Source organism: Salvelinus namaycush, chromosome 14 (assembly GCF_016432855.1).
Source record: "Salvelinus namaycush isolate Seneca chromosome 14, SaNama_1.0, whole genome shotgun sequence".
Taxonomy (NCBI): domain Eukaryota; kingdom Metazoa; phylum Chordata; class Actinopteri; order Salmoniformes; family Salmonidae; genus Salvelinus; species Salvelinus namaycush.
Window position 1 is genome coordinate 10,252,067 of NC_052320.1, and position 65,627 is coordinate 10,317,693.

Sequence of the window (65,627 nt, forward strand, 5' to 3'; positions counted from 1 at the left end):
GCTCGGTGTCGCATGAGCGCCCCAGGAAGCCTGTTTGAGCAGCAACTTTAAGAAGCGGGAGTATAAATGACGTAGGATACCCCTCATTAAATCCTCTCGACAAAAGAACCCTTCCTTCTGCTATCACGTCCTTAAACCATGAGGGGGGGGAGAGAGGTTAGGCACGTTTGGTTCTTTGGGAGTTGTGGGAACGTGTGTTTTTGGTTTCACATTGGTTGTGGGAACAAAGTCATATGTTTCCTTTAACAGAACGTTAAAGTAATGAATTAAGAACAAAATAATGTTTGTTTTTTGTCAAGTACAATGCCTTGTGCTGAGAATGTTCCAAAGACAAGCAACTATCTTGTACCATTCCCGAGAAAGTTGTGGGCAGGTTTTATGCAAAATAACCATAGGACAACCATGCTCTCACCAAGCTCTCTAAGAAACATATGGTTCTCAGAATGTTATGTGCTAGCTGGGAGAGAATTATCAAATGCCATAATTCCTTGTGGCTGATCCTAGATACCTAAACAAGAAACTTAACTCCAACCACATACAGAAACAGATAGGACAGAATAAGGACACTATGTAGCCTGATTTCAATTAACTGTCTGTCTATGGGCCTATGGGGCATATTTGCTCATATTCCACCCAGTCTGTAGTAGATGAGGAGACGCCGCAATGTGGCTGATGATTACAAGCCACATGCGTCGAGGGCGGTCTGCAAGCCAGATGTTTTGGGAATTAGCTTTTCTTCTTGGGTGACATTTATGAAACCTTCTAAATCATTCAAAAATATGATTCATTTCAAATGTGAATAATTAAGAAAAATCAACTTTGGTCTTATTCATTTATAATGAATGGCACACATACACAATCCACGTCTTTATTGTCTCAAGGTTTAAAAAGCATTCTTTAACCTGTCTCCTCCCCTTCATCTACACTGATTCAAGTGGATTTAACAAGTGCCATCATTAAGGGATCATAGATTGACCAGGTGAATCCAGGTGAAAGCTATGTCATGGAAAGAGCAGGTTTACTTCATGTTTTGTACACTCGGTGTATGATATCGGCTGATGGAAGAAGAAGGCAGAGAAATGTGGCAAGCCACTGAAAACATCTTGAGAATGTAGGCTATACGAGAGTTTGATAAAGAAGGAGGAGACGCGGTTAAGGGAGTAATCCAACCAGCGGGTAAAAAGTGCTGTTTAGATGGCTCATATTCCGCTGTAACTGTACTGTACAGTAACACCGACCAACCTCGCGCATGCATCATAAATGGGAGGAGAAAACCAGGCTGTGCGCACTCACAGCCACAGCACATCTCCACACACAGACACATACATCTCAGTGTTTTGACTTAATTCAGGAAGACTGGATGTGGAAGACAGAGCATGAGCCTGTGGGAAAATACTACAAGCATTAATAGCCATCATTTCTTAAGAATCGGTGGATTATTTGATTACCGTGAGATTCCGTTAGTAATATGTGCAATTTACACTGGTGGATTGCCTTGGCTATTTTTTATTTTCCTTTCTCCTCCTTTCTGTCCGTTTTTGTTTTCTTTATTCATTGTGCCCTATGAAGGCAATTAACTATCCCTCCTTACAATCCTATTGAAAAGAGGGCAGAAAAAAGGGGACATGAGAGCAGCAAATCCCTTTTGATTCCTCTTGTAGCGCTCAATAAGAAAAGAATGTGTTGCCTATCACTCATGGAGGGGATCAAGTCTTCCGGACTGTCCCACGCGCTCAATGCGCTGCTGTTGTCCAGAGCATCCCTACATAGATAGACGTAGAGCGCGTAAAGAGAACAGCCGCAGCATCCTGCAGCCGAGCCTGGAAAGACACTTCAGCTGCACTAGACAAGGACCCATTTAGCAACCTGTCTCCTCTGTCTGACTGTCTCCTCACCAGATTCATTATTATAGGAAAGGCTCCTCGTTGCTTTTTCCCCTCTAAAGTCCCGTTCTTTGGAATGTGGTGTGGTGAGTACACGTTGATACATTACCTGCTCGTTGATAACCTGCATGGGAGAATGACAGGGTATCAGAGAGATGAATAAACCTGTTGCCTATAGATCACTTTTATAATAGAGGGACTTCTGTAATACGAGATCTCATTATTCATTCTAAAAATAATTGGTTTATTTCCATTATCAATTCTTATGATGAGTTTTATTTATGGGTCATGGTTGGGGAGCAGGAGGCAAACAGATGTATATCTAGTAGGCCTAGATTTATTTGTGCTTCAAAATAGAATTGTTATCATAATTAGAACCAGATATACAAAGTGCTTGGAATTCAGATGCGGAATTTTGACATTTGCCTGCTCTGTTTTCATATTCTAATTGAAGACATAATGAGGATCCTCGCACTGCTTCTGGGGATGAAAGCCGCGTGCATCCTGCTGGTCTCCTCGCGCTCAGGCACGGGGGCAGTCAACAACAGCGGCCGGTGGTGGTAAGTAGTTCAGTTAATGTGTGAGGTATTCATTCAATTAAATGCGCCTCCTAATGAACAATGCTCATTTCAACGAAGCCTGCAGCAAAGGAGTCAATGCGTGGTATGATGGTGTATTGCCTGGAATATGCAGTGCTCTGCTTCCAAATCAACTGAATCGACACTAAACCGTTAGGCCTGTTCCATGCTCGGAATAATCATGTGTTATTGTTGGCTCCAGCTTCATCATTTCTGTTCATTTCTGCTAGAAAACCAAGCACTAACCACAAGCCATTAAGATTTGAGGGTTTTAGGATGACACCTTCCAATTTAGAGCGAGTAGGTTAACTAACTCGATTTAGCCAGTTTTCAATCGAAAGGAATTACTTTCTCCATTAAATCTTTTGATATAAAGGAAGTATTATTTTTCAATATGATAACGATTTCGTTTTTTTGGGAACGGTTGCAGCCCATGTTTATTCAATTTACCCCCCCCCCCTCTCCCTCTCTCTGTCGCTTGTAATTTTGATAGTGTGGCTTGAACGGGAGACAAAAAAATTCTGTCCCAATGTGGGATAAATTAAATATGGATTTATTTCATGGCAGAGAGCAGTTCCATTCCAGGTCGTATTCAGGGTCCTATATATTGTCATGGTCGTATTTTCCAAGTATGCTCAACATTCCACTCTATATAGGATCAACTATAGGATAAATATACATTCCCTCGCCAATGTCTGCATACATTTGTTATAAACTAGAAAGCCAGCATGCGAAATAGTGTGCCTTACACTAGCTTAAGTGGACAAATATAAATCACATTTTAAGTAGGCTTATAGACCATGGCATACTACGCATTCTGTCACTGCAAAGACATTAAGAGAGAACAGCTGCATGAATAATATTTAACTGAATAATCAAAATGATAACGCAGACCGCAATATAATTCGTTATGGAATATGGCAGCCTTGCAATGTCACTGGGGTAAACTATACTTTTTATTTATTTTTGACATGGGTCTGACTTCTAAACCAATCCTTATCACTACAATAAGACAAGAACATAAAGAAAGAAGATACTCAGCGAGAGAGAAGAAAACTGGATTGAAATATTTATCTGAAGATGGGATAATAACGTTCCAAATCCTGGACCGAGCGCGTTATACTGTCTGGCCCGTGCACTCTTAGAACACAATATTCTGGATAGAACCAAAAAGGGTTCTATGCTTGCTTCATATATGGCACCCCTTAAGGTTCTATATAGAACCTAAATTGGTTCCAAACAGAACCCTATATGGAACCCAAGGTTTCTATATGGAACCAATTTTGGTTCAGTAAAGAAGAACCCCTGGGGTTCTGATCAAATAACCCTACAAAAAGTTCTGTATAGAACCTTTAGGGGTGCCATATGTAAGGCATGCAATATAACCCTTTTTGGTTCTATCCAGAACTTTTTTTCTAAGAGTGTGGTCAGTCAGTTAAATAATGATGTGTCTTTCTGATTGCCAAGGGGTTGCAGGAGACACAACAATTAGGCTAAGTAACTGAAACCATAAATATAGTAGGCTGGCAATGCAATATGGCAGTCATACTGCAGCCAATAATGGCAGCCATAATCACATCAGATAAAATAGACTGTATTGAAGTTGTTTGTTATTACTTATGTGGCTGATACTCAAATTCCAATGAAATGTTTCCATCACCCATTATGATCAGAATCCTATATTAATAAATATATTTGAACCAAATAGTTTTTGTTAAAGGTCAATACAATTTTTAAAGGTCAATGAAAGAAGAAAATGCATGAGCTTGTCTCTCTCTGACTAACTGATTCCACCCTCTCTTCTCTCTCTCTGACTAACTGATTCCACCCTCTCTTCTCTCTCTCTGATTAACTGATTCCACCCTCTCTTCTCTCTCTCTGACTAACTGATCCCACCCTCTCTTCTCTCTCTGACTAACTGATTCCACCCTCTCTTCTCTCTCTCCGACTAACTGATTCCACCCTCTCTTCTCTCTCTCCGACTAACTGATTCCACCCTCTCTTCTCTCTCTCTGACTAACTGATTCCACCCTCTCTTCTCTCTCTCTGATTAACTGATTCCACCCTCTCTTCTCTCTCTCTGACTAACTGATCCCACCCTCTCTTCTCTCTCTGACTAACTGATTCCACCCTCTCTTCTCTCTCTCCGACTAACTGATTCCACCCTCTCTTCTCTCTCTCCGACTAACTGATTCCACCCTCTCTTCTCTCTCTCTGATTAACTGATTCCACCCTCTCTTCTCTCTCTCTGACTAACTGATTCCACCCTCTCTTCTCTCTCTCTGACTAACTGATTCCACCCTCTCTTCTCTCTCTCTCTGATTAACTGATTCCACCCTCTCTTCTCTCTCTCCGACTAACTGATTCCACCCTCTCTTCTCTCTCTCCGATTAACTGATTCCACCCTCTCTTCTCTCTCTCTGACTAACTGATTCCACCCTCTCTTCTCTCTCTCCGACTAACTGATTCCACCCTCTCTTCTCTCTCTCCGACTAACTGATTCCACCCTCTCTTCTCTCTCTCCGACTAACTGATTCCACCCTCTCTTCTCTCTCTCTGACTAACTGATTCCACCCTCTCTTCTCTCTCTCTGACTAACTGATTCCACCCTCTCTTCTCTCTCTCCGACTAACTGATTCCACCCTCTCTTCTCTCTCTCCGACTAACTGATTCCACCCTCTCTTCTCTCTCTCTGACTAACTGATTCCACCCTCTCTTCTCTCTCTCCGACTAACTGATTCCACCCTCTCTTCTCTCTCTCTGACTAACTGATTCCACCCTCTCTTCTCTCTCTCCGACTAACTGATTCCACCCTCTCTTCTCTCTCTCCGACTAACTGATTCCACCCTCTCTTCTCTCTCTCCGACTAACTGATTCCACCCTCTCTTCTCTCTCTCCGACTAACTGATTCCACCCTCTCTTCTCTCTCTCCGACTAACTGATTCCACCCTCTCTTCTCTCTCTCCGACTAACTGATTCCACCCTCTCTTCTCTCTCTCTGACTAACTGATTCCACCCTCTCTTCTCTCTCTCTGACTAACTGATTCCACCCTCTCTTCTCTCTCTCCGACTAACTGATTCCACCCTCTCTTCTCTCTCTCCGACTAACTGATTCCACCCTCTCTTCTCTCTCTCTGACTAACTGATTCCACCCTCTCTTCTCTCTCTCTGACTAACTGATTCCACCCTCTCTTCTCTCTCTCCGACTAACTGATTCCACCCTCTCTTCTCTCTCTCCGACTAACTGATTCCACCCTCTCTTCTCTCTCTCTGACTAACTGATTCCACCCTCTCTTCTCTCTCTCCGACTAACTGATTCCACCCTCTCTTCTCTCTCTCTGACTAACTGATTCCACCCTCTCTTCTCTCTCTCCGACTAACTGATTCCACCCTCTCTTCTCTCTCTCCGACTAACTGATTCCACCCTCTCTTCTCTCTCTCCGACTAACTGATTCCACCCTCTCTTCTCTCTCTCCGACTAACTGATTCCACCCTCTCTTCTCTCTCTCCGACTAACTGATTCCACCCTCTCTTCTCTCTCTCCGACTAACTGATTCCACCCTCTCTTCTCTCTCTCCGACTAACTGATTCCACCCTCTCTTCTCTCTCTCCGACTAACTGATTCCACCCTCTCTTCTCTCTCTCTGACTAACTGATTCCACCCTCTCTTCTCTCTCTCTGACTAACTGATTCCACCCTCTCTTCTCTCTCTCCGACTAACTGATTCCACCCTCTCTTCTCTCTCTCTGACTAACTGATTCCACCCTCTCTTCTCTCTCTCCGACTAACTGATTCCACCCTCTCTTCTCTCTCTCCGACTAACTGATTCCACCCTCTCTTCTCTCTCTGACTAACTGATTCCACCCTCTCTTCTCTCTCTCTGACTAACTGATTCCACCCTCTCTTCTCTCTCTCTCTGATTAACTGATTCCACCCTCTCTTCTCTCTCTCTGACTAACTGATTCCACCCTCTCTTCTCTCTCTCCGACTAACTGATTCCACCCTCTCTTCTCTCTCTCCGACTAACTGATTCCACCCTCTCTTCTCTCTCTCCGACTAACTGATTCCACCCTCTCTTCTCTCTCTCCGACTAACTGATTCCACCCTCTCTTCTCTCTCTTTGACTAACTGATTCCACCCTCTCTTCTCTCTCTTTGACTAACTGATTCCACCCTCTCTTCTCTCTCTTTGACTAACTGATTCCACCCTCTCTTCTCTCTCTCTGACTAACTGATTCCACCCTCTCTTCTCTCTCTCCGACTAACTGATTCCACCCTCTCTTCTCTCTCTGACTAACTGATTCCACCCTCTCTTCTCTCTCTCCGATTAACTGATTCCACCCTCTCTTCTCTCTCTCCGATTAACTGATTCCACCCTCTCTTCTCTCTCTCTGACTAACTGATTCCACCCTCTCTTCTCTCTCTCCGACTAACTGATTCCACCCTCTCTTCTCTCTCTCCGACTAACTGATTCCACCCTCTCTTCTCTCTCTCTGACTAACTGATTCCACCCTCTCTTCTCTCTCTCCGACTAACTGATTCCACCCTCTCTTCTCTCTCTCTGACTAACTGATTCCACCCTCTCTTCTCTCTCTCCGACTAACTGATTCCACCCTCTCTTCTCTCTCTCCGACTAACTGATTCCACCCTCTCTTCTCTCTCTTTGACTAACTGATTCCACCCTCTCTTCTCTCTCTTTGACTAACTGATTCCACCCTCTCTTCTCTCTCTCTGACTAACTGATTCCACCCTCTCTTCTCTCTCTCCGACTAACTGATTCCACCCTCTCTTCTCTCTCTGACTAACTGATTCCACCCTCTCTTCTCTCTCTCTGATTAACTGATTCCACCCTCTCTTCTCTCTCTCTGATTAACTGATTCCACCCTCTCTTCTCTCTCTCTGACTAACTGATTCCACCCTCTCTTCTCTCTCTCCGACTAACTGATTCCACCCTCTCTTCTCTCTCTCTGACTAACTGATTCCACCCTCTCTTCTCTCTCTCTGACTAACTGATTCCACCCTCTCTTCTCTCTCTCCGACTAACTGATTCCACCCTCTCTTCTCTCTCTGACTAACTGATTCCACCCTCTCTTCTCTCTCTCTGATTAACTGATTCCACCCTCTCTTCTCTCTCTCTGACTAACTGATTCCACCCTCTCTTCTCTCTCTCCGACTAACTGATTCCACCCTCTCTTCTCTCTCTCCGACTAACTGATTCCACCCTCTCTTCTCTCTCTCCGACTAACTGATTCCACCCTCTCTTCTCTCTCTCCGACTAACTGATTCCACCCTCTCTTCTCTCTCTTTGACTAACTGATTCCACCCTCTCTTCTCTCTCTTTGACTAACTGATTCCACCCTCTCTTCTCTCTCTTTGACTAACTGATTCCACCCTCTCTTCTCTCTCTCTGACTAACTGATTCCACCCTCTCTTCTCTCTCTCCGACTAACTGATTCCACCCTCTCTTCTCTCTCTGACTAACTGATTCCACCCTCTCTTCTCTCTCTCCGATTAACTGATTCCACCCTCTCTTCTCTCTCTCCGATTAACTGATTCCACCCTCTCTTCTCTCTCTCTGACTAACTGATTCCACCCTCTCTTCTCTCTCTCCGACTAACTGATTCCACCCTCTCTTCTCTCTCTCCGACTAACTGATTCCACCCTCTCTTCTCTCTCTCTGACTAACTGATTCCACCCTCTCTTCTCTCTCTCCGACTAACTGATTCCACCCTCTCTTCTCTCTCTCTGACTAACTGATTCCACCCTCTCTTCTCTCTCTCCGACTAACTGATTCCACCCTCTCTTCTCTCTCTCCGACTAACTGATTCCACCCTCTCTTCTCTCTCTTTGACTAACTGATTCCACCCTCTCTTCTCTCTCTTTGACTAACTGATTCCACCCTCTCTTCTCTCTCTCTGACTAACTGATTCCACCCTCTCTTCTCTCTCTCCGACTAACTGATTCCACCCTCTCTTCTCTCTCTGACTAACTGATTCCACCCTCTCTTCTCTCTCTCTGATTAACTGATTCCACCCTCTCTTCTCTCTCTCTGATTAACTGATTCCACCCTCTCTTCTCTCTCTCTGACTAACTGATTCCACCCTCTCTTCTCTCTCTCCGACTAACTGATTCCACCCTCTCTTCTCTCTCTCTGACTAACTGATTCCACCCTCTCTTCTCTCTCTCTGACTAACTGATTCCACCCTCTCTTCTCTCTCTCCGACTAACTGATTCCACCCTCTCTTCTCTCTCTGACTAACTGATTCCACCCTCTCTTCTCTCTCTCTGATTAACTGATTCCACCCTCTCTTCTCTCTCTCTGACTAACTGATTCCACCCTCTCTTCTCTCTCTCCGACTAACTGATTCCACCCTCTCTTCTCTCTCTGACTAACTGATTCCACCCTCTCTTCTCTCTCTCTGACTAACTGATTCCACCCTCTCTTCTCTTTCTCTGACTAACTGATTCCACCCTCTCTTCTCTTTCTCTGACTAACTGATCCCACCCTCTCTTCTCTTTCTCTGACTAACTGATTCCACCCTCCCTTCTCTTCATCTCTGCCAGGGGCATTGTGAACGTTGCCTCCTCTGCAAACCTCCTCACCAACTCTAAGAACGTCCAGTTGGTACTGGATCCCAGCTTGGGCCAGCTGAACCGTCGCCAGCGTCGCCTCATCCGCCAGAACCCTGGGATCCTCCACGCCATCACAGCCGGCCTGCACACCGCCATCAAGGAGTGCAAGTGGCAGTTCAGAAACCGCCGCTGGAACTGCCCGACCACCCACAGCCTGGCAATATTTGGCAAAATCGTCAACCGTGGTGAGTTGTCTGTTGTCCTTCTGGGCCTCCTCACTAAGGCAACAGGTGGACTGTTTTGGTACAGAATGTCATGGAATCTTGGATTCTCTAGTAGGCCATTTGGGAAGGGAAAAGTCTATCTTAACATATCTTGAGATTTTGACATTTAAAATCGTAATTCAAAAATGCTCTGTATTCTATAGCGCTGAAGAGAATTTCTACTGTTGTTGTGTCAGGTTGCCGAGAGACAGCGTTTGTGTTTGCGATCACGAGTGCAGGGGTGACCCATGCGGTGGCCCGCTCCTGCTCCGAGGGGGCCATAGAGTCATGCACCTGTGACTACCGTCGTCGGGGGCCCGGGGGCCCTGACTGGCACTGGGGTGGCTGCAGCGACAACGTGGACTTTGGCCGGATGTTCAGTCGGGAGTTTGTGGACTCCAGTGAGAGAGGAAGGGATCTCCGATACCTCATTAACCTACACAACAACGAGGCAGGGAGAATGGTGAAGGAGACATTGTTGATTCACAAATAGCACGTCATGCTGTATGTTCACTCTCTCACTCTTTAGTGATTATCCGTTATCAACCTATTTTTCTGAATTTCATCCATTTTCTTTCATGTTTATTCTCTTCATGTTCTTCCAAGATTTCTTTCCTCTTCCCTTTCCTCCATGTTTTATTTGCTCTTGATGTTCTTCCACCTTCTCTTTGCTCACCATCTTCCACATTTTCATTTCTTCATCTGTAATCCTTTCTGCCTTCTCTCTCCAGACAGTGTCATCAGAGATGCGTCAGGAGTGTAAGTGCCATGGCATGTCAGGGTCATGCACTATGCGTACCTGCTGGATGCGTCTACCCAGCTTCCGCGCTGTGGGGGACTTCCTGAAGGACCGCTTCGACGGAGCATCCCGGGTCGTCTATGCCAACAAGGGTTCCAACCGCGCCTCTCACCGTACCGATCCAAGCCATCTCGAACCCGAGAACCCCTCCCACAAACCCCCATCATCCAGAGACCTGGTATACTTTGAGAAGTCACCCAACTTCTGCACCTACCACGGCAAGACGGGTACCCACGGAACTTCAGGGAGGACCTGTAACAGCTCGTCTCCGGCGCTGGATGGGTGTGAGCTGCTGTGTTGTGGTAGAGGGTTCCAAACTCAGACTGAGAAGGTCACTGAGAGGTGTCACTGTACGTTCCACTGGTGCTGCCATGTTAGCTGCCTCAACTGCACCAGCACACAGACATTACACCAGTGCCTCTGATCACAGGAGAACCAGGACAGGGGCTCAGAGATGGAAACGGACAGGCTCTTTGGGCAGGTGGTGTGTAGATAGAGGAATGGTGTGGTAGAGAAGGGAAGGACTAACTCCTTAAAGGGGTAATTGGGGGGTTGAAAAGTGAATACAGGGAGTACTAGAGCTTAATCAATGTTTTTTTGTGAGGAAAGAAAAGAGAAAAGCACAACATTGATTACAGGGTGTAGAAGGAGGGTTTGTGTGTTTTGTGTGTGTGTGCTTACTCCTGACGCCCTGCTGTAACAGAGTATGTTAGTGTGCTTACTGGGTATTTCAATGCTGTAGCTATCCAACCGTGTAGAATGGAATGGAAACCAATCCTCACTATGGCTTCCCAACACCAGTAACAAGACCAGAGGCAGATTGAGTTAAAGGAAGTACTTACAAAGGAAATAGATTTGTGGCTAGAGATAAACAACCAAAATTAGTCTGAGAGAGACGCTGGGATTTGAGTCTTTCACCCTCTCTGACCTTACAAGATACAACTAGTGTCTCTGTCCCCTCTCCATCTCTCCCCTCCACAGCAGAGAGATGTGATGGCAGAGGAGGAGAGGGGAGGGAGGAGAGTAACGGTTGCTGAACACAATGTCAGACAGATGTCTCTGTGGCGGGAGAACCACAAGCATGGTCTCTCATAAACCGGTGAAGAACTGTAACAAGAGGGAGGTTATTTTAAACATCACTGTTTTGTTTTCTTTTGCTGCAGTTCTACTTTTCTCACATACAATTGTGTGAAGTACATCTCCCAGGATGTGCTGTCTTCTCCCCCAATTGCTATGTACTTTGGTCCTGGACGTGGACCAAGCCGTTATGATTTCCTCTCTAACTCACCACACATGCCCTCTTTGTTTAGATTGCTCTGGAATCCGCTACACCTCAACCCGGAGTTACCGCGGTGATTTAGTGCACCATGGTTACTGACGTTAAAGGACTGGACGTTATCCAAGGATAACACAAAAATATTCTACAGTTTTATAACAAACTGGAATTCACTATGGGAATCATATGTATGAATCATTTGACTGCAGTATCAATACACTGAATATTGGAAGGGTATAACTAGATGTATGTGTAGGAGATAGATAGGGGTGCTGCAAGAAACTGGGGTGACCTGCCAAATAGTGAGATCTGTAATATGGCAACCCTGTTGCTAAAATGGCAATGACCAGAGCAAAATTGTGAGACTAAACACATTGCCCTGCTGTGGAAAACTTGATAAGTGTGTAAAGATAATCCAACATCTTCCTTTCCAAGTTTACAGTGGACAGACAGAGGGTTTTACCATTCAATAGGAGCTGCATCTAGCTGTGAACTAGACTTTGAGGGAAAAACCTTGACTATACAGTCACTACTAAGGGAAACGTATTGTATATCAGCTCAGAGAATCAAAATGTTGTAAATAATATATATAGAAATATATATTTATGCTGAAGTTACTCGCAATTTTAGGGAAGAATGACTTGCGCACCTGTCGTACATAAGCCAATTGATGGAAGGAGAGAAAATATGCTATCATTAGTCATAAGTCAGGTCATGTTTTATTGTTAAACTGATATTCTGTTTATTTCCTTAAATGTATTTTACAATTTTTTTGTGGAGGGCAGGAAACCTGGCAGAGCATTCTGCTTTATTCCGTACTCATTTTTTCTTAACACTAATGTTTGTAATGTTTGTCATGCACTGAATATTACCATTTATGTAAATACAAACATATTTATTACTGTGAATGTTTGATACTGTTATAGAGAGAGAAGTAAAATAGTAAAACAAAGCATTTGAGATCTTTTTCCCTCAAAAATATAGCTTTAGCTTGTTTTGTATTGTATAATAGAACAATAAAGTTTATATTTTCAATGAAGTTGGCATGGAAATCAGCTCCTGACTGCCGGGTATTATACTGGCAGGGTATTATACTGGCAGGGTATTATACTGGCAGTATTATACTGGCAGGGTATTATACTGGCAGGGTATTATACTGACAGGGTATTATACTGGCAGGGTATTATACTGGCAGGGTATTATACTGGCAGGGTATTATACTGGCAGGGTATTATACTGGATCTTAACTCCTTTCATTTCATCAGTTGATGTTATATGATGGTCATATCATTTCTGTGCTTGGGACGCTATGTGAGAATGAAGGCACCATCCTTGGGTTTCCCAGTATGAATCCCATTACTTAGAAAACACAGCAACAGGCACACACACTCTAACATACAGCCCTGCAACAATGCCTATCTACTCCCAAACTCCACTCCACACCACAGAAGGATCCCGATTCCCAGAGACCAGGCCACATAGCTTAACTATTACATAGGATTTTAACAGCACCACATTTTTTTGCTTCATTTACTTAAAGCAGGAAAAAAATAATGAAATAATAGAATAAATAATGAAAGCCTGCAGTCGTCCCTAAACCCTCGAGCCTCCCCAAACCCCCTGGCAGTCAGGCCTTTGCTCAACCACAGGAGTTTGGAAGGCACGCTGCTAGTTCCCCTTAGCCTAACCCAGCTCACCGCAGCACAGCTAGGAGCTACCAAGGGTCAGCCAGGCTGAGCGGCACTCAGCTGCACTCAGCCTGCAAACACAGACCCGCAGTCTAAAGGTCCAGCCATGAGAACACAGACCCGCAGCCTAAAGGTCCAGCCATGAGAACACAGACCCGCAGCCTGAAGGTTCAGCCATGAGAACACAGACAGTGTCACTGGAGGGACAGTCAAAGAGCGAGAGAGAGAGAAAGATAGAGAGAGCAAGAAAGAGAGAAAGAGAAAGAGAGAAAGAGAGAGAGAGAGGGCGAGAGAGAAAGATAGATAGAGAGAGCGCGAGCGAAAGATAGAGAGAGCGAGCGAGAGAGACAGAGACAGACAGAGAGATACAGACAGACAGAAAAGAAAGACAGAGAGAGAGAAAGAAAGAGAGAGAGAAAGAAAGAGAGCGAGAGAGAGAGAGAGAGAGAGAGAAAGAGAGAAAGAGAGCAAGAGAGAGAAAGAGAGCGAGAAAAAGAGAGAGCGAGAGAAAGAGAGCGAGAGAGAGAGACAGACAGAGAGATACAGACAGACAGAGAAAGAAAGACAGAGAGAGAAAGAAAGAGAGAGAAAGAAAGAGAGCGAGAGAGAGAAAGAGAGAGAGAGAGAAAGAGAGCGAGAGCAAGAGAGAGAAAGAGAGAGAAAGAGAGCGAGAGAGAGAAAGAGAGCGAGAGAAAGAGAGAGAAAGAGAGCGAGAGAGAAAGAGAGAGAGCGAGAGCGAGAGAGAAAGAGAGAGAGAAAGAGAGAGAGAGAGAGAAAGAGAGCGAGCGAGCGAGAGAAAGATTTATACCAAAACATTGCACGACTGATCATATTTACACCCTACACACCCTGATAGATAAACATGTCCACCAAAATAATACCAAAATATACGCTTGCTTTATCGACTTCCAAAAAGCATTTGATTCTATTTGGCATACAGGACTGTTCTACAAAGTTATTGAAAGTGGTGTAGGGGGTAAAACATATGACATAATTAAATCAATGTATACTGGCAATACGTGCAGCATTAAAATTGGCAAGAAAATAACAGAATTCTTTAACCAGAGGCGGGGCTTTCGCCAGGGTTGCATTCTGAGCCCTGCACTCTTCAATATTTACATCAACGAATTGGCCACTATTCTAGAAAAAAAACGCAGCCCCTGGTGTTAGTCTCCACAATTCAGAGGTTAAATGCCTACTCTTTGCAGATGACCTATGCCTGCTGTCACCCACAGCACATGGCCTACAGCAGAGCCTGGACCTGCTAGAGCAGTACTGCGGGACCTGGGCCCTGGCAGTAAACCCCAAAAATACTAAAATAATGATTTTCCAGAGAAGATCCAGATCTCAGGGAATTAGACCAAAGTTCTCAATTGGTACAAAATATATAGAGTACTGCACACACTACAATTACTTAAGTTTAAAAATAAGCTCAACTGGACACCTTAATGAGGCAGTGAATGAACTGAGAAAGAACGCAGGGCATTCTATGGCATTAGAAAACAAATTCAAATTGAAATACCTAAAATTAAAATTTGTCTAAAACTAATTGAATGTGTCATTGAACCAATTGCACTTTATGGCAGCGAGGTGTGGGGTCCACTTGCGAAACAAAATTTCATAAAATGGGACAAACAACCCATTGAAACCCTGCATGCAGAGTTCTCTAAGATTCTCCTACATGTCCAGAGGAAAACTACAAACAATGCATGCAGGGCAAAATATCCCAATATCCACTAATAATAAAAATTCAAAAAAGAGCAATTAAGTTTTGGAAACATCTAAAATACAGTGACCCCCTCTCATATAATTTCCAAGCCCTGCAATGCCAAGAGCTGAGCAAAGAAAAGAGTCCCCTCATCCAGCTGGTCCTGGGGCTGAGTTCACAAACTTGTTCTACTAACACACCTCAGGACCAGAACATCCAATCAATCAGAATAAACCAAATTATAACACAGTCAAAACAAAACTACATTGCTTATTGGGAAGCACAAGCACAAAGCAAAATGCAGTGCTATCTGGCCCTAAATCGACAGTACACCGTGGCTAACTATTTGACCATGGTTACTAACCAAAACCTTAGAAAAACCTTGACAAAGTACAGGCTCAGTGAGCACAGCCTTGCCATTGAGAAGGGTAGACACAGGAAAACCTGACTCACTGTAGAGAAAAGGCTATGCAACCACTGCACAACAGCAGAACCTGAGACAGAGCTGCATATAAATATAAAACAATTAGAGAGTGTCGTTTCCCCAAATTTGAAACCCTTATTCAAGGTTAAAGACCTCTCCGATGAGAGTAGGCTACCCGTCCTGTTGGGGGAGGATGCAGAGCTGTGGGTTGGCAGCGCACTACATTGTTGCCTGCCATAAGATGAGGGGCAGTGTCTGACAGACCAATCAACCTGCACATGTCCTCTACTGTATGCTTATTGTTATTGTTCAATGTATGGTTATTTTGACCCTTGGTTATTGTTGTTACTGTTGTCCCGTTGACAATTTTGATTCTTATTATTTTCATATTGTAAATATCCAAAGTAAGCTTTGACAATATGTACATTGTTACGTCATGCCAATAAAGCAAATTGAATTGAATTGAGAGAAAGAGAGAGAGAAAGAGAGAGAGAGAAAGAGAGAGATAGAGCGAGAGAGAAAGATAGAGAGTGAGAGAGAGAAAGATAGAGAGAGGAGAGAGAGAGAGAGAGAAAGATAGATTGAGAGAGCAAGAGAGACAAACAGAGAGATAGACAGAGATAGACAGAGAGACAGACAGACAGACAGACAGACAGACAGACAGACAGACAGACAGACAGACAGACAGACAGACAGACAGACAGACAGACAGACAGACAGACAGACAGACAGACAGACAGACAGACAGACTCCCATATCTATTGGATGGAATACCACAGTGTGCAATCACAGCAGCAAGATTTTTGACCTGTTGCCACAAGAAAAGGGCAACCAGTGAAGAACAAACACCATTGTCAATACAACCTATATTTATGTTTATTTATTTTCCCTTTTGCACTTTAACAATTTGCACATCATTACAGCACAATATACAGACATAATATGACATTTGAAATATTCTATTTGTCACGTTCCTGACCGGTTTTCTGTTATTTTGTATGTGTTTGACGGTCAGGGCGTGAGTTTGGGTGGGTAGTCTATGTTGTGTGTTTCTATGTTTGTTAAGGGTGACCTGATATGGCTCTCAATTAGAGGCAGGTGGTTTTCATTTCCTCTGATTGAGAGCCATATTAAGGTAGGTGTTTTCACACTGTTTGTTTGTGGGTGGTTGTCTCCTGTGTCTGTGTCTATGTACGTTGCGCCACACGGGACTGTTTTCGGTTTGTTTGTTCGTTTGTTCGGTTTATGTAGTCTGTTCCTGTTTCATGCGTTCTTCGTTATATGTAAGTTCTTATGTTCAGGTGCGTCTACGTCGTTTGTTGTTTTGTAGTTTGTTAAAGTGTTTTCGTGTTTTTTCGTCTTGTTTAATAAATCAGTATGTCATATTCCAACGCTGCATTTTGGTTCAATCCCTGCTCCTCCTCTTCGGATGAAGAGGAGGAGGAAAGCCGTTACAGAACCACCCACCACACCAGAACCAAGCGGCGTGAATTCGAGCAGTGGCCTGCTACACAGGAATCCATGGGATGAAATATTGGAGGGAAAAGGACACTGGGCTCATATTGGGGAATATCGCCGCGCTCGTGAGGAGATGGAAGCAGCGAGAGCCCAGGAGCGGTGGTATGAGGAGGCAGCAAAGAGACGTGGCTGGAAGCCGGAGAATCAAGCTCAAAACCGCAGATATGAAGGTACGCGGCTAGCAAGGAAGCCCGAGAAGAAACCCCAAAAATTTCTTGGGGGGGGCTAAGAGGTAGTGGGTCTAGGGCAGGTAGGAGACCTGCGCCCACTTCCCAGGCTAACCGTGGAGAGCGGGAGTACAGGCAGACACCGTGTTACGCAGTAGAGCGCACGGTGTCTCCTGTACCTGTGCATAGCCCGGTGCGGGTTATTCCACCTCCCCGCACTGGTAGGGCTAGATTGAGCATTGAGCCAAGTGCCATGAAGCCGGCTCTACATATCTGGCCACCAGTATGTCTTCTTGGGCCGGCTTACATGGCACCAGCCTTACGCATGGTGTCCCCGGTTCGCCTACATAGCCCGGTGCGGGTTATTCCACCTCCCCGCACTGGTCAGGCGACGGGGAGCATACAACCAGGTAAGGTTGGGCAGGCTCAGTGCTCAAGGGAGCCAGTACGCTTACACGGTCCGGTATTTCCGGCGCCACCTTCCCGCCCCAGCCTAGTACCACCAGTGCCTACACCACGCACCAGGCTTCCAGTGCGTTTTCAGAGCCCTGTTCCTCCTCCACGCACTCTCCCTATGGTGCGTGTCTCCAGCCCAGTGCCTCCAGTTCCGGCACCACGCACTAAGCCACCTGTGCGTCTCCAGAGCCCTGTACGCACTGTTCCTTCTCCCCGCACTCGCCCTGAGGTGCGTGCCCTTAGCCCGGTACCACCAGTGCCGGTACCACGCACCAGGCCTATAGTGCGCTTCGAGAGGTCAGTGTGCCCTGTCCCTGCTCCCCGCACTAGCCTGAAGGTGCGTGTCCTTAGCCCGGTGCCTCCAGTTCCGGCACCACGCACCAGGCCTACAGTGCGCCTCATCCGGCCAGAGCCATCCGTCTCCCCAGCGCCATCTGAGCCATCCGTCTCCCCAGCGCCATCTGAGCCATCCGTCTCCCCAGCGCCATCTGAGCCATCCGTCTCCCCAGCGCCATCTGAGCCATCCGTCTCCCCAGCGCCATCTGAGCCATCCGTCTGCCCAGTGCCGTCTGAGCCATCCGTCTGTCCCGAGCCATTAGAGCCGCCCGTCTGTCCCGAGCCGTCAGAGCCGTTAGTCAGTCAGGAGCCGCTAGAGCCATTTGTCAGTCAGGATCTGCCAGAGCCGCCAACCAGACAGGATCTGCCAGAGCCGCCAACCAGACAGGATCTGCCAGAGCCGCCAACCAGACAGGATCTGCCAGAGCCGCCAACCAGACAGGATCTGCCAGAGCCGCCAACCAGACAGGATCTGCCAGAGCCGCCAACCAGACAGGATCTGCCAGAGCCGCCAACCAGACAGGATCTGCCAGAGCCGCCAGCGAGCCATGAGCGTCCAGAGCCGTCAGCCAGCCATGAGCGTCCAGAGCCGTCAGCCAGCCATGAGCGTCCAGAGCCGTCAGCCAGCCATGAGCGTCCAGAGCCGTCAGCCAGCCATGAGCGTCCAGAGCCGTCAGCCAGCCATGAGCGTCTAGAGCCGTCAGCCAGCCATGAGCGTCCAGAGCCGTTAGCCAGCCATGAGCGTCCAGAGCCGTCAGCCAGCCATGAGCGTCCAGAGCCGTCAGCCAGCCATGAGCGTCCAGAGCCGTCAGCCAGCCATGAGCGTCCAGAGCCGTCAGCCAGCCATGAGCGTCCAGAGCCGTCAGCCAGCCATGAGCGTCCAGAGTCGTCGGCCAGCCATGAGCAGCTCCTTAGGCCGGAGCTGTTATTTATCCAGAACTGCCCCTCAGTCCAGAGCTGTCTCTCTGTCCGGAGCTGCCCTTCAGTCCGGAGTTGCCCCTCTATCCTGAGCTACCTCTCTATCCTGAGCTACCTCTCTATCCTGAGCTATCCCTCTGTCCTGAGCTACCTCTCTGTCCTGAGCTACCTTGTCCCGGAGCTGTCCTTTATCTTGGTGTTGCCCCTTAAATTAGGTGGGTGGAGTAAGAGGGTGGTCATTCTGAGGGGGAGACGTAAGCTGGGATTGACTATGGTGGGGTGGGGACCTCGCCCTGAGCCTGAGCCACCACCATGGTCAGACGCCCACCCAGACCCTCCCCTAGACTTTTGGTGGTGCGTTCGGAGTACGCACCTTGAGGGGGGGGTTATGTCACGTTCCTGACCGGTTTTCTGTTATTTTGTATGTGTTTGACGGTCAGGGCGTGAGTTTGGGTGGGTAGTCTATGTTGTGTGTTTCTATGTTTGTTAAGGGTGACCTGATATGGCTCTCAATTAGAGGCAGGTGGTTTTCATTTCCTCTGATTGAGAGCCATATTAAGGTAGGTGTTTTCACACTGTTTGTTTGTGGGTGGTTGTCTCCTGTGTCTGTGTCTATGTACGTTGCGCCACACGGGACTGTTTTCGGTTTGTTTGTTCGTTTGTTCGGTTTATGTAGTCTGTTCCTGTTTCATGCGTTCTTCGTTATATGTAAGTTCTTATGTTCAGGTGCGTCTACGTCGTTTGTTGTTTTGTAGTTTGTTAAAGTGTTTTCGTGTTTTTTCGTCTTGTTTAATAAATCAGTATGTCATATTCCAACGCTGCATTTTGGTTCAATCCCTGCTCCTCCTCTTCGGATGAAGAGGAGGAGGAAAGCCGTTACACTATTGGAACTTTTGTATGTGTAATGTTTATTTTTTATTGTTTATTTCACTTTTGTTTATCTAATTCACTTGCTTTGGCAATGTAAACATATGTTTCCCATGCCAATAAAGCATGGAAAATTGAATTGACACAGAGAGAGAGAGACAGCGAGAGAGCGACAAAGACAGAGAAAGATAGATAGATAAAGATAGAAGAGAGAGAGAGCGAAAGATAGAGAGAGAGAGAGCAAGAAAGAACAAGAAATAGAGAGAGAGAGCAGGAAAGAGAGAGAGAGAGAGAGAGAGAAAAAAAAAAGGCCAGAAAAAAAGGCAGGCAGGGCTTAACTCCCAGGCCAGTTGTGAGATGGGAGGTGGTGGGAGAAGTAGTGGTGGGTAGGGGTCTGTCATTGTGCGAGTGCTGAGGAGTCAGTGGTAATTAGCTCAATTAGTGACAAAGGCAGTGTAATAAATAGCGACTTAGTGTCTGGGTCCCTGCTGGCCTCTCCCCGCTCCGCCTGCCATGCCGCTCTGGCCTGACTGACAATTCATTAAACCGACAAAATACCCCAGCGTCCAGGCGTGACGCAGCGAGTTAGCCCCCTACCGGCCCGACCCATTGTTCTAATTGTCTAGGTTGGAGTCACTTCGTGGTTCTCCTCCTCCTCATCGCACTCTCCCTAACACGCTACCTCTCTCCCCTTCAGAAAACCCATAGTTAATGCCCTCTACCTAACTCTCTAGATGTACGTGATCGGCAGGTTGTGAAAAAAATAGGAGTTTCTGTGGATCTGCTGGGAGGGAGTGGGGGAGTGGGGGGATCAGGGGGTGGAGGGATGGAGGGAGGTTGCCTGGGAGTGCTGGGAGCAGCAGCGATCGGAATGCAGGAGAGATGAGTCCAGGAGCCTCGGATGCAGGACAAAGCGAGAGTTAATAAGGAAAGATTGAAGGGGTTTGACGACAATGGGCCGCCACCCGAGTCGAGATAAAATTGCTTCCGCGGATTATTGGGGAGAGGGTGTGAGCGTTTGTGTTGTGTTGTGTTGTGTGTGTTTGTGTGCGTGTGTTCCTGTGTGTGCATGCGTGTTTGTTTGTGTTTTATTCAGAGTGTCTTGGATTGATGGCTGCCCCTCTGGTTGGGTGGGGACCCAGGGACCCGGGAGAGGCTAGCCGGCTGTTCCCACAGTCTGTTCTGCTCTAACCACCTTTGACACATGACTCAGGGCTGTGCCAGGCGGGCGGCGAGGAGAGAGCATGGTGGGAAACCAACACTCTTCTCAGGCACAAACAACAACAACAGCTTAACAGCTGCTTGCACAATATGCAGCTGAACAGACCAGGCAGCCAGGGTAGGAAAGGCAAGAACACTGGTTCAGCACAAACAACAACAACTCAACAACTTCACAATATTAGTGGACTAGCATCTCTCTAAAGTCAAGAGAGAGGAAGGAGGGGGAAAGGCTTGAGGGGAGAGAAGAAAGAGTAACAGGAATATGGAAGGTAGAGAAGGGATAAAGGACACAGGGTAGAGGAGTGTATCAGAGCAATTTACATGTACCCATGATCCTCTTGATGGAAGTAACTCCTTTTTTGACTGTCACTTCAATTAGTGTCCCAATACCTGAGGTTAACTAATGACTTATGCATTTCCTGTCTGAATTAATCTATTTCCCATTTTATCCATAACTTAATTCAAACAATGTGCTAAAATGCCTTTATATGACCCTCAACTCCGGGGAACAACTTAACCGACAACACTAGTGCCAAGAGCCGTATCAAGTCAATTGAATAATGGCACTAATTAAGTAACTTGATAATTGGCCAAGACAAAACCACACTGGTCTGGGATTGTCCAATAAGGAGGACTGACTGAGTGCCACTTTTTACGAGAAGGGACTATTTTCAAACAGAGCACCTTCACCGCTGAATTGTGTGTGTGTTTGTTTGTGTGTACGTGCGTACGTGCGTTCGTAAGTGAATTAGCTCTTTTTCACTGTACCATGATTGTGTTCTCTGACCTGGACAGTAACAGGTCAATTACAGAGATTATTTTGTGGAGAAGAAGATCTACTGTATCTTATAAAACACAACAGCTAAGGTCAGGGCTTCTTGTAAAAATTCCAGAAAAATTGCAGAATAATATTTTCCCTGCGTAGGACTACGGCTTATATATTACTGTTGATAATTAACCCCGCAGATATACAGACCATGACCCCTTGATTATCTCTGTTGGCTTGACGGGACGGGCTGCTCCTTCCCAGTTGGCCTGATAGCATCTCATTCAGACTAAATCATCTTCTAAACCACAGGACTGCAGCGCAGATAGAGTCCTCAATGACAACATAGCCATGCTGGCTGAATAGGCCATGTAGCCTGCCTTGATAGGGAGGAATAGTGACAACATAGCCATGCTGGCTGAATAGGCCATGTAGCCTGCCTTGATAGGGAGGAATAGTGACAACATAGCCATGCTGGCTGAATAGGCCATGTAGCCTGCCTTGATAGGGAGGAATAGTGACAACATAGCCATGCTGGCTGAATAGGCCATGTAGCCTGCCTTGATAGGGAGGAATAGTGACAACATAGCCGTGCTGGCTGAATAGGCCATGTAGCCTGCCTTGATAGGGAGGAATAGTGACAACATAGCCGTGCTGGCTGAATAGGCCATGTAGCCTGCCTTGATAGGGAGGAATAGTGACAACATAGCCGTGCTGGCTGAATAGGCCATGTAGCCTGCCTTGATAGGGAGGAATAGTGACAACATAGCCGTGCTGGCTGAATAGGCCATGTAGCCTGCCTTGATAGGGAGGAATAGTGACAACATAGCCGTGCTGGCTGAATAGGCCATGTAGCCTGCCTTGATAGGGAGGAATAGTGACAACATAGCCGTGCTGGCTGAATAGGCCATGTAGCCTGCCTTGATAGGGAGGAATAGTGACAACATAGCCGTGCTGGCTGAATAGGCCATGTAGCCTGCCTTGATAGGGAGGAATAGTGACAACATAGCCGTGCTGGCTGAATAGGCCATGTAGCCTGCCTTGATAGGGAGGAATAGTGACAACATAGCCGTGCTGGCTGAATAGGCCATGTAGCCTGCCTTGATAGGGAGGAATAGTGACAACATAGCCGTGCTGGCTGAATAGGCCATGTAGCCTGCCTTGATAGGGAGGAATAGTGACAACATAGCCATGCTGGCTGAATAGGCCATGTAGCCTGCCTTGATAGGGAGGAATAGTGACAACATAGCCATGCTGGCTGAATAGGCCATGTAGCCTGCCTTGATAGGGAGGAATAGTGACAACATAGCCATGCTGGCTGAATAGGCCATGTAGCCTGCCTTGATAGGGAGGAATAATGACAACATAGCCATGCTGGCTGAATAGGCCATGTAGCCTGCCTTGATAGGGAGGAATAGTGACAACATAGCCATGCTGGCTGAATAGGCCATGTAGCCTGCCTTGATAGGGAGGAATAGTGACAACATAGCCATGCTGGCTGAATAGGCCATGTAGCCTGCCTTGATAGGGAGGAATAGTGACAACATAGCCATGCTGGCTGAATAGGCCATGTAGCCTGCCTTGATAGGGAGGAATAGTGACAACATAGCCATGCTGGCTGAATAGGCCATGTAGCCTGCCTTGATAGGGAGGAATAGTGACAACATAGCCATGCTGGCTGAATAGGCCATGTAGCCTGCCTTGATAGGGAGGAATAGTGACAACATAGCCATGCTGGCTGAATAGGCCATGTAGCCTGCCTTGATAGGGAGGAATAGTGACAACATAGCCATGCTGGCTGAATAGGCCATGTAGTCTGCCTTGATAGGGAGGAATAGTGACAACATAGCCATGCTGGCTGAATAGGCCATGTAGCCTGCCTTGATAGGGAGGAATAGTGACAACATAGCCATGCTGGCTGAATAGGCCATGTAGCCTGCCTTGATAGGGAGGAATAGTGACAACATAGCCATGCTGGCTGAATAGGCCATGTAGCCTGCCTTGATAGGGAGGAATAGTGACAACATAGCCATGCTGGCTGAATAGGCCATGTAGCCTGCCTTGATAGGGAGGAATAGTGACAACATAGCCATGCTGGCTGAATAGGCCATGTAGCCTGCCTTGATAGGGAGGAATAGTGACAACATAGCCATGCTGGCTGAATAGGCCATGTAGCATGCCTTGATAGGGAGGAATAGTGACAACATAGCCATGCTGGCTGAATAGGCCATGTAGCATGCCTTGATAGGGAGGAATAGTGACAACATAGCCATGCTGGCTGAATAGGCCATGTAGCCTGCCTTGATAGGGAGGAATAGTGACAACATAGCCATGCTGGCTGAATAGGCCATGTAGCCTGCCTTGATAGGGAGGAATAGTGACAACATAGCCATGCTGGCTGAATAGGCCATGTAGCCTGCCTTGATAGGGAGGAATAGTGACAACATAGCCATGCTGGCTGAATAGGCCATGTAGCCTGCCTTGATAGGGAGGAATAGTGACAACATAGCCATGCTGGCTGAATAGGCCATGTAGCCTGCCTTGATAGGGAGGAATAGTGACAACATAGCCATGCTGGCTGAATAGGCCATGTAGCCTGCCTTGATAGGGAGGAATAGTGACAACATAGCCATGCTGGCTGAATAGGCCATGTAGCCTGCCTTGATAGGGAGGAATAGTGACAACATAGCCATGCTGGCTGAATAGGCCATGTAGCCTGCCTTGATAGGGAGGAATAGTGACAACATAGCCATGCTGGCTGAATAGGCCATGTAGCCTGCCTTGATAGGGAGGAATAGTGACAACATAGCCATGCTGGCTGAATAGGCCATGTAGCCTGCCTTGATAGGGAGGAATAGTGACAACATAGCCATGCTGGCTGAATAGGCCATGTAGCCTGCCTTGATAGGGAGGAATAGTGACAACATAGCCATGCTGGCTGAATAGGCCATGTAGCCTGCCTTGATAGGGAGGAATAGTGACAACATAGCCATGCTGGCTGAATAGGCCATGTAGCCTGCCTTGATAGGGAGGAATAGGAGCCACCTTGGTATTGTTTGGTGTAAGAACAGGAGTGATGAAGCAATAATGAGAGGATTCCCGACATTGTAATAACAAGATAAACATCTAAACAAAACAATTGTAATGTGAACTATCAAAAGGCAGGTTTCTATACCTTTATCTAATAGGAGCATTTTGAAATCTCTTAGAAGAGGAAAACAGGAACTATGCCTCCAACAGTAAAACAAAACTATACATTCTAGAGATTCTCTGGTATGCTATCAATGTTCTGTAATGGAAGGGGATTCCATGTGCGTTAGTTTGCATTGTTCACAGACATCTGAAAGAACTGTTAACAACATCCAACTTTGTTAAATCTGAGCACTGAGTGGTTCGAGTCCATATGAATTACAGTATCTACCTATAACCATATAAACTACAGTATCTACCTATAACCATATACACTACAGTATCTATCTATGACCATATGAACTACAGTATCTACCTATAACCATATACACTACAGTATCTATCTATGACCATATGAACTGTCACGTTCGTTGTATGGTGGAATAGAGGTGGACCAAGGCGCAGCGTGAAGTGAATGCATTCTTCTCTATTTATTTAACGAAAACGAAGAACAACTAAACTAAACAAAACAAACGTGAAGCTATATACGAAACAGTGCAGACACAAGCAACTATCACATAGACAATAACCCACAACCCACAATACAAAACAGGCTACCTAAATATGGTTCCCAATCAGAGACAACGCAAAACACCTGTCTCTGATTGAGAACCATATCAGGCCAAACAGAGAAATAGAAAACATAGAAATACAAACATAGACAGCCCACCCCAACTCACGCCCTGACCAACTAAATAAAGACAAAACAAAGGAAATAGGTCAGAAACGTGACAGTACCCCCCCCAAGGTGCGGACTCCGGCCGCAAAACCTGAACCTATAGGGGAGGGTCTGGGTGTGCGTCTGTCCGCGGTGGCGGCTCTGGCGCTGGACGTGGCCCCCACTCCACCATAGTCAATACCCGCTTCCGTGGCCTCCTAGGAACGGCGACCCTCCTAAATGGCCCCACTGGACATTTTAATTATTTATACATTTATCCATTCAAATTACTACTGAGGGGCAGCTCCGGACTGAGGGGCAACTCCGGACTGAGGGGCAACTCCGGACCGAGGGGCAGCTCAGGACCGAGGGGCAGCTCAGGACCGAGGGGCAGCTCAGGACCGAGGGGTAGCTCAGGACCGAGGGGTAGCTCCGGACTGAAGGGCAGCTCCGGACTGAAGGGCAGCTCATGACTGAAGGGCAGCTCATGACTGAAGGGCAGCTCATGACTGAAGGGCAGCTCATGACTGAGGGGTAGCTCATGACTGAAGGGCAGCTCCGGACTGAAGGGCAGCTCCGGACTGAAGGGCAGCTCCGGACTGAAGGGCAGCTCCTGACTGAAAGGCGGCTCCTGACTGGCGGGCGGCTCTGGCGGCTCCTGACTGGCGGGCGGCTCTGGCGGCTCCTGACTGGCGGGCGGCTCTGGCGGCTCCTGACTGACGGACGGCTCAGGCGGCGCTGGACAGACGGGCAGCTCAGGCGGCGCTGGGCAGACGGGCAGCTCAGGCGGCGCTGGGCAGACGGGCAGCTCAGGCGGCGCTGGACAGACGGAAGACTCTGGCCTGCTGAGGCGCACAGTAGGCCTGGTGCATGGTGCCGGCACTGGTGGTACCAGGCTGGGAACACGCACCACTGGGCGAGTGCGGGGAGCAGGAACAGGGCGTACAGGGCTCTGGAGACGCACAGGAGGCTTGGTGAGTGGTGCCGGAACTGGTGGTACCGGACTGGGGACACGCACCACTGGGCGAGTGCGGGGAGGAGGAACAGGGCTTACAGGGCTCTGGAGACGCACAGGAAGCCTGGTGCGTGGTGTTGGCACTGGTGGTACTGGGCTGGTGCGAGGGGCTCCCACAGGCGGACTGGTGCGTGGAGAAGGCACCGGATAGACCGGACCGTGGAGGCGCACTACAGGTCTCGAGCACCGAGCCTGCCCAACCCTACTTGGCTGAATACTCCCCGTGGCCATGGGCTATGTACACGTATGGGAGACACCATACGTAGGGCTGGAGCCATGTACCCCGGCCCAAGGAGACGCACTGGTGACCAGATGCGTAGAGCCGGTTTCATGGCACCTGGCTCGATGCCCACCCTAGCCCGGCCGATACGAGGTGCTGGAATGTACCGCACCGGGCTATGCACACGCACCGGGGACACCGTGCGCATCTCTGCATAACACGGTGCCTGCCCGGTCGCTCTCTCTCCACGGTAAGCACGGGGAGTTGGCTCAGGTCTCCTACCTGGCTTAACACCACTCCCCGTGTGCCGCCCCAAGAAATTTTTGGGGCTGCCTCTCTGGCTTCCAGCCGCGCTTTCGTGCAGCCTCCTCATACCACCGCCTCTCCGCTTTCGCTGCCTCCAGCTCAGCTTTGGGGCGGCGATACTCACCAGCCTGTGCCCAGGGTCCCTTGCCGTCCAGTATTTCCTCCCAAGTCCATCTCTCCAGATAACGCTGGTTCTCCTGCTGCTGTTGCCTGTTACCACGCTGCTTGGTCCTTGTTTGGTGGGTTATTCTGTCACGTTCGTTGTATGGTGGAAGAGTGAAGTGAATGCATTCTTCTCTATTTATTTAACGAAAACGAAGAACACTTAAACAAACTAAACAAAACAACAAAACGAACGTGAAGCTATATACGAAACAGTGCAGACACAAGCAACTATCACATAGACAATAACCCACAACCCACAATACAAAACAGAATACCTAAATATGGTTCCCAATCAGAGACAACGCAAAACACCTGTCTCTGATTGAGAACCATATCAGGCCAAACAGAGAAATAGAAAACATAGAAATACAAACATAGACTGCCCACCCCAACTCACGCCCTGACCAACTAAATAAAGACAAAACAAAGGAAATAAGGTCAGAAACGTGACATGAACTACAGTATCTATCTATGACCATATGAACTACAGAATCTACCTATGACCATATGAACTAAAGTATCTATCTATGACCATATGAACTACAGTATCTACCTATGACCATATGAACTACAGTATCTACCTATGGGTCTGTCTACCTGTCTACCTCTCTACAGTATCTACCTATGGGTCTGTCTACCTCTCTACAGTATCTACCTATGGGTCTGTCTACCTCTCTACAGTATCTAACTGTGGGTCTGTCTACCTGTCTACCTCTCTACAGTATCTACCTATGGGTCTGTCTACCTGTCTACCTCTCTACAGTATCTAACTGTGGGTCTGTCTACCTCTCTACAGTATCTACCTATGGGTCTGTCTACCTGTCTACCTCTCTACAGTATCTAACTGTGGGTCTGTCTACCTGTCTACCTCTCTACAGTATCTACCTATGGGTCTGTCTACCTGTCTACAGTATCTACCTGTGGGTCTGTCTACCTGTCTACAGTATCTAACTGTGGGTCTGTGTCCACCTGTCTACCTGTAACATATCTTATCTCATCAGTAGAGATCACACAAAGGCTGGGAACATTGTAATATCAGATATTAGTTGGCCATTGTCTAAATTCATCCCACTGCAGAATGTAGAGACAAAGAGGGAAAGTGGTGTGTTTTTGGTTTTAATTACTGACCGGCAGTGTTTTTACAGCAACGATGGTGGGCGAGGGCTCAACTCTGACACACCAGCACAGGAATGTTTATTTGCTGCAGTTTAGGAGCAATGGTGGCTTACAGGAAATCTGACACATTCCTGTGTCCCTCTCTCTATCACACACACACACGTGAGTGTGCACATAGACACACACACACATACACGCATTGACACACACACACACACACACACACACACACACACACACACACACACACACACACACACACACACACACACACACACACACACACACACACACACACACACACACACAACCACCCGACTCTTCTTGCTCCTCTTCATGTTCATTAACACACACCTAAACACCCAATAAACGTTGCATCTCAGACATTAGACATTTCTACCATCGTCATTATCCAACATAGCCAGGAGGACAACACCATGAACCCAGGCGGGCCAGGTCATGTGACATGATACTGTGACTGACTTCCCTAGAAGACGCTAGCACAGGAATGATTCAGTGAGAGACACTTGATGTATCATATCATTGAAGTGTTTCCCCTAGGATTTTTTTCACAAGTGGTGGCAAGACTGTTCTATGAGCGGCTGCGAATTTGATGGCAAGCAACTTTTTTATCAGTTAGTCAAAGTTCTCTGGAGCCATTTCTTCGTTCCCTCCCTGAGTCTGGCAGCCGGACCATGTAAAGAAGACATTTCTTCTTTCCCTCCCAGAGTCTGGCAGCCGGACCCTGTAAAGAAGACATGTCTTCTTTCCCTCCCAGAGTCTGGCAGCCGGCCCCTGTAAAGAAGACATTTCTTCTTTCCCTCCCAGAGTCTGGCAGCCGGCCCCTGTAAAGAAGACATTTCTTCTTTCCCTCCCAGAGTCTGGCAGCCGGCCCCTGTAAAGAAGACATTTCTTCGTTCCCTCCCAGAGTCTGGTAGCCGGCCCCTGTAAAGAAAACATTTCTTCTTTCACTCCCAGAGTCTGGCAGCCGGCCCCTGTAAAGAAGACATTTCTTCGTTCCCTCCCAGAGTCTGGCAGCCGGCCCTGTAAAGAAAACATTTCTTCTTTCACTCCCAGAGTCTGGCAGCCGGCCCCTGTAAAGAAGACATTTCTTCGTTCCCTCCCAGAGTCTGGCAGCCGGCCCTGTAAAGAAGACATTTCTTCTTTCCCTCCCAGAGTCTGGCAGCCGGCCCTGTAAAGAAGACATTTCTTCTTTCCCTCCCAGAGTCTGGTAGCCGGCCCCTGTAAAGAAGACATTTCTTCGTTCCCTCCCAGAGTCTGGCAGCCGGCCCTGTAAAGAAGACATTTCTTCTTTCCCTCCCAGAGTCTGGCAGCCGGCCCTGTAAAGAAGACATTTCTTCTTTCCCTCCCAGAGTCTGGCAGCCGGCCCTGTAAAGAAGACATTTCTTCTTTCCCTCCCAGAGTCTAGCAGCCGGCCCTGTAAAGAAGACATTTCTTCGTTCCCTCCCAGAGTCTGGTAGCCGGCCCCTGTAAAGAAGACATTTCTTCTTTCCCTCCCAGAGTCTGGCAGCCGGCCCTGTAAAGAAGACATTTCTTCTTTCCCTCCCAGAGTCTGGCAGCCGGCCCTGTAAAGAAGACATTTCTTCTTTCCCTCCCAGAGTCTGGTAGCCGGCCCCTGTAAAGAAGACATTTCTTCGTTCCCTCCCAGAGTCTGGCAGCCGGCCCTGTAAAGAAGACATTTCTTCTTTCCCTCCCAGAGTCTGGCAGCCGGCCCTGTAAAGAAGACATTTCTTCTTTCCCTCCCAGAGTCTGGCAGCCGGCCCTGTAAAGAAGACATTTCTTCTTTCCCTCCCAGAGTCTAGCAGCCGGCCCTGTAAAGAAGACATTTCTTCGTTCCCTCCCAGAGTCTGGTAGCCGGCCCCTGTAAAGAAGACATTTCTTCTTTCCCTCCCAGAGTCTGGCAGCCGGCCCTGTAAAGAAGACATTTCTTCTTTCCCTCCCAGAGTCTGGCAGCCGGCCCTGTAAAGAAGACATTTCTTCTTTCCCTCCCAGAGTCTGGTAGCCGGCCCCTGTAAAGAAGACATTTCTTCGTTCCCTCCCAGAGTCTGGCAGCCGGCCCTGTAAAGAAGACATTTCTTCGTTCCCTCCCAGAGTCTGGCAGCCGGCCCTGTAAAGAAGACATTTCTTCTTTCCCTCCCAGAGTCTGGCAGCCGGACCCTGTAAAGAAGACATGTCTTCTTTCCCTCCCAGAGTCTGGCAGCCGGCCCCTGTAAAGAAGACATTTCTTCTTTCCCTCCCAGAGTCTGGTAGCCGGCCCCTGTAAAGAAAACATTTCTTCTTTCACTCCCAGAGTCTGGCAGCCGGCCCCTGTAAAGAAGACATTTCTTCGTTCCCTCCCAGAGTCTGGCAGCCGGCCCTGTAAAGAAAACATTTCTTCTTTCACTCCCAGAGTCTGGCAGCCGGCCCCTGTAAAGAAGACATTTCTTCTTTCCCTCCCAGAGTCTGGCAGCCGGCCCTGTAAAGAAGACATTTCTTCTTTCCCTCCCAGAGTCTGGCAGCCGGCCCTGTAAAGAAGACATTTCTTCTTTCCCTCCCAGAGTCTGGCAGCCGGCCCTGTAAAGAAGACATTTCTTCTTTCCCTCCCAGAGTCTGGCAGCCGGCCCTGTAAAGAAGACATTTCTTCTTTCCCTCCCAGAGTCTAGCAGCCGGCCCTGTAAAGAAGACATTTCTTCGTTCCCTCCCAGAGTCTGGTAGCCGGCCCCTGTAAAGAAGACATTTCTTCTTTCCCTCCCAGAGTCTGGCAGCCGGCCCTGTAAAGAAGACATTTCTTCTTTCCCTCCCAGAGTCTGGTAGCCGGCCCCTGTAAAGAAGACATTTCTTCTTTCCCTCCCAGAGTCTGGCAGCCGGCCCTGTAAAGAAGACATTTCTTCTTTCCCTCCCAGAGTCTGGCAGCCGGCCCTGTAAAGAAGACATTTCTTCTTTCCCTCCCAGAGTCTGGTAGCCGGCCCCTGTAAAGAAGACATTTCTTCGTTCCCTCCCAGAGTCTGGCAGCCGGCCCTGTAAAGAAGACATTTCTTCTTTCCCTCCCAGAGTCTGGCAGCCGGCCCTGTAAAGAAGACATTTCTTCTTTCCCTCCCAGAGTCTGGCAGCCGGCCCTGTAAAGAAGACATTTCTTCTTTCCCTCCCAGAGTCTGGCAGCCGGCCCTGTAAAGAAGACATTTCTTCTTTCCCTCCCAGAGTCTGGCAGCCGGCCCTGTAAAGAAGACATTTCTTCTTTCCCTCCCAGAGTCTAGCAGCCGGCCCTGTAAAGAAGACATTTCTTCGTTCCCTCCCAGAGTCTGGTAGCCGGCCCCTGTAAAGAAGACATTTCTTCTTTCCCTCCCAGAGTCTGGCAGCCGGCCCTGTAAAGAAGACATTTCTTCTTTCCCTCCCAGAGTCTGGCAGCCGGCCCTGTAAAGAAGACATTTCTTCTTTCCCTCCCAGAGTCTGGCAGCCGGCCCTGTAAAGAAGACATTTCTTCTTTCCCTCCCAGAGTCTGGCAGCCGGCCCTGTAAAGAAGACATTTCTTCTTTCCTTCCCAGAGTCTGGCAGCCGGCCCTGTAAAGAAGACATTTCTTTTGGCACTGGGTTTTTAACGGCAGTGATACAGGGAACAGCCAACCACAGGAGCCACACATCATCCAGTCTGCATGCATGCTGAGAACTGCTGCTAACGGGCCCTCTCCGATACACACTCACATACAAACAAAAGCACACACACACACACACACACACACACACACACACACACACACACACACACACACACACACACACACACACACACACACACACACACACACACACACAGAAGGAATGTGTACACACACACACAGAAGGAACATGTACACACACACACACACACACACACAGAAGGAACGTGTACACACACACACACACACACAGAAGGAATGTGTAAACACACACACACACAGAAGGAACATGTACACACACACACACACAGAAGGAACGTGTACACACACACACACAGAAGGAACGTGTAAACACACACACACGCACACAGAAGGAACGTGTAAACACACACACACACACACACACACACACACACACACACACAGAAGGAATGTGTAAACACACACACACACACACAGAAGGAACGTGTAAACACACACACACAGAAGGAACGTGTAAACACACACACACACACACACAGAAGGAACGTGTAAACACACACACACACACAGAAGGAACGTGTAAACACACACACACTCACACAGAAGGAACGTGTAAACACACACAGAAGGAACGTGTAAACACACACACACACAGAAGGAACGTGTAAACACACACACACACACACACAGAAGGAACGTGTAAACACACACACACAAAAGGAACGTGTAAACACACACACACAGAAGGAACGTGTAAACACACACACACACACAGAAGGAACGTGTAAACACACACACACTCACACAGAAGGAACGTGTAAACACACACAGAAGGAACGTGTAAACACACACACACACAGAAGGAACGTGTAAACACACACACACACACACACAAAAGGAACGTGTAAACACACACACACAGAAGGAACGTGTAAATACACACACACAGAAGGAACGTGTAAACACACACACACACAGAAGGAATGTGTACACACACACACAGAAGGAACGTGTACACACACACACAGAAGGAACGTGTAAACACACACACACAGAAGGAACGTGTAAACACACACACACAGAAGGAACATGTACACACACACACAGAAGGAACGTGTACACACACACAGACACTGGATCTGGTGGCCCTAGCCTTTTCTCACTGCTTTGCTCACCCAACTCTGTAATCGCTTCCAGAGGCAGAATTGTCCTGACTTAGACTGTCAGCCAATCAGGTGACGTCCCAAAAGGCACCCTATTCCCTACATTGTGCACTATTTTCGACCAGGGCTCTGTAGGCCCTGTAGTCTCTGGTCGAAAGTAGTGCACGATGTAGAGAATAGGGTGCAATTTGGGACGTCACCTATGGCTTGCACCCTCCAAATCTGTCCTCTCTCTTCCACCAACTTTATCAGGATAACAGTCAAGTTACTTGTATGTTATTGATGATAGCCAACTGAGCCCAGTAATAGTGTGATATGTCATCATTGCAATGGCCTGCCTAGCCCTAGGTCTAACTAGTCCTGGCCTTAGTGTGAAGCTGTCTCAAATTTAAATCCTTTAAAAAACAGTTAAAAACAGTATAAAATTGTAGCCAAAGCAATTCCCATGTAAAACGCTATTCCCCCCCTAGGTCATCTGACCAGTAACCCTCCACCTCCATGTGAATCAGAATAAGAATCAATTTATTCGCCAAGAACATTTACACTTACAAAGAATTTGACTAAGTGAATAGTGCTGCCAGCAAAAGACAAATGTGCAGATAGAGTATAGACAAAGGGATTTAGAGTCTCTAGAAGTGTCTTTGCCTTTGTGCAAAACGAGTAAGAATCATCACCAGACACACAACACATGAAATTAGCACATAAACAGGCCTAATATCATCCATACGCACAAAAAGCTTATTTATCTCAAACTTTGTGCACAAATTTTCATCCCTGTTAGTGAGCATTTTATCCTTTGTCAAGATAACCTATCCACCTGACAGGCCACTAAAATGTGCTGTTTTTTCACACAGTACAATGCCACAGTTGTCTAAAGTTTTTGGTGAGCGTGCAATTTGCATGATTACTGCAGGATTGTCCACCAGAGCTGTTGCCAGAGAATTGAATGTTCATTTCTCTACCCTAAGCCATTTTAGAGAATTTGGCAATACGTCCAACCAGCCTCACAACCGCAGACCATGTGTACGGCGTTGTGTGGGCAATTGGTTTGCTGATGTCAATGTTGTGAACAGAGTGCCCCGTGGTGGCAGTGAGGTTATGGTATGGGCAGGTATAAGCTACGGACAACGAACACAATTGCATTTTAATGCACAGCTCCATGTCGCAAGGATCTGTACAAAATTCCTTGAAGCTGAAAATGTCCCAGTTCTTCTGGCCTGCATACTCACCAGACATGTCACCCATTGAGCATGTTTGGGATGCTCTGGATCGACGTGTACGACAGCGTGTTCCAGTTCCCGCCAATATCGAGCAACTTCGCACAGCCATTGAAGAGGAGTGGGACAACATTCCACAGGCCACAATCAACAGCCTGGTCAACTATATGCAAAGGAGATCTGTCTCGCTGCATGAGGCAAATGGTGGTCACACCAGATACTGACTAATTTTCTGATCCACGCTCCTACCTTCTTTTTAAGGTATCTGTGACCAGCATTAAGGTATCTGTGCATATATGTATTCCCAGTCATGTGAAATCCATAGATTAGGACGTAATTAATGCATTTCATTTGACTGATTTCCTTATATGAACTGTAACTCAGTAAAATCTTAAAAATTGTTGCATGTTGCGTGTATATTTTTGTTCAGTATATAAAAGAACAGCTGTACAAACTTGATCTCATAAACGGGTCAATAGTGACATCAAGTGGACGTCTACACAAAACGCACATTGGGTTTGCACATGCGCATTGATCTCCTGTCAGACGGAAGACATGAATTCTCCTCCCATTTCCGGCTGGTTCTCTTTCCACCCTTACGTGACACGATGGTAAGCGCTTCTCTGATTCTTCTACAGGCCCATTCTGTTGAAATGAAATAAACACACGAAAATACACCACTGGATTGGTCGTTTATGTATAGAAAAAAGTAATATGTAATACATTTTTCAGATGTAGTGTTTAAAATGTTTTTTCTAGCTAGGAATGATGTCAAATATGGTTAGCTAGTTAGCCGCATGCTGCCACAACAGGCACGCGCTTGATTTGTGTCGCTGTTCAACCGGGGTCGTCTATAGTAATGCTTTGATATAAATTGTCAACCAGGTGATCGGCGCCAAACTGCATATTCAAGCAGAATAATAATCGGTTAGTCTGTCGACACAGTTGGTTGGATAACTAGTTAACAGATCAACAGCAATAATAGATTGACGTTGGTTGGCTAGCTAGTAGTAGTTTAGCTTGGAAACTAACTAAGTTAACACATTCATGTTATCTAGGCGCAAACACTTTTGGTGTTTTCATTATCAGAATGATGTGGCACAGATGAATAGGGGAAATCGATTATATAAATACATTGCGTTGAATTTGTATTACCTGATCAGTTCAGGAACGTTGTAAGCCAGGTCCCGAGACTTGGCTTGTTGCTGGCTGTCACATTGGTTTTATAGTGTTAAATCTAACTGGCTCCATCTCAGTGCTAGAGGCGTCACTACAGACCCTGGTTCGATACCGGGCTGTATCACAACCGGCCGTGATTGGGAGTCCCATAGGGCGGCGCACAATTGGCTCAGCGTCGCCCGGATGGGCAGTCATTGTAAATAAGAATTTGGTCTTAATTGACTTGAATAGTTAAATAAAGGTTAAGTAAATAACTGATATCTTCTCCCCAGACTAAGAAGAGAAGGAACAATGGCCGTGCCAAGAAGGGACGTGGACATGTTCAGCCCATCCGCTGCACCAACTGTGCCCGGTGTGTTCCCAAGGACAAGGCCATCAAGAAGTTTGTCATCAGAAACATTGTGGAGGCTGCTGCGGTGAGGGACATCACAGAGGCCAGTGTGTTCGATGGTAAGGAGCTGCTGAATGTCAATAAAAACACTTACAAAATATTGATGTATCCAGTATAAGGATGGTGTAATGTCAGTCTCTTCAGAGTCTGAAATCGGGTTTTTGGAAGGCACATTTCATTTCACTTTTTTTTAATTTTTATTACATCTGTCGCTTTGGGAAGATTTTACTGGATGAAATGTGAAAGTATCATGAGCTCTGATGCATAAAAATACCCTTTTCCCTGTACACATGTTATGGCTGGATTGAATGCCTCTGTGACCTAGACTACAATGGCTTAATGGCTACTGTAGTATCAATATTCTGGCCTAACTGTGAGGGGCCATTGATCTAACCCTGCCTTTATTGTTATCTGCCCTCTCCAGCTTACGTGCTGCCCAAACTGTATGTGAAGCTGCACTACTGTGTGAGCTGTGCCATCCACAGCAAGGTGGTGAGGAATCGCTCCACCGAGGCCAGGAAGGACCGTACACCACCACCCCGCTTCAGGCCCAGTGTAAGTTATAGCACTGTGTACTTGGCGATGCCTTTTAACTCCTAGTGAAGTTAATCGTCCCAATAATGCTCGTCCCTTTACTCAATGTGATTGCATAGATTCTGGAAGAGCGTGTTGGGTGGGCTTTCAATCCAAAACCATGTAGTCTAAGAATGTCAAGTTAATTTGACATTGGCTAGTCAATTCGCAAAATCAACTTATTGATTACAAACCTGAATGCATGATCTGAATCTATTTAAATGAACCTAGTCTGAATCCCGAAGCTCCTATAAGGACAGGAAGTTAAGGGAAAGTAGATTAAAATCATGTTCTGAATATTTAACTAAATGTGTTTTTTCTCCCTTCTAGGGAGGTGCCCCAAGACCTCCTCCAAAGCCCATGGGTTAATGTCATTGACCATCGTAGGGATCACTATCATTTTTATGTCAACAAATAAAAGTGATTTAACTATGTCAGAAGTGTTACATTTGTATACCGACTTGGTAGAGGAGCCATATCAATATCTGCTTTATATTGAATGTCACATTAATGAGAACAAAATGTCCAATCAGAACATTACATGTATTTTTATTGGACATGTGTTACTTGAACAGAGTTAGGTTGCACACCATAAAAGCACTTGATACCAAAAGTAACTTATTTCAAAGAATGAGGCAGTTTCGTGTCTCTTATCTTGAGGTAAATAGTTTTTTCTTTGTCATGTTACATTTCTTCTCACAAAATATTTCTACAACATTGCAATTAAATTAAAGCCTAACTATGACAGGAACAACTATCCTTGAGGTTACTAACCTGCTGCTTGAAGATACTTCACAGTTCATACAGAATTAATTTGTCATCACACAATTTTTACATTTTAATAATTTAGCAAACTCTTATCCAGAGCAACTTACATGCGCAATTAGGGTTAAGTGTCTTGCTCAAGTGCACATTGGCAAATTTTTTTCCCTTAAATACTGGACCAAAGCGCTTAATTAACTGCTAGGCTACCTGCCACTGGAAAGGATAAATAAGAATCTGATAATTACAGTTTCTCACTCATATATCATAGAATTATCCTATGTACATCAAGTGCATTCATAGTACAATAGATATTAAGATATTAATTTGTTCACATGAGGATGCAAACAGACAACATTTCACATAAAATACTGAATTTGGTCTCAAACATTGTTCACCAGTCCCCACACTGCGACGGGAAACAAATACATTTAGAGGTTTTTGGTTGCTTTAAAATCACAGGAGGTAACCTTTCTGGACCAATGGGTTGCTTGTGCTGTGGCTGGACAAGATTTGGGATATAGCTGAAGCTGACCACATCTACCAAGGCTATGCTAAATGTGTCACACTACAACATATAGATATTCACATAACTATACAAAAGTGATAAACTTCATAAAAAATAGTCTTTGATAGGCTGAAATATATTAAGTAATTTTCTCAGTGTCCATTTGTGCAACTGGAGTCAACCCATCAAGACGTTGTCCTTGTTTCCTGAACCTTTCAGTGCGAAATTACACAATTCTGTTGATGTTCACATCTGAGTCTCCTCTAAATTAGGATGGAGATAACCTTAGTCACAATGGTTAGGGCCCTGGGTTTTGGTTAATCATGTCACATGACCTGGATTTTAACCTTTATTTTAAGCCTTTTCCAGAAATTAGAATTAGATGACAATTGTCTGAGGACAGTGCTGGACCATCTGACATAAAAGAAAAGGGACAGTTTGATGAAAAAGCTTTAAATAAAGGTCATGTGACATGATTAACCAAACAAGGACCTAACAATGGTCAATTCAGCACCAATTTGAAGTGGAGAGGGACAGACCAATTAGAGGACCCAGTTCTGTAGATGGCCCCTTTTCATAAATAAAACCCTGAAAAAAATCTACTGTTCATCTGGTGTGAAGAGCATTCTTCCTACACAAAGTCGTTATATTTTTAAAGCATTGCATTGTCATTTATCAGTGCAATCTCAGGAGGAAAAATAGATGAACATATCAAGAAGATTTCAATGACAGTTTTTTTCCATCTTCGTAACATTGTAAAAATCTGAAACTTTCTGTCCAAATACTATGTGGAAATGCTAATCCATGCTTTAGTCACTTGCAGATTAGACTACTGCAATGCTCTACTCTCCACCCGGATAAAGCACTAAATAAACTTCAGTTTGTGCTAAACACGGCTGCTAGAATCTTGACTAGAATCCCCAAAAATATATCATATTACTCCAGTGCTAGCCTCTCTACACTAGCTTCCTGTTAAGGCTGGGTTGATTTCAATGTTTTACTGCTAACCTACAAAACATTACATGGGCTTGCTCCTATCTATCTTTCCGATTTGGTCCTGCCGTATATACCTACACGTACGTCACAAGACACAGGCCTCCTTATTGACCCTAGAATTCCTAAGCAAACAGCTGGAGGCAGGGCTTTCTCCTATAGAGCTCAATTTTTATGGAATGGTCTGCCTATCCATGTGAGAGACACAGACTTGGTCTCGACCATTAAGTCTTTATTGAAGACTCATCTCTTCAGTAGGTCCTATGATTGAGTGTAGTCTGGCCCAGGGGTCTGAAGGTGAACGGAAAGGCACTGGAGCGACGAACCGCTCCTGCTGTCGCTGCCTGACCGGTTCCCCTCTCTCCACTGGGATTCTCTGACTCTATTATGGGGGCTGAGTCACTGGCTTACTGGTGCTCTTCCATGCCGTCCCTAGGAGGGGTGCGTCACTTGAGTGGGTTGAGTCACTAACGTGATCTTCCTGTCTGGGTTGGCGGCCCCATCGGGTTCGTGCCGTGGGGGAGATCTTCGTGGGCTATACTCAGCCTTGTCTCAGGGTAGTAAGTTGGTGGTTTGAAGATATACCTCTAATGGTGTGGAGGCTGTGCTTAGGCAAAGTGGGTGGGGTTGAACATCTTGGCAATGTACTGTTATAATCTACACCCGGCACAGCCAGAAGAGGACTGGCCACCCCTCAGAACCTGGTTCCTCTCTAAGTTTCTTCCTAGGTTCCTGCCTTTCTAGGGAGTTTTTCCTAGCCACCGTGATTCTACATCTGCATTGCTTGCTGTTTGGGGTTTTAGGCTGGGTTTCTGTACAGCACTTTGTGATGTCGGCTGATGTAAAAAGGGCTTTATAAATACATTTGATTGATTGATTGAATACCCTCTAAAGCTAAAAGTAGTTTTCACGTCACGCTATTATCACATTCAAGCCAATAATCTAGAAGTGTAATCCTCCATTAGATGTAGCACTTCTCGTCTACCTGAACACCTCAGTCGAGTCCTATCCTTCACTGGACATGGGTCAACAGTCTGATCTGCACCAGTATTATAAGGCCCCTATTAGCTTTCTTCTTAATCTCCATGGTTAAAATCTGTAACCATCCACAGTGAAGGATCCACATCACCTAAGGCAGGATATTTCATGTTCATAAATGTCCTTTACACATGATCACATACTCCATCATTACATTAACAGTTGTAAACAATATGCCTTCTCTCAGTCACAGCAAGATCATCCTGGGTTACTTCTATGTAACAGTTAAGGCAATGGGTGTCTCTCTGTGTGTAATCTGGTGCAGAACAAGCAGCCCATGTCACCTCAAAGAAGCAGACACCCCTGCCTTTCCCTCGCCCCACCCACCCCCTTCACCCCCAGCCGGTCTCAATTCACTCCCACTCCCTTGTAATGTGGACGCAATACAGTGAAATCTCCACCACTACACTGGTTATACCTATCCAGACCCTTCAGATGTGTAAACATTGAAGGGGAAGTGCTAAGGGGTAGGGCAGTTGGGACCGGCTCTCCCCCTTCACTCCCGTCCTCAGCCCACCTGGTGCTCCCCGCGGATGATGTGCGAGGTGAACTGGTAGCGGTCGCAGCTGCAGTGGCCACAGACGTTGCACTGGAAAGGCTGGTGGAATCCGTGGCAGCCCATGTGGATGGTGAACATCACGTGATCCAGGAAGAACATGCGACAGTGCTCACAGCGGAATGACCGCACCGCTCGTCCCTCCCCGTCCACCACCTGTACCTGTATAGAAGCTTCCCCGGAGATGGATGGTGACCCTGGACCAGGGCTCCCCGATCCCTTCACAGTGGTGGGGATAGTGGTGTCGGTGTACCCTCTCTCCCTCTCTATATCTGGGTCTTGGGCGTGTCTGGGATTGGGGTTTGGACGGCGGTCGCGACGGCTGCTGGGCAGGGCTGGGGCTACGTACTGCAGGTTAGGGAGTAGGTGGTGGTTGTTGGAGTTGCTGGTTGGAGCTGTAACACTGGTGCTCTGCTGCTCCTCTGCTGTGCTCTCTGTGTCGGACTTGTCTTTGAAATCATGGCAGCCAATGCTGGGGCCATTGCTGTAGCCATTGCTGACCGTGGGGCTCTGACCTGAGGGTATGTCCTTGTGTCCCTCGCCTGCTTCCCGTCCAGCGAGCTCCACAAACCTGGCCGCTACCCCACCTCCACGCCCACCTACGGCTCCATTGACCTGGGGACCCAGAGGAATCGGGTGGCTGTAAACAGAGCAGATGACTGGGCTGGGGTCAGACAGGCAGGCAGAGTAGGGCAGGGCCAGCTGAGGGGGCTCAGACCCAGGGTCCTCATCACCTCCATACCTGTGGAGATACCTGCCCCCCATCCCCACTAACCCTGCAGCACCAGCCTCTCCCTCAAGGTGAGAGTTGGGTGCAGAGTGCAGGTCCCCATCCTTTTCCTTTTCAGGACCAGGGGACAGTTCAGAAGTTATATCAGGCTCGTTGAGCCTCATGTGCTTTTCTCCTGTAAAGAAAAGGGCACATCAGTGTTGACCACCTCAGATTCATAAGACTATCATCATGTTATAGCACTGTTGGGTTTCAAGACCTTCAGGAACATGGACATATATAAACGGGAGAAAACTCACCCAGAAACTTCTGTGGAGTGGACCTCTTGCGTTTGGTGATGGTGTTCACCAGTCTGTCTATAAAAGACAGTTTCTTAGTGGACGGCTGGAGGACAGCCTGTGGCTCAGACATCGGCTCCATATCTGGGGACAAAACACATCAGACTCTGTTCAAATACACATTGACATCATAATGCAAAAACAGATGTGTGTTTTCTGGTTCACAGTGACTTTGTCCAGTGAGCTCAGACTGAACTAACACAACATGAAAGAGCAAAGTATATTTCTGTAATCTTGTGTTTGTGTGGATGATGACAGTCAATGTGTGTTACCCTGTACATTTGACATTAAGAGTCTGTGTGTATGTTACCCTGTGCAGTGTGTTCAGTGCTGAGTGCTGGCTGATGGTTCTGTAGACACTTTAGGTAGTTGTGGCAGCGTTCAAGGTGTTCTTCCAGGGTGATCCGTTGCTTGTAGCTACGGCCACAGTAACTGCACTTGTAAGGTTTACCCACTGTCAGAGAGGGCACTGCAGCCCAGAAACACAGCAATTCATGGGTCAGTTAATGGGTCACGCATGCTTCTCTTTTGGTCTGTTTTGGTCAAATGAGATCTACAAAATATGACCAGACTATTGATATTGTGTCCTAGGAAAGTTTGTTATTTCTGAAAGTAAGTCAAATAAAAAGTTACATGTAGTTGTGCATAATTTAAGTTTTATTACATCCTTTAATACTTGTTCATGACCTAGACGTTAGCCTACCATATGGAAAAGAAGCATGAAAATACAATATGAATCTTGTATGGCAGAAGTAGATTATTTGCACAAAAATCTAGTAAGAATCAGGTAATATACAAATACATGGTTTGTATGTATATTCTATGTCAATATTGAAATGGTGTATGTTTTGCCTTGTATGACATATGAAAGTGGCCACTTTCCTACATGGATATTGTATGACATATGAGACAAAATATGACTTATATAAGTCATCTATGAATTTTATAACAAAAGTATATTGTTTTTATACACTGAGTATGCCAAACATTAGGAACACCTCCCTAACATTGAGTTGCACCTCCCCTCAATTCAACAGCCTCAATTCAACAGCCTCAATTCAACAGGGCATGGACTCTACAAGGTGTTGACTAATGCTTCAAACAGTTGTATCAAATTGGCTGGATGTCCTTTGGGTGGTGGACCATTCTTGATACACATGGGAAACTGTTGAGCGGGAAAACCCAGCAGCGTTGCAGTTCTTTACACAAATCGGTAATACCATACCCCGTTCAAAGGCTCTTATATCTTTTGTCTTGCCCATTCACCCTCTGAATGGCACACATACACAATCCACATCTCAATTGTCTCAAAGCTTAAAAATCCTTCTTTAACCTGTCTCCTCCCCTTCATCTACACTGATTGAAGTGGATTTAACAAGATACATCGATAAGGGATCATAGCTTTCACCTGGCCAGTCTATGTCATGGAAAGAGCAGCTGTTCTTCATGTTTTGTATACTCAGTGTGCATTTTCAGGTATGAGTTTCCATGGTTAAGTCTGTGCAGCACCTCCTACTGGACATTTGATTAATCTACAGCTATGCCTTTGTCTCCCATCCAGGGTTTTTACCAAGTCCAGCCCTGCTTAACTTTAATATCTGTCACTGACTATTACCAATGTTCTATTGTGAGAATGATTATTGAGTGAGCCATTCCAAAGGGTAAATTAAATGTAACTATACTTTATAAGTTATGTATCATCAATTATACTATTTATACCTAGATTTCCCTCCCCCTTCTCATCCCCCTCCTTCTCCTGCTCCTCCCTCCACTCCTTCTCCTCCTCCCCTCCACCTCCTGCTCCTCCACCCCATCCTGCTCCTCTCTGCTCCTGCCCCCCCCCATCCTCCACTTCCTCCTTAGAAAGCTTACCTTACATGTCTCTCGTATGTGTTTTATATTTCTGTCTAAAGGTTACCCACCCATATAAGTCAGATATTACAACAATCTTCTATTCATGTTGTATGTGTATTTGTTGCCAAGTTCCAGGTAGAAGATAATCATCTTGTTAGATTCTTCTATATCTTTTCCATATGAGACAATGTCTCTCGTATGTTTTTTAAAGATAACTGAACTAAATGACTACCGCCCCGTAGCACTCACTTCTGTCATAATGAAGTGCTTTGAGAGACTAGTCAAGGATCATATCACCTCGACCTTACAGGCCACCCTAGACCCACTTCAGTTTGCATACCGCCCCAACAGGTCCACAGACGATGCAATCGCCATCACACTGCACACTGCCCTATCCCATCTAGACAAGAGGAATACCTATGTAAGAATGCTGTTCATTGACTACAACTCAGCATTCAACACCATAGTACCCTCCAAGGTCATCATCAAGCTGGAGGCCCTGGGTCTCAACCCGCCCTGTGCAATTGGGTCCTGGACTGTCTGACGGGCCACCCCCAGGTGGTGAAGGTAGGAAACAACATCTCCACTTCGCTGACCCTCAACAGTCGGGCCCCACAAGGGTGTGTGCTCAGCCCCCTCCTGTACTCCCTGTTCACCCACGACCGTGTGGCGACACACGCCTCCAACTCAATCATCAAGTTTGCAGATGACACAACAGTAGTGGGCTTGATTACCAACAACGACGAGACAGCCTACAGGGAGGAGGTGATGGCCCTCGGAGTGTGGTGTCAGGAAAACAACCTCTCACTCAAAGTCAACAAAACAAAGGAGATGATCTTCAGGATGGAACTTCAGGAAACAGCAGAGGGAGCACCCCCCTATCCACATCGAAGGGACAGCAGTGGAGAAGGTGGACAGTTTTAAGTTCCTCGGCATACACATCACAGGCAAACTGAAATGGTCCACCCACACAGACAGTGTGGTGAAGAAGGCGCAACAGAGCCTCTTCAACTTCAGAAGACTGGGGAAATTTGGCTTGTCACCCAAAACCCTGACAAACCTTTACAGAGGCACAATCGAGAGCATCCTGTCAGGCTGTATCACAGCCTGGTACCGCAACTGCACCGCCTTCAACCGCAACGCTCTCCAGAGGGTAGTGAGGTCTGCACAACGCATCACCGGGGGCAAACTACCTGCCCTCCAGGACACCTACAGCACCCGATGCCACAGGAAGGCCAAAAAGATCATCAAAGACAACAACCACCCGAGCCACGGCCTGTCATCCAGAAGGCGAGGTCAGTACAGGTGCATCAAAGCTGGGACTGAAAGACTGAAAAAAAGCTTCTATCTCAAGGCCATGAGACTGCTAAACAGCAATCACTAACTCAGAGAGGCTGCTGCCTACATTGAGACCCAATCACTGGCCACTTTAATAAATGGATCACTAGTCACTTTAAACAATGCCTCTTTAAATAATGCCACTTTAATAATGTTTACATATCTTACATTACTCATATGATATGTATATACTGTATTTTATACCATCTATTGCACCTTGCCTATGCCGCTCGGCCATCGCTCATCCATATATTTATAAGTACACATTCTTATTCACCACTTTAGATTTGTGTGTATAAGGTAGTTGTTAGGAAATTGTTAGATTACTTGTTAGATATTACTGCATTGTCGGAACTAGAAGCACAAGCATTTTGCTACACTCGCAATAACATCTGCTAACCATGTGTATGTGACCAATCAGATTTGATTTATATAATACATGGAACATTTTTTTTATGTGTAAATGTTACCCACCCATATAAGTAATATATTACAAGAATCTTCTATGAATTTTCTCAGTGTATTTGCTGCCGTATCTATTACTAACATGTTCCAGATATAACCTATATAAGAATCTTGTTTAATGTGTGTGTATATATATATATATATATATATCTCTTTTCCATATGGGTATGGACTCCCCCTTCTCTGTGAATTCCAGAAATTGTTCTCTGTTCCACACCTTTGACGTTTTAAAACACCCAACTTGTCACCGCAATGTTCCACCTTTACCGAGCAGTCAGAGACTGACGTCATTTCGACGAAATCTGAGGTTTGCAAGTTTGCTTTTCTTTGAAACTGAAATTATTTGTTCAGAACAGCAGGCCCACCATGCTCTGCCTGTCTCTATCAACACCTGTTGAATGCATGTCTTCATTAAATTGAAAAACACCAACAGGACATCCTGTTTTGAATACTTTTAAATGTCATATTTTGCACGTGTGGTAAAGTACATTCCTGTAAAGACAATAGATATTTGTCTATTTCCTCTGAGCCCCACTCTAGAGAGATGAATGGACTTTTTTGCAAGAAATATATGATTTTGTTGTTCTAAATCCAATTGGACCCCAAAAAATAATTGAATTGAAGACACTGTGAAAACAGATGACTCGCTATTACAATACATTGTAATTACACAACACAGTGGGACTGCGGCTGGTAGCAGCTCTATTCCCCATCTGGTCCCACTGAGCCCACTTAGAGCCCAAATGGTCTTACCAGTTTCCTGGCTTGATATTAGAAAGCAGGCTACTGTGTCTTACCAGTGTGTGTGCGGATGTGTCCAGAGAGTGCGTCCCGGCGGCGGCAGGCGTAGTTACAGAAGGGACATTTAAAGGGTTTCTCTCCAGAGTGCAGCTTTATGTGACGCAGCAGGTTCCCCTTCTGGGTGAAGGAGGCTCCACACTGGGTGCACTGGAACGGACGCTCACCTGACAACAACATGGGCAGTCTTTTTTTCCAAATCCTACTATCACCTTGGAACAAAGCAGTGGAGCAATATTCAGTCAAAATGTATGGACCATATAGACACCATGTAAAGAAAAGTCAAAGGGTTCATGTTGATGAGGAACACAAAGACCTATCAGGGTTGGGGTCAATACAGTTTTCAGTTCAGGAAACTGAATAGAAACTTGCCCGTTGTTTTCTAGGGGGATTTTTCAACCTACTCTGCTGTCTGTTTATCTGGCCTCACCTGTGTGGATGCGCTTGTGCACCATCAGTACATTTGGCCCGATACAGTTCATTCCACACACGTCACATTGGAGCTTCCCATTGGGCAGTCGGATGGGACCAGGGGACGCAGGCTGAGGACTGGCCAGCTCCCCGTAACCACTTCCTGCACTCCCTGGACCCACCCTTCCTCCCAGCTCTCCACTCCCTTCTTCTATTGTATCCTCTCTGTCATCCCTCTCTCCTTTTCTCCTCTCTGGCTGTAGAGCACCAACAGGCTCATTGTCACTGTCCTCCTCTACCTTAATAGAGTTCACTGGGTAGAGTGGAGACAGAGGAGAGACACTTTGTTCAAAACCTTCATCATAACTTAGCATATGGAAAGGGATGGGAAATGTATTTTGTTTTATTGCAATTAAGTAAATCTTTATAAATTGAAATACCAAAATGTATCATATGGAAATAATTCCTCAACTGAGATAACTGCTGGTGTTCTTTATAACTTTCAGTCAGTTTTGCATGTGATATATTATACAGTACATTCAATAGGTTATATACTGTAGATCACAGATAAGAGACTTAAAAAGATGACTGACCACTGAGAGATTGGTTGAGAGAGGACTGTTGAGTTCTCACGGCCGGAACCCTCAGACCTCCACAGAAATCACCATGCTCCATCGCTGTCTCTCCTCCACTGGCTGTGAAGTGAACACAATGTAATGTTGGGACATTTGATGCCGTTTTATGTCATTATACTGGATACACTGCCTGTCCTTTAGGACACCTACAACACCAGGTGTTGCAGGAAGGCCAAGAAGATCATCAGCGACCCCAGCCACCCGAGCCATGGCCTGTTCTCCCTGTTTCCATCACTCAGACGCGGGCAGTATAGGAGCATCATGGCAAAAACTGTCACTCTGGCCAATAGCTTTTACCCCCAGACCATCAGGCTGCTGAATAGCCACCACTAGTCAGCTACCTGCTCTCCCTGTCCCCATCATTACATTGTTAATATGTATATATTATTACTTATATTATTATCCATTTTTATTATATTGGTAATGTTTTATTTCATTTTGTCCTGCATTGTTGTATCTCGGAGGTCAATAATTTCACTGTACCCTGTAATTACATCTGCAACCCTGTACATGTGACTATTAAACTCTCTAATCTATCCAGTCTTTAAAATACTTTTAGTTTTCTGCTTACCTGACATATATGAATGTCCATTGCAGTCATCAGCATTCATTCTCTCACCAGCTGCCTGTGGCACAGAGACAAAAACAGACAAGTCAGAGCAAAGATATGGTCCAACTCATGAGATATCCTAGCATACAACAATCTTCATCTTATCTTAAGTACACCCACCTGTTTTAAAACAAAACAAAAAATGCCATTTTGGATACCATTGTATGATGCTCACCATGTTAAATGTATCCTTTGCAGTATATTTCTTTTGGTTCAAATATGTCTGAAGCCCAATGTAAAGCTGCAATAAATGCAGTATTAAATTGTTTCACACGAGTCTTTGTATTGTGTGTCTAACTGGTACTTTGCTCTAGTCTATCTAGATTCACCTATCCTCAGTTGCCAGGAAATGCACATATGAGAAGATCAACATTTATAGTCAGTAACTGCTTGAACTGCCCTCCCTCCTACACCTACACATACCCAGGAAATGTGGGGTATATGTTTGATCAAATTTCTCTGGTTTATCATCATGGTAGGTATATCAATTATAACATTTCATTAGTTTCATATATTTTAAATATTGCATGGATATTCTAATCAGAAACAAAGGTAACATTTTGGTTACTGAGTGAGCCTGACGGGGCCATCGTAAAACCAATCATCCATTAGCAAAAGAAGACATTGGAGCAGTAGACAAAAGGGGCACAGATGTTTTGAGTTTGGGGGGAGTTGGGGACAGAATCTATAATCACATTTGAGTAGTGACATACAGTTGAGCAGACACATTTTTAGGATTTCCACAGGCCTTTTATAAATGCATTTCATGCTATTCTATGTCATTTACATGATAGAAGACATTAGTAGAATATTTTTTCATACCACACAAATGACCAAATGCAAGTAGGATACAATTTTTTTACTTAATTTTTAGTTTTTCTTATTTATAAAAATTTGTTTTATCATTATTATTATTGTATATCATTGTTATTATTGTAGGCCTGTTTATTAATCTAAACCAGTTTTTTTTAAATATGCAAAACATAATTTGTTTCATTCTGTTGAGACATTTTTGTTGGCTAAATTAAGTTAAATCTGTATTTTTAATTGTGTGCTCCGTATTTAGTTTAAGTTATAAGTAAGCCTTTTGTAAAATAAATATCATTAGCCTATTGCTATCATTTGTTGGGTTACAGTAGGCACTAGTCTTTTTTGGTTGTTGCTGCAATCTAGCCTGTTCAAAACTTTTGGGAAGGTTTAAACCAGTTGGCAAGTGTTTGGTTTCATTCTGTTGAGCCATTTGCTTTGGCCAAATTAACTTCCAACTGTAACGTTGTGTTTGCTGTTATACAGTAATATCCTGCTCGTATTTTCTCTATAAACAATGGCTTGACTTACTTTTGATATTACCCTAATAAAGTTTAGAAACTTTTGTGAAGGTTTGGTGTGGTGTGGCTTTTAGCCTACACTGCAGGCCTATGATATGAAGACATTGTGCACCAGCAAACAATATAATGCTTATCTTTCAAAAAAATATTTGGATTAAAAAAATTACAAAATAGCCTCCTTCTGTACACCTATATCTGTTTAGCAGATATCTGTATAGCCTATCTGACAAGGATAAAGAAACACATGTTGGTGTCGTAGCATGCTGCCGGTATCTCTCTCTCTCTCTCTCTCTGGGCCTAAGCTTCTCTTTGTTTATATTTGTTTTATATTAATATCATACAGCCTATAGGCCTATGCATACAATGCGCTGATGCATTTAGTGCTCAAATCTCTGACAGCTGAACAGTGAGGTGGACAAGTATTGTTTTAGGAAAGTAAAAACCAATAAAACAATAGGCTATAAAGTTTTGCATATGCTACACATCGAAACACAAGGAATAGTGTTTTTGTAATTTGTTATAGGCTGTTTTTAAGAACATGTAAATGTGGCTCATTTGGCCAAAATCCCTAATTTATTGATAGCGTGTCAGGCGCCACATTTTACAAAAGGAAACACAGACACATATACACACACATATATATAAGTTAATTTTATAGACTAGTACATACATAGTATAGGCTGCACTAGTCTATAAAATTAACTTTCCAGTGACACTGACTCACCCAATGATGAAGATAAAGCATAGGCTACTCACCTGTGATGACAAATGAGCTTGTGCCAATATCTCAAGATAACCTACTTTGAAAAACAGTGCTGTTTGCTCAGAATCGGCCTTCCTGACAGTAAGTGCTTGTGATAAAACTTAACCCACAGGTAATTTCTTTAGAATCAAATCAAATCAAATTGTATTTGTTACATTCTCCGAATACAACAGGTCTGTAGACCTTACAGTGAAATGCTTACTTACAAGCCCTTAACCAAGAAGCTAGACGCTATTGATCCTCTGTATATAAATGATGCTCTCAGGTGTAGTATTTTGACATTTTTATTTATGTCTGTTCAGACAGGAGTAATACCATTTTGGGGGGAATAATTTTTTATAAGGAAATTTTGGCAAAATTATTTCAATTTAACCCGCAGCACCGCTACTTCCCGCAGATATGAGCAGGGGCGGTACAGAAGCTACAGGCGCCTGTACCGCCGCTGCGGTGTGCCAATCATCTTCATGGGAGACATTCGCCTCGTTAGATGGGAACTTCCCCATCCGAAAATGACACGTCAAGCTAGCAGAATACTGTCTCTTCTGAGCCGTTGCTATGGCACCCACCACCCGACAAATGCCATACATCTAAACTAGTCCGAAACACATCCTTGCCAAAATGTCACTTTTCATGTCATACCTTCATTGTTAGCAAATGCATCACTATCTTCCTTACCTGGTGAAAGACTATTTTGTCGTTTTTAAATGTCAGAATATCTGTTTGTTGATATCTTTGACGACGGCAGCATATCCGGAATCTTCTTTTACCTGGGAATCCCGGTCGTCACTAGTTAACACAGCCACAAAGTCATACATCCCGCCTATTTCTACAATATATCTTCTTAAAATCAGATTTTAAACATAACCGTAACCACATAGTAACCTTATGCCTAACCCTAACCTTAAATTAAGAATAAAAAGCACATTTGTATTTTCATACATTTTTACGATATAGCCTTTGTGGCTGTGTTATCTAGTGGAAATCGGGAATCCCAGACAACTTCCGGGCCCATGCTGGGATAGTGTTTCCACTAGTTACCACAGCCACAAAGTCAAAAGGGACTATCGTAAAAATTCATAAAAACAAATGTGCTTTTTGGTCTTGATTTAAGGTTAGGGTTTGGTATAAGCTTAACAGTGTGATTAGGGTTTGGGTTAGGTTTCAAATCCGATTTTGTGTGTAGCTTGTGAGATGTGTAAATACTGTTTTTTGCATTTTGTTGTGTTGCTTTTTGTGCTATTGCTGTCTGTCTGCATGCTACGGGTTGCTTGTCATATGTTGCTCTGCATGTGCTCACTGCTCATTGTTTGTTTGTATTGTTATTGTAATTATTTAAATAGCTTGCCAATGGACATGGGGTTGAAAATTAGCCGGCTGGCTAAAACCGGCACTTTTACTGAAACGTTCATTAATGTGCACTGTCCTTGTAAAAATAAACTCAATAAAGTAAAGTAGAAATATACCGGGTTTAAGACTTTGGGGCTGTGGTAACTAGTGACGATCGGGATACCGGGCGAAAATACACTGCTCAAAAAAATAAAGGGAACACTTAAACAACACAATGTAACTCCAAGTCAATCACACTTCTGTGAAATCAAACTGTCCACTTAGGAAGCAACACTGATTGACAATACATTTCACATGCTGTTGTGAAAATGGAATAGACAAAAGGTGGAAATTATAGGCAATTAGCAAGACACCCCCAATAAAGGAGTGATTCTGCAGGTGGTGACCACAGACCACTTCTCAGTTCCTATGCTTCCTGGCTGATGTTTTGGTCACTTTTGAATGCTGGCGGTGCTCTCACTCTAGTGGTAGCATGAGACGGAGTCTACAACCCACACAAGTGGCTCAGGTAGTGCAGCTCATCCAGGATGGCACATCAATGCGAGCTGTGGCAAGAAGGTTTGCTGTGTCTGTCAGCGTAGTGTCCAGAGCATGGAGGCGCTACCAGGAGACAGGCCAGTACATCAGGAGACGTGGAGAAGGCCGTAGGAGGGCAACAACCCAGCAGCAGGACCGCTACCTCCGCCTTTGTGCAAGGAGGAGCACTGCCAGAGCCCTGCAAAATGACCTCCAGCAGGCCACAAATGTGCATGTGTCTGCTCAAATGGTCAGAAACAGACTCCATGAGGGTGGTATGAGGGCCCGACGTCCACAGGTGGGGGTTGTGCTTACAGCCCAACACCGTGCAGGACTTTTGGCATTTGCCAGAGAACACCAAGATTGGCAAATTCGCCACTGGCGCCCTGTGCTCTTCACAGATGAAAGCAGGTTCACACTGAGCACATGAGCACATGTGACAGACGTGACAGAGTCTGAAGACGCCGTGGAGAACGTTCTGCTGCCTGCAACATCCTCCAGCATGACCGGTTTGGCGGTGGGTCAGTCATGGTGTGGGGTGGCATTTCTTTGTGGGGCCGCACAGCCCTCCATGTGCTCGCCAGAGGTAGCCTGACTGCCATTAGGTACCGAGATGAGATCCTCAGAGCCCTTGTGAGACCATATGCTGACACATGCACATTTGTGGCCTGCTGGAGGTCATTTTGCAGGGCTCTGGCAGTGCTCCTCCTTGCACAAAGGCGGAGGTAGCGGTCCTGCTGCTGGGTTGTTGCCCTCCTACGGCCTTCTCCACGTCTCCTGATGTACTGGCCTGTCTCCTGGTAGCGCCTCCATGCTCTGGACACTACGCTGACAGACACAGCAAACCTTCTTGCCACAGCTCGCATTGATGTGCCATCCTGGATGAGCTGCACTACCTGAGCCACTTGTGTGGGTTGTAGACTCCGTCTCATGCTACCACTAGAGTGAGAGCACCGCCAGCATTCAAAAGTGACCAAACCATCAGCCAGGAAGCATAGGAACTGAGAAGTGGTCTGTGGTCACCACCTGCAGAATCACTCCTTTATTGGGGGTGTCTTGCTAATTGCCTATAATTTCCACCTTTTGTCTATTCCATTTTCACAACAGCATGTGAAATGTATTGTCAATCAGTGTTGCTTCCTAAGTGGACAGTTTGATTTCACAGAAGTGTGATTGACTTGGAGTTACATTGTGTTGTTTAAGTGTTCCCTTTATTTTTTTGAGCAGTGTACAACAGATAACCTGATCATCAGCCAGTGATTGCCGAAAACATAGATGCGTAATAATGTGAGAAACAGCTGATTTATTCAGCCACCAAAAACTAGCCTAAATATTTGTGCATCAACCATGTGTGGTGTGATTGGTAATGCAGCACGTTAAGCTACTACTAGTGCATTCATTGTCAATCATTAGGGTGATGCAATTGATGATAAAAAAGGAGGCAGGTAATTGACAACAGATTTGAATGAAAAGTAATTAACTGTGTGAATGTACTTAATAATTTATACTGTGAAGAGTGAAGCATTCCCAATCCATAGGTGTTCTACCAGAAGATGGCAGCTAACACCACCAAGACTACCCCCTACACAATGTATGTTATGTGAGCTGCTCTGGTGTTCAAATGAAGTATACTAGTCATGTTACAACTCCCTGTAAAGTATGTTCATTCATATATTTGGTACATTTCATGACTCGAATAACGGGCTGACTGTAGATCCTTTTAGTGAAACCAGCTATAAGCCACGTCATTGGCATTGCAGGGTTGACAAGGGTTGAGGAGGAAAATCACTTATTTCAATAGAGGCTTCTGAGCAGAATCTGATAGGCTTCCTGGATCTGTATAAACACATTCTGGGACTTTTCCATCTTGCTGCCAGGGATACATGTAGTTAATTGTTATCTCCTCCATAAAGCTGCCTCATTCACTGATAACAGCTGAAACGCAATACATTTACATAGTATGAGGTGGGCACAGAAGGGCATGCTAATTGATATATGGCAAATAGAGCCAACCAGCAGCATCAACAGTATATGACGGGAATGTATGTATGCTATTGTAACGCTATTGTAACTGCCCCAAAGGCAGACACATCAATAGTATCTTACAGTGGCTTGCGAAAGTATTCACCCCCTTTGTCACGACTTCCGCCGAAGTTGGCTCCCCTACCTGTTCGGGCGGTGCTCGGCGGTCGTCGTCACCGTCCTACTAGCCGCCATCAATCCCTTTTTCGTTTGTCTGTTTGTTTTGTCTTATTAGTTTCACCTGTGTTCTGTTTTCGGTTAATGAGCTTCCCTATATTTAGTAGGTAGACCCGCCCTTGTTTTGTGCGGGATTGTCTTTATTTTGTTACGTGTGTGCATTGTAGGCTGAGGTGTAATTTTCTTTCTTACACTTGACACCCTGTGGTTTTTGGGTTGTCAAGTTGTATGTTCTGCGCCCTGTATTGCTGGGCTTCATTTTTGTGTGTGCCTTAGTAAAGAGCACTATACCCCAGTGGTTCTCTCTCTGCGTCTGATTCCTGCACCCACCTAGTCCCGCGTGACAGAATCCCGCACCACAAATGGAATCAGCAGGAGCAGCCGCATCTCCTCTCCCATCGATGGAGGAAAGGGTCCTCCATCATACCAGTGTTCTCCACAGGATTGGTTCTGCTATGGATCAAATGATGGAGAGGATGGATCGATGGGAGAGGAGTGGCCTTCCCACCTCATCTCCAGCACCCCCTCCTCCAGCACCTCCTGTTCCTGCTACCGCATCCGGCTCCGGGGCTCTTCGGCTGGCGCTCCCACGGGAGTAGGATGGAACGGTGGCTGGGTGTCAGGGTTTCCTTCTACAACTGGAACTTTACCTGGCGACCGTTCGTCCTACTCCCTCTGGAGAGGAGAGCGTGAGCGCCCTTGTCTCCTGTCTGACTGGACGAGCTCTCGAGTGGGCCAACGCAGTGTGGAATAGTCCAGACTCGGCGAGGGATCATTACCCCGAGTTCACCCGCCGATTCCGAGCTGTGTTTGACCACCCACCAGAGAGTCGTGCAGGGGGTGAACGGCTGTTCCACCTGCGTCAGGAGACGAGGAGCGCACAGGACTTTGCCCTGGAGTTCAGGACCTTGGCCGCAGGAGCAGGGTGGAACGACAGGGCCTTGATAGACAATTTCCGATGCAGCCTCAGGGAGGACGTCCGTAGGGAGCTAGCGTGTCGGGACACCACCCTCACGCTGGATGAACTCATTGACATGGCCGTCCGTCTCGACAACCTGCTGGCTGCCCGCGGACGTTCGGAACAGGTCCTGTCGTTTCCACCTCCCAGCCCTCCTGCTCCTATCCCTATGGGTTTAGGGGGGGCAGCTTCGAGGGAGACCGGAGGAGGAGTGTCCTCCTGCACCAGTTGTGGTCGGCGAGGACACACGGCCGACCGGTGCTGGAGGAACTCGTCTGGGAGTCGGGAGGGCAGGCGGAGCACTACTCGATCACCCCAGGTGAGTCAGCACCAGACTTACCCAGAGCTTCCTGTCGGTCATATGTATGTGTTAACCTCTGTCCCTGGGTTTTCTCCCTCTCTACAGCATAAGGCGCTAGTCGATTCAGGCGCAGCTGGGAATTTCATAGATCGGGGGCTCGCGTTAAGGCTAGGGATTCCCCTTGTGTCGTTAGACCTACCTTTCCCCGTGCACTCCTTAGATAGCCGACCATTAGGGTCAGGAATGGTCAGGGAGGCCACGGTACCGCTGGACATGGTAACGCAGGGGAGTCATAAGGAGCAGATTAGTCTGTTCCTTATCGACTCACCTGCGTTTCCAGTGGTGTTGGGAATTCCCTGACTAGCTCAGCACAACCCGGTGATTTCCTGGCGACAGGGGGGCTCTTAAGGGGTGGTCAGAGGAGTGTTCAGGCAGGTGTATAGGAGTTGCCGTTGGTGCGACTACGGTGGAGAGTCCAGACCAGGTTTCCACCGTGCGCATTCCCTCTGAATATTCCGATTTGGCTATCACCTTCAGTAAAAAGAGGGCGACCCAATTACCACCCCATCGTCGAGGGGACTGCGTGATAAACCTCCTGAAGAACGCTGCACTTCCTAGGAGTCATGTGTATCCATTGTCCCAGGAGGAGACAGTAGCTATGGAAACATATGTTACTGAATCACTGGGACAGGGGTACATTCGGCCCTCCGCATCACCTGTCTCCTCGAGCTTCTTTTTTGTGAAGAAGAAAGATGGCGGTTTACGCCCGTGCATTGATTATCGAGGTCTAAATTCCATCACAGTGGGGTTTAGTTACCCACTACCTCTCATCGCTACGGCGGTGGAATCATTTCACGGGGCGCGCTTCTTCACAAAACTGGACCTGAGGAGTGCGTATAATCTGGTGCGTATCCGGGGAGGAGATGAGTGGAAAACCGCATTTAGTACTACATCTGGCCATTATGAGTACCGCGTCATGCCATATGGGTTGAAAAATGCTCCAGCCGTCTTCCAATCCTTCATAGATGAGATTCTCTGAGACCTGCTCGGGCAGGGAGTGGTAGTGTACATCGATGACATCTTGATCTACTCTGCCACACGCGCGGCGCATGTGTCTCTGGTGCGTAAGGTACTTGGGCGACTGCTGGAGCGTGACCTGTATTGCAAGGCGGAGAAATGTGTGTTCTTCAAACAGGCCGTTTCCTTCCTGGGTTATCGTATTTCCAGCTCCGGGGTGGTGATGGAGGGTGACCGCGTTACAGCCGTGCGTAATTGGCCGACTCCGACCATGGTGAAAGAGGTGCAGCGGTTTTTAGGGTTTGCCAATTACTACCGGAGGTTTATCCGGGGTTTTGGTCAGGTGGCTGCTCCCATTACCTCATTGCTGAAGGGAGGACCGGTGCGCTTGCGTTGGTCAGCAGAGGCGGACAGAGCTTTCAGTCGTCTGAAGGAGCTGTTCACCAATGCGCCCGTGTTGGCGCACCCGGACCCCTCTTTAGCGTTCATAGTGGAGGTGGACGCGTCCGAGGCGGGGGTCGGGGCCGTGCTGTCCCAGCGCTCGGGCGTACCACCCAAGCTCCGCCCTTGTGCCTTCTTTTCGAGGAAGCTCGGTCCGGCGGAGCGAAACTATGACGTGGGGGACCGGGAGTTGTTAGCTGTAGTCAAGGCCCTGAAGGTGTGGAGACATTGGCTTGAGGAGGCGAAACACCCTTTTCTCATCTGGACTGACCATCGTAATCTCGAGTACATCCGGGCAGCGAGGAGACTAAATCCGCGTCAGGCTAGACGGGCCATGTTTTTCACCCGGTTTCAGTTCACCATCTCGTACCGGCCAGGCTCCCAAAACACCAAAGCCGACGCGCTGTCCCGCCTCTATGATACCGAGGAGCGGTCCGTTGAGCCAACTCCCATCATTCCACCTTCATGTCTCGTGGCACCGGTGGTATGGGAGGTGGACGCGGAGATAGAGAGAGCCTCACGGTTAGAGCCGGCCCCCCCTAACTGTCCAGCGGGAGCTCAGTACGTGCCGGGGGGAGTCCGGGATAAGATAATCCGTTGGGCTCATACTCTCCCCTCCTCGGGTCATCCTGGCATCGAGAGGACAGTGCGGAGTCTTAGAGGGAGATACTGGTGGCCCACGTTGGCTAAGGACGTTAGATTTTATGTCTCCTCCTGCTGCTCGGTGTGCGCTCAGAGCAAGGCTACTCGGCACTTGCCTAGAGGGAAGTTACAGCCCCTCCCCGTTCCACAACGGCCGTGGACACACTTATCGGTGGACTTTCTTACCGACCTTCCCCCGTCCCAGGGAAGTACTACTATCCTGGTCGTTGTGGATCGGTTTTCTAAGTCCTGCCGTCTCATCCCGTTGCCCGGTCTCCCTACGGCCCTGCAGACTGCAGAGGCCTTGTTTACCCATGTCTTCCGGCAGGTTTCTGCGGTCATATTGCCGGGACCGGCCTGGTGAGTGGGCGAGGTATGTTCCTTGGGCTGAGCTCGCTCAGAACTCCCTCCGCCACTCCTCAACGAACATGTCCCCTTTTGAGTGTGTGTTAGGTTACCAGCCGGTCCTGGCCCCATGGCATCAGAGCCAGACCGAGGCTCCTGCGGTAGAGGAATGGGTACAGCGCTCCAAGGACACCTGGAAAGCCATCCAGGAATTGCTAAGGTTAGCGGGAGAACGGCAGAAGAGGAGCGCTGACCAGCACCGCAGTGAGGCCCCCGTGTTCACACCGGGGGACAGGGTCTGGCTCTCGACCCGAAACCTGCCCCTTCGCCTGCCCTGTCGGAAGCTGGGGCCACAGTGTGTGGGGCCGTTTAAAGTCCTGAGGAGAATAAACGAAGTGTGTTACAGGTTACAACTTCCTAGGTATTACCGTATTAACCCCTCGTTTCATGTGTCTCTCCTCAGGCCGGTGGTGGCTGGTCCCCTTCAAGAAGGTGAGGTGCCTGAGGTCCCTCCGCCCCCTCTGGACATCGAGGGGTCCCCGGCGTACACAGTACGTGGCATTCTGGACTTGAGATGCCGGGTGAGGGGCCTACAGTACCTCGTGGACTGGGAGGGGTACGGTCCAGAGGAGAGATGCTGGGTTCCGGTGGGGGACATTTTGGATCCTTCTCTACTGAGAGACTTCCACCGCCTCCATCCGGATCGCCCGGCGCCTCGCCCTCCGGGTCGTCCTTGAGGCCGGTGGCGGCGCACAGCGGGAGCCGCGCGTCGGGGAGGGGGGGGGGGAGGCGGGGGATACTGTCACGACTACCGCCGAAGTTGGCTCCCCTACCTGTTCGGGCGGTGCTCGGCGGTCGTCGTCACCGTCCTACTAGCCGCCACCAATCCCTTTTTCGTTTGTCTGTTCGTTTTGTCTTATTAGTTTCACCTGTGTTCTGTTTTCGGTTAATGAGCTTCCCTATATTTAGTAGGTAGACCCGCCCTTGTTTTGTGTGGGATTGTCTTTATTTTGTTACGTGTGTGCATTGTAGGCTGAGGTGTAATTTTCTTTCTTACACTTGACACCCTGTGGTTTTTGGGTTGTCAAGTTGTATGTTCTGTGCCCTGTATTGTTGGGCTTCATTTTTGTGTGTGCCTTAGTAAAGAGCACTATACCCCAGTGGAACTCTCTCTGCGTCTGATTCCTGCACCCACCTAGTCCCGCGTGACACCCTTGGCATTTTTCCTATTTTGTTGCAACTGTTACAACCTGGAATTAAAATAGATTTTTTTGTGGGTTTGTATCATTTGATTTACACAACATTCCTACCACTTTGAAGATGCATTTTTTTTAAATTGTGAAACAAGCAAGAAATAAGACAAAAAAACAGAAAACTTCAGTGTGCCTAACTATTAATCTCCCCAAAGTCAATACTTTGTAGAGTCACCTTTTGCAGCACTTACAGCTGCAAGTCTCTTGGGATATGTCTCTATAAGCATGGCAGATCTAGGCACTGGGATTTTTGCCCATTCTTCAAGGCAAAACTGCTCCAGCTCCTTCAAGTTGGATGGGTTCTGCTGGTATAGAGCAATCTTTAAGTCATACCACAGATTCTCAATTGGACTGAGGTCTGGGCTTTGACTAGGCCACTCCAAGACATTTAAATGTTTCCCATAAACATCTTGAGTGTTGCTTTAGCAGTATGCTTAGGATCATTGTCCTGCTGGAAGGTGAACCTCCATCCCAGTCTCAAATCTCTGGAAGACTGAAACAGGTTTCCCTCAAGAATTTCCATGTATTTAGCGCCAATCATCATTCCTTCAATTCTGACCAGTTTCCCAGTCCCTGCCGATGAAAAACATCCCCACAGCATGATGCTGCCACCACCATGCTTCACTGTGGGGATGGTGTTCTCAGGGTGATGAGTGGTGTTGAGTTTGCGCCAGACATAGTGTTTATCTTAATGGCAAAACAGCTCAATTTTAGTCTCATCTGACCAGAGCACCTTCTTCCATATGTTTGTGGAGTCTCCCACATGCCTTTTGGTGAACACTTTAAACAATGGCTTTTTATCTGGCAACTCTTCTGTAAAGCCCATCTCTGTGGAGTGTACAGCTTAAAGTGGTCCTATGGACAGATACTCCAAACTCCGCTGTGGAGCTTTGGAGCTCCTGCAGGGTTATCTTTGGTTTCTTTGTTGCCTCTCTGATTAATGCTGTAACGAACGTCGTCGGGAGAAGGAGAAGAGGACCAACGTGCAGCGTGGTAAGTGTCCATATTACTTTTAATAAATACGAAACACTTGAACAAAAACCAACAAAAGGACAAACGAACAGTTCTGCAAGGTATACACACAAAACAGAAAACAACTACCCACAAACACAGGTGGGAACAGGCTACCTAAGTATGGTTCTCAATCAGAGACAACGATAGACAGCTGCCTCTGATTGGGAACCATACCAGGCCAAACACATAGAATACAAAACATAGAAGAACATAGAACACCAGACATAGAATGCCCACCCAAACTCACGCCCTGACCAACCAAAATAGAGACATAAAAAGGATCTGCGTGACAAACGCTCTCCTTGCCTGGTCCGTGAGTTTTGGTGGGCAGCTTTCTCTTGGCAGGTTTGTTGTGGTGCCATATTCTTTCAATTTTTTAATAATGGATTTAATGGTGCTCCGTGGGATGTTCAAAGTTTCAGATATTTTTTTATAACCCAACCCTGATCTGTACTTCTCCACAACTTTGTCCCTGACCTGTTTGGAGAGCTCCTTGGTCTTCTTGGTGCCCCTTGCTTAGTGGTGTTGCAGACTCTGGGGCCTTTCAGAACAGGTGTATATATACTGAGATCATGTGACAGATCATGTGACACTTAGATTGCACACAGGTGGACTTTATTTACAGTTGAAGTCGGAAGTTTACATACCCCTTAGCCAACTACATTTAAACTCAGTTTTTCACAATTCCTGATATTTAATCCTAGTAAAAAGTCCTTGTCTTAGTTAGTTAGGATCACCACTTTATTTTCAGAATTTGAAATGTCAGAATAATAGTAGAGAGGATTTATTTCAGCTTTTATTTCTTTCATCACATTCCCAGTGGGTCAGAAGTTTACATACACTCAATTAGTATTTGGTAGCATTGCCTTTACATTGTTAAACTTGGATCAAACGTTTTGGGTAGCCTTCCACAAGCTTCCCACAATAAGTTGTGTGAATATTGGCCCATTCCTCCTGACAGAGCTGGTGTAACTGAGTCAGGTTTGTAGGTCTCCTTGCTCGCACACGCTTTTTCAGTTCTGCCCACAAATTTCTATAGGATATGAGTCAGGGCTTTGTGAAGGCCACTCCAATACCTTGACTTTGTTGTCCTTAAGCCATTTTGCCTTTGGAAGTATGCTTGGGGTCATTGTCCATTTTGAAGACCCATTTGCGAACAAGCTTTAACTTCCTGACTGATGTCTTGAGATATTGCTTCAATATATCCTCATCATTTTCCTGCCTCACGATGCCATCTATTTTGTGAAGTGCACCAGTCCCTTCTGCAGCAAAGCACCCCCACAACATGATGCTGTAACCGTCGTGCTTCACGGTTGGGATGGTGTTCTTTGGCTTGCAAGCCTCCCCCTTTTTCCTCCAAACATAACGATGGTCATTATGGCCAAACAGTTCTATTTTTGTTTCATCAGACCAGAGGACATTTCTCCAAAAAGTACAATCTTTGTCCCCATGTGCAGTTGCAAACCGTAGTCTGGCTTTTTTATGGTGGTTTTGGAGCAGTGGCTTCTTCCTTGCTGAGTGGCCTTTCAGGTTATGTCGATATAGGACTTGTTTACTGTGGATGTAGATACTTTTGTACCTGTTTCCTCCAGCATCTTCACAAGGTCCTTTGCTGTTGTTCTGGGATTGATTTGCACTTTTCGCACCAAAGTACATTAATCTCTAGGAGACAGAATGTGTCTCTTTACTGATCGGTATGACGGCTGCGTGGTCCCATGGTGTTTATACTTGCGTACTATTGTTTGTACAGATGAACGTGGTACCTTCAGGCGTTTGGATATTGCTCCCAAGGATGAACCAGACTTGTGGCGGTCTACAATTTGTTTTCTGAGGTCTTGGCTGATTTCTTTTGATTTTCCCATGATGTCAAGCAGAGGCACTGAGTTTGAAGGTAGGCCTTGAAATACATCCACAGGTACACCTCCAATTGACTGAAATTATGTCAATTAGCCTATCAGAAGCTTCTAAAGCCATCACATAATTTTCTGGAATTTTCCAAGTTGTTTTGGCACAGCCAGCCAAAATAGAGATATAAAAAAGATCTAAGGTCAGGGCGTGACAGTACTCCCCCCCCCCCCCCCAAAGGTGCGGACTCCGGCTTCAAAACCTAAACCTATAGGGGAGGGTCTGGGTGGGCATCTATCCGCGGCGGCGGCTCAGGTGCGCGACGCAGACCCCGCTCAACCGCTGGCTCTCCCCACTTTGGTGGCACCTCTGGTGCGGGAACCCTCGTACCGAACTGGGCGCCCTCGCTGCGGGCCCCGGACTGGAGGCCGTCGCTGGGGACCCCGGGCTGGAGGCCGTCGCTGGAGGCTCCGGGCTGGAGGCCATCTCTGGAGTGGAGAGACACACAGGAGGCCTGGCTCTGGGAGCAGGCACAGGACTCACCAGGCTGGGGAGACATACAGGAGGCTTCTTCCTTGGCCGAGGCACCGGATACACTGGGCCGTGGAGGCGCACTGGCGGTCTCGAGCGCAGAGCTGGCACAACCCGTTCTGGCTGGATGCCCACTTCCACCCGGCAAATGCGGGACGCTGGCACCGAGCACACCGGCCTGTGAATGCTCAACCGAGACACAGTGCACATCACCCCATAGCACGGGGCCTGACCAGTCACATGCTCGCCACGGTAAGCACGGGGAGTTGGCTCAGGTCTCCAACCTGACTCAGCCACACTCCCCGTGTGCCCCCCAATTTTTGGGGGGGGGGCTGCCTCTCGGACTTCCTTGCCAGCCGTGTTCCCTCATAACGCTGCCGTTCCGCCTTAGCTGCCTCCAGTTCCTCCCTTGTACGGCGATACTCCCCAGCCTGCCTCCAGGGTCCCTTACCGTCCAGGATCTCCTCCCATGTCCAGGAGTCCTCTCTACCACGCTGCTTGGTCCTTTGGTGGTGGGAAGTTCTGTCACGGCTGTTGAAGGAGGAGGACCAAGGTGCAGCGTCGTGAGCGCTGCACCTTTATTGAATAAAAGATGACGCCGAACAAAACAATAAACACTACAAAAACAAACCGTGAAGCTAAAGGCTATGTGCCCTAAACAAAGTCAACTTCCCACAAAGACAGGTGGGAAAAAAGGCTACCTAAGTATGGTTCCCAATCAGAGACAACGATAGACAGCTGTCCCTGATTGAGAACCATACACGGCCAAAACATAGAAATAGAAAATCATAGAAACACAAAACATAGAATGCCCACCCCAACTCACGCCATGACCAAACTAAAATAGAGACATAAAAAGGATCTCTAAGGTCAGGGTGTGACATAAATGTTAAGTTGTCTGTTGTTTTTGTCTATTTGTGTTTTTGTTTATTGTCAAAGGAAGTGGAAGTGTTATTAGCGTGTCGCCGTTATTATCACATGGAGGAGTCAAAGATGTTCTACTATGTTCTCTCATCTATCTGTGGAGGAGTTTTTGGAAACATTCCATGCGCAGTTTCAGCTACTCTAGGAAGGGACATTGCAGGCTAGCTCAGTACTGCCAACCTCTCATTGAGTATCTCAAGTTGAAGGCCGACCGAGGTACTGCAGGCTACAATTAGCAACAAAATTATCCTTATAACTTCGTCTGTGTGTGGTTTTAAAGTAATCGGTTCAAGGACATACATCTGGGCCCTGTTTCAGAAAGTGGGTTTAGTGAAAACTCAAGAGTTAGTCGACTCAGAGTTGAAGGAAACTCTGGGTTTTCGGTTTCACAAAACCAGTTCAGTTTAACGCTGAGTCAGTTACTATGGCAACATACTCCGTGAAGCTAACCTGCTCGCTGGCAGGTTTACTTCAACTAACCCTGAGTTTCTCCTCTTCTTTAGCTGAAGCATGCAGACTGAAGGTGTCAGACATGCAGACTGAAGGTGTCAGACATGGCGTGTCCTTTTCTTGAAGAGCCAGTTGATATTGAAGCACAAATACTCCGCAGAAATCTCAGTCGGAAGAGGGTGATCAGATCCCGCTTGGATGTTTTATCATTCCCTGATGATTATCTGTTTGAGCATTTCCGTTTTTCTGCACAATCGATCATTCACCGGAACAATATTCCCAGCCTTCATATCATTCATATGACACATCGTGGGCATGCTCTCAGTTCGGAAGGAATTATTTTTGTTGCACTTCGTTTTTTTTCGACAACGGGAGTTTTCTATATAACATCAGTGACGCTGAGCATATTTCCAAGGCAACCGTCTGTCGGGCTGTCAGAAATGTGACTCTTGCACTGAAACGTTTACTGTACACGTGTGGTGTTCCCAAGTCACAGACCCACAACACTCAAAGAAGAATTCCATGTATCAGTCTAAGCAATCATTTATTTAGTATGAAGCTTTGAGACTTGAAGCACTAATCAGTTCATGTGATATATTTTAGGGTTTCCAGGTGTGATTGGCTGCATAGATGGCACTCATATTCCTATCACAGCTCCTTCAGTAAATGAAGGAAATTATGTGAATAGGAAGTCTTTCCACAGCATTAATGTGCAGGTAGGCCTAAATATTATCCTTTAGCATTCCAAATGAAAGATACTTCACAATACAGTTAATTACTGTTCTGCACTGAGAAGATCATGTGATGCGGCCCACATCATCAGCAACATGGAAGCAAGTGGCCTGGGTCTGTGCATGACTAGCACATTTTTTGTGAGTGTACACTGAGCGCTAGATTTGCCCGTGGTGAGTTTATATATATACAGTGGGGAGAACAAGTATTTGATACACTGCCGATTTTGCAGGTTTTCCTACTTACAAAGCATGTAGAGGTCTGTAATTTTTTATCATAGGTACACTTCAACTGTGAGAGACGGAATAAATAAAAACATCCAGAAAATCACATTGTATGATTTTTAAGTAATTCATTTGCATTTTATTGCATGACATAAGTATTTGATACATCAGAAAAGCAGAACTTAATATTTGGTACAGAAACCTTTGTTTGCAATTACAGAGATCATACGTTTCCTGTAGTTCTTGACCAGGTTTGCACACACTGGCCCACTCCTCCATACAGACCTTCTCCAGATCCTTCAGGTTTCGGGGCTGTCGCTGGGCAATACGGACTTTCAGCTCCCTCCAAAGATTTTCTATTGGGTTCAGGTCTGGAGACTGGCTAGGCCACTCCAGGACCTTGAGATGCTTCTTACGGAGCCACTCCTTAGTTGCCCTGGCTGTGTGTTTTGGGTCGTTGTCATGCTGGAAGACCCAGCCACGACCCATCTTCAATGCTCTTACTGAGGGAAGGAGGTTGTTGGCCAAGATCTCGCGATACATGGCCCCATCCATCCTCCCCTCAATACGGTGCAGTCATCCTGTCCCCTTTGCAGAAAAGCATCCCCAAAGAATTATGTTTCCACCTCCATGCTTCATGGTTGGGATGGTGTTCTTGGGGTTGTACTCATCCTTCTTTTTCCTCCAAACACGGCGAGTGGAGTTTAGACCAAAAAGCTTTATTTTTGTTACATCAGACCACATGACCTTCTCCCATTCCTCCTCTGGATCATCCAGATGGTCATTGGCAAACTTCAGACGGGCCTGGACATGCGCTGGCTTGAGCAGGGGGACCTTGCGTGCGCTGCAGGATTTTAATCCATGACGGCGTAGTGTGTTACTAATGGTTTTCTTTGAGACTGTGGTCCCAGCTCTCTTCAGGTCATTGACCAGGTCCTGCCGTGTAGTTCTGGGCTGATCCCTCAACTTCCTCATGATCATTGATGCCCCACGAGGTGAGATCTTGCATGGAGCCCCAGACCGAGGGCGATTGACCGTCGTCTTGAACTTCTTCCATTTTCTAATAATTGCACCAACAGTTGTTGCCTTCTCACCAAGCTGCTTGCCTATTGTCCTGTAGCCCATCCCAGCCTTGTGCAGGTCTACAATTTTATCCCTGATGTCCTTACACAGCTCTCTGGTCTTGGCCATTGTGGAGCGGTTGGAGTCTGTTTGATTGAGTGTGTGGACAGGTGTCTTTTATACAGGTAACGAGTTCAAACAGGTGCAGTTAATACAGGTAATGAGTGGAGAACAGGAGGGCTTCTTAAAGAAAAACTAACAGGTCTGTAAGAGCCGGAATTCTTACTGGTTGGTAGGTGATCAAATACTTATGTCATGCAATAAAATGCAAATTAATTACTTAAAAATCATACAATGTGATTTTCTGTCTCTCACAGTTGAAGTGTACCTATGATAAAAAATTACAGACCTCTACATAGTAGGAAAGCCTAC

The 65,627-nt window shown here is 46.5% G+C and overlaps 3 protein-coding genes across 3 annotated transcripts; 2 read left to right on the top strand and 1 right to left on the bottom strand.

The window, feature by feature from the left end:
* Window positions 1–2,342: 2,342 nt before the first annotated feature.
* LOC120058823 (protein Wnt-1-like) lies at window positions 2,343–10,519 on the top strand. Its single transcript, XM_039007555.1, has 4 exons — window positions 2,343–2,443; window positions 9,025–9,278; window positions 9,494–9,759; window positions 10,028–10,519. The coding sequence occupies exons 1-4, from the start codon at window positions 2,343–2,345 to the stop codon at window positions 10,517–10,519; spliced, it is 1,113 nt and encodes a 370-aa protein (XP_038863483.1).
* Window positions 10,520–34,684: 24,165 nt separating this feature from the next.
* Window positions 34,685–36,701, top strand: LOC120059116 (40S ribosomal protein S26). The gene is made up of 4 exons (XM_039007926.1): window positions 34,685–34,735; window positions 35,576–35,753; window positions 36,119–36,249; window positions 36,598–36,701. The coding sequence occupies exons 1-4, from the start codon at window positions 34,733–34,735 to the stop codon at window positions 36,634–36,636; spliced, it is 351 nt and encodes a 116-aa protein (XP_038863854.1). The 5' UTR covers window positions 34,685–34,732; the 3' UTR covers window positions 36,637–36,701.
* Window positions 36,702–40,073: 3,372 nt separating this feature from the next.
* LOC120059600 (zinc finger protein Eos-like) lies at window positions 40,074–46,815 on the bottom strand. The gene is made up of 6 exons (XM_039008730.1): window positions 46,652–46,815; window positions 46,078–46,371; window positions 45,647–45,814; window positions 41,494–41,646; window positions 41,154–41,276; window positions 40,074–41,029 (listed from the first exon to the last, which is right to left on the bottom strand). The coding sequence occupies exons 1-6, from the start codon at window positions 46,731–46,733 to the stop codon at window positions 40,077–40,079; spliced, it is 1,773 nt and encodes a 590-aa protein (XP_038864658.1). The 5' UTR covers window positions 46,734–46,815; the 3' UTR covers window positions 40,074–40,076.
* Window positions 46,816–65,627: the final 18,812 nt, after the last annotated feature.

What these genes read in the sequence shown, in the direction of transcription:
- LOC120058823 (XM_039007555.1), top strand. Translation starts at nt 2,343, where the DNA reads ATGAGGATCCTCGCACTGCTTCTGGGGATGAAAGCCGCGTGCATCCTG. An exon ending in TGGCAAAATCGTCAACCGTG is followed by an intron (nt 9,279 to 9,493) that starts GTGAGTTGTCTG and finishes TTGTTGTGTCAG; the next exon opens with GTTGCCGAGAGACAGCGTTT. An exon ending in ACAACGAGGCAGGGAGAATG is followed by an intron (nt 9,760 to 10,027) that starts GTGAAGGAGACA and finishes TTCTCTCTCCAG; the next exon opens with ACAGTGTCATCAGAGATGCG.
- LOC120059116 (XM_039007926.1), top strand. An exon ending in AGAGGCCAGTGTGTTCGATG is followed by an intron (nt 35,754 to 36,118) that starts GTAAGGAGCTGC and finishes TGCCCTCTCCAG; the next exon opens with CTTACGTGCTGCCCAAACTG. An exon ending in CACCCCGCTTCAGGCCCAGT is followed by an intron (nt 36,250 to 36,597) that starts GTAAGTTATAGC and finishes TCTCCCTTCTAG; the next exon opens with GGAGGTGCCCCAAGACCTCC.
- LOC120059600 (XM_039008730.1), bottom strand. Translation starts at nt 46,733, where the DNA reads ATGGAGCATGGTGATTTCTGTGGAGGTCTGAGGGTTCCGGCCGTGAGA. An exon ending in TCTCAACCAATCTCTCAGTG is followed by an intron (nt 46,372 to 46,651) that starts GTCAGTCATCTT and finishes CACTCTACCCAG; the next exon opens with TGAACTCTATTAAGGTAGAG. An exon ending in CACTGCACAGGGTAACATAC is followed by an intron (nt 41,277 to 41,493) that starts ACACAGACTCTT and finishes TTTTGTCCCCAG; the next exon opens with ATATGGAGCCGATGTCTGAG.